Source organism: Vanellus vanellus (genome assembly GCF_965231255.1).
Source record: "Vanellus vanellus genome assembly, chromosome: 2".
In the NCBI taxonomy this organism is placed as follows: Eukaryota; Metazoa; Chordata; class Aves; order Charadriiformes; family Charadriidae; genus Vanellus; species Vanellus vanellus.
In genome coordinates, this window is record NC_138906.1 from 126,835,621 (window position 1) to 126,907,709 (window position 72,089).

General features: G+C 40.3%; 2 protein-coding genes across 5 annotated transcripts in view; one reads left to right on the forward strand and one right to left on the reverse strand.

Moving 5' to 3' along the window:
• Positions 1–1,866: 1,866 nt before the first annotated feature.
• Positions 1,867–41,040, forward strand: RGS20 (regulator of G protein signaling 20; the record flags this gene model as incomplete). 2 transcript variants are annotated; one of them, XM_082499680.1, is made up of 5 exons in its annotated part: positions 1,867–1,989; positions 34,241–34,389; positions 38,495–38,581; positions 39,438–39,672; positions 40,852–41,040. In XM_082499680.1, the coding sequence occupies 5 exons, from the start codon at positions 1,867–1,869 to the stop codon at positions 41,038–41,040; spliced, it is 783 nt and encodes a 260-aa protein (XP_082355806.1). The 2 variants fall into 2 exon arrangements, with proteins under 2 accessions (XP_082355806.1, XP_082355807.1); XM_082499681.1 differs by lacking the exon at positions 1,867–1,989 and adding an exon at positions 20,916–21,014.
• A 6,733-nt stretch (positions 41,041–47,773) lies between these two features.
• The window catches only part of LOC309686440 (transcription elongation factor A protein 1), a 50,870-nt gene continuing 26,554 nt past the window's right edge, over positions 47,774–72,089 (reverse strand). For 2 of the 3 annotated variants that reach the window (XM_082499136.1, XM_082499132.1), the window contains 9 exons: positions 69,695–69,757; positions 64,705–64,810; positions 56,158–56,245; positions 54,982–55,130; positions 53,107–53,163; positions 51,835–51,989; positions 49,980–50,126; positions 48,935–49,006; positions 47,774–47,887 (listed from right to left, as the gene is read on the reverse strand). In XM_082499136.1, coding sequence (XP_082355262.1) covers positions 47,879–47,887; positions 48,935–49,006; positions 49,980–50,126; positions 51,835–51,989; positions 53,107–53,163; positions 54,982–55,130; positions 56,158–56,245; positions 64,705–64,810; positions 69,695–69,757 — 846 coding nt within the window. In that variant the 3' untranslated portion in view covers positions 47,774–47,878. The remainder of the gene's footprint in view (positions 47,888–48,934; positions 49,007–49,979; positions 50,127–51,834; positions 51,990–53,106; positions 53,164–54,981; positions 55,131–56,157; positions 56,246–64,704; positions 64,811–69,694; positions 69,758–72,089) is intronic. The other variant, XM_082499133.1, reaches the window with a different exon arrangement.

The window sequence follows — 72,089 nt, forward strand, 5'->3', positions numbered from 1 at the left end:
GCATCTCTCCTACTCTCACTGTCAATCTGTGCTGCTTTGTGCTCTTTTCTAGATAAGGCATTCAGCACCTGAATGTGTAGGAGGAGCACCCTTCCATGGAAAATTGCTGCAGTACCAGGTGAAATAAAGCCCACCTCTGGGTTAAAATAAAAAATAAAATTAAATTAAATTAAATTAAAATAAAATAAAAACAAACCCAAAAGATCCTCTGACTTCATCCTCTTTCACATAAAAAAAGAGTAGGTCAGGCCAGTAGCTTCTTGGAAGAAAAAGGAAATGCTGAGCTACCCAGTGCTGCTGCGGACAGTCAGCCTGGGTAGAAGACAGAAAAGAAGGTGGTTACCTAAACCTCAGCAGTGACTCTGCCAAATTCAGACTTACTACCAGAGCTTATGCAGCAGCTTTCTTACCATACGATGGCGTCTAGTGCAATTCAGCTCACCAAGCCAAATGCTGGGGGGGGGGAGGGAGGCGGGGGGAAGTGTTCTCTCATTGTTCTTTGTTTTTCTCCTCAGCACTTACTGGATTTCTCTGAAAAAAGACAGAGATGTAACCAAGGCATTTCTACTCGCAAGAGGTGATATGGGGACAGATGTTGTTATCCCTACCTTATATCTACAATGCTGAATTGTCAAAACTTTTGACTCTTGGCAGAAAAAAAAACGTTGGTTTAGACATATTGTTCAACTGAGACAAAAACGATGTAAACTTTCAAAATAGATAGAATATCCCGTCAGACACTTTCAAAATGGAAACTCTCTTGGCTCCCCATTTATAGTAACTTTTCATTTGAAAGTTTCAGCTAATTCTAATAAAAATACTAATATAAAATATAAAATCATTAAAGCTGAAAGTATTTTGAAATTATTAAAAAATTAAATGATTTATTCTTTTCAGCAAACACTAACATATGTATGAGCTTAAGTTTCTGTTGTCTCCTGGGTAAGATTTTTTAAAAGGATCCTGAATGCTTTCCCACATGAGGAACACAGCTGTTTGCTTAGCTCTTGTTACAACAACATTACTAAAGTCCAGAACTATAAACAATGTTTAAATAATTACTTGAGTGAAAAGTTCACAATAATTTAATATTCCTCCTATTTTTTCTGTGTTTCTCCTATCTGTGTTTTGAAAAGCACAAAAAAAAAAAAAATAGCGAGCAAATGTTGACAAACAGAAGGCAAAACCCTGGCAGCCCTCTATAAAGCTAAGAGAAATAATCTATTAATAATCTACCTGGAGTCTTAGACTTTATATTTAGCTTGTCTCTATCCATAGACATGGCTGTTGCTCCAGTGGTGTTTTCGTTGGGGCTGGAAGGATTACCAGTAGACCATCTGTTCAGTCGGTAAGAAAAAAACGTGATTGACAGGTGCCACTGACCTAAGACAGACATCTCCATTTGGTGCTGCCTGCGGAGTATAACTACGTGCTGAGTTGCTTCTTCCTTCAAGATGTAAGTGAAATACATTCACTCTGAGGTGATAAAATGTGTTCCACGATTGTTGCAGCCTGTTTCTCTGACATGTATTATACCACTTCTTCCTCCTTCTCAATTTACTAAAACCTATGAAGTCATAAATCTAATCTCTAAGCTGGCACGGTGCTGAGGGGATGAGGCACCGCAGATATCTGAGGGCAGATAATCCTGTTTGTCTCCAGAACTGTGGAGGCTGCAGGGAGAACTGGCAAGCTGCAAGAGGCCCTGACATTTGCCCATCCGTGTAAGGACGAGCCATCTCTATGTTGTTGTCATTCAGCCCAATGTCTGGGATCTGGTTTTGTTTCATCGTTAAATAAAAGTGGTGCTTTTACCAAAAAAGGTCGTTGTAAAATTGGATTCAGGAACAGCCTTTTCATTTCTCGATGTGGAGGCAAGTTTTGCTCTACTTCAGGACTCACAGCTACCATGCAGACAACTGTCAAGCAAAGGAGACCCTCCAAAATGAAGATGAAGAGGATATTAAAGCAGCGCAGTGGATTTTCAAGGTAAGACAAAATCCAGGGTTATCCAAATGTCCTGAAGGAGGGGGGAAATGGTATATCTGGAAAGAAGCAAAAAGAAAGTGTTAAAGTCATGTATAACAACCATGGGCTATTTGTCACCAAGACATCCATATTCATGTAGTTTTCCTTTATTCCTGAGCATCATCCTTTTCCCTCCATTCCTTGGTGTGTTCCAACCACAGTGACAAAGGAGGTGGTGGTGTGCCTTCCTGTTAAGTGCCTGCCTTCAAACAACAGATTAAACACATCCATCTAACCCGTAAAAATGATTCATACTTTGTGGAGCTAATCCATGGATAAAAGGCTGAGGGAAAACCTGTTGCTTCACGGTGTTTAGACACTGAAGAGGTCTGCATTTTTTACTGATGCTACCTCAGATGATTTTTATTGGTAGTTAGCAAAAGAAGATATCCCAAAGAAATGAAACACGGCATAATACTAAAATCTATTAGGGTGTTAGAGTAAATCCCCTCTAGTGAACCTATAGAGCTGAACTGTTTTCCTTAATGGGAAACAATAGTCATCTGTCCTCTAGATTTTGTCAAAAGCCTGAATGCTGCCTGAGGGGTGAACCAACATTATTTACGGTGAGCAGCACACTCCTGTGAAGCTCAACAGAGCAAGAGAGACAGGTGCAAGAAACTATATCTTATTAAAACTTCGGTGCAGAAGCAGTGTGCCCTGGTGCTTGGTACAGAAGAGAATGTGACAGTAAGGTCACACACTCTTGGAATCACAAAATTTGGGGTTTTTTTCAGACTAACTTAGCAGCAGTCTGGAGAGGGACTAAGGCAGACAGTCAAGGTTGTTAGCAGGGTTGGTGAAAGGCAAGATGGGGAAAGAAGCCATTCCCCATTCCACATCTGCCCTACAGACATTCAAGTTAAAGCAAGAATTGAATTCTCCATCCCATCTCCTTAGCCAATGCATGTCCGTTTCAAGGAGAGCGTTTCATTTGAATTACAGGAATATACTCATCAGAAATCCTAAATTATTTTTGCTGAGAGGAAGTACTCAGCCTGCTTTGCCACTCTCCAGAGACTGTTTCTGATAATAAACCAAGTACACTCCTTTCAGAATTTCATGTCATTCTGTCTCATTATCTGTCCATTTAGCACACCAGCCTGGGGACTTCTTGGCCCTCTTGAAGGCAGAGGAGGTTTTGTCACAGGCACAATGGCGCCTGAATTTAACTCTTGATAGTCATACCTTCTGACAGCCATATACTGAGTTCTTCATAAATCATGTCCCCAGTCATTTCTCATTTAGCCATCCTATAATTCATCTCGGGTAAATTGTTCCTTTCAGCTTGGCAATCGCTTTTACAGCTTTCACCTAAAATCATAGTTTGTTGATGATTCTCTGAGAACATGGTGCACAGGACTGAGTCAGGGACCTCACAGAGGACAACATATTATTTCTCTGCTCTGTGAAAGGATTCATCTGCAGAGGGACCTAAATGACACTGCAAGGTTCAGGGCCACTTATTGTCCATAGTTCCTTAATCACCAGTGCTGCCAGCTTCCCTTCTGCTGCCTATCTGTCCCATTTACCTTGTTCTTCACTTATGTTTCTAAATGCTGCAGCTCTGCTGATGTGACGCTCATCTTTGGTAGCAGGGACAGCCTGCAGGGACAGCCCAAGAGATGCTCTGTAACCACTTCATGAGCTCAGCTGAAGTGAAATTGCTGACATGTGGAAGCTCTTGTATGAGGCCATATGCTCTGGGGGAACATGTCTCCAGAACTTCATAACCTGTATCAGCAAAAGATCCTTTCACACGCACAACGTAAGCAATGTTACTTAGTAGTTAATGAGTCTACAAGGACTGTGTTAGTGATAGGAAGTTAGAAAACTTACCCGTCTAGAAAGGTGTAGAGCCCTAAGGCTGGGGAACTAAAATAAATTGCAAGCTTTACTTCTCATGGGAAAGACATACCTTTCTTTTTTACTGGTAGGGAACCAAAGGACAGAGAGTTTACATGATTTCTTAGGTATTAGGAAATAAACTTGAAGTTTGTAAGGTTCAAGACCAGCTTGTCACTTACACTCCCAGAATAGACAAGATCACATTAAAACTTTTTTTTTTTTTTTTTTTTTTTCTGGCAACATTGAAGCCTTCAGAAAGGTCAGATTCTTTCTGGTACAATTTTTCTATATGTGACACTGATCACTGTAGACAAACTGTATCCTTAGACTGATAAATTTGCTTGACTGACAGGGACTTTGATCAGCTCTCATTAATTCCCATGTTCCCTTCCACTTTAGGTGAGGTGTTGAATTTGGTGTTTCTGAATGTGAGTGGTGGCTGCTTCTGAGAGCAAGTTGCCATCTAATTCAACATGCCAAAGTTGAAATATTAAATAAAATGGGATTAAAAAACTCTCAAACCAAATCTTTTAACAGAACATTTGAATTAGGTTTGTTTATTCTTGAACGTGCTTTCAAAGAGAAACTGAATTACAAGAGAAATGTTTCTGAAAAGTGGTAGGCAGAATTTAAAGGCCTTTTAAATTCTCTTCATGACGTTTAAATTAACTCAGTGAGTTGTTTATTTCTAATCTCCATTTGCATTGCTTAAAAAGCCTTTCCCTCTGACATGTTTGCACCTTGATTTATAAATGTGTTAAAAAGCAAAAGTGAATAAAATTTTTACAAGTCTCAACACAAAGATGCAAGGACTTACTTAACCCAGAGCTAACACAGACCCACTCTCACGTGCTCCCAATGTATTTTTTGCCAGTTAATAAAATAAACACCCCAGAAACTTTACACTGCACAGGGATATCGTGCTAGGTTGCAAATAGATCACAATATTTTCCTAATGACAAAATTTGGCTAAAGTCCTGTTACATAGAGCTCATTGCTATCATTTCCTCAGAAGAGGATGAGAATGTTCTCCACAAAGATGCCACACTTCAGTTCATGCCTAGGTTACATCTGGATAGGACCCATTGCACTGCTATAATATAATTATGGTTTCTAAGCATACAGGCTCCAGATTTGATTAGTTTTCCATGAATAATACACCTACAGACAATAGGTCACTGGGCAAACACAGATAGGACAGCAATGTCAGGGCTCTGAGAGCACTAGTAAGCATTAATGGCCCTGACCAGCCTCACCTAGGGCCTCCACCCTCACCCATGGACTCAGCAGCTCTATTTAAGCTCAGCTGTGGCAACCTGCTCCCTCCCTGCCTGAGCTGTGCTGAAGGAGTGCTGGTCTCCAGCTGAGGGACAGCCATGCCCGATTTGGTGATGGAGCTACCTGGTTGAGACCTTATACCCCACCCTGAGCTGACTTCTTGGCTTGGTCTTGGCTGTCCCTTGTCAATGTGAGGTTGCCTGGGGATTGTGGGACCTGATCTGGGAGGGCGTCTTCCACCTTGCTGTGATACTGCCTTATGATCTAGATCTTGCTTGGGTCTTCTCTGTGTCTGTCCCGTGTGCCTTGCTGAAGGGATGGGCTGTGGGATCCTCTTGGCTTCTAGCTCACGTTGCCTGAGGGATCAGCCCTGTTTTTGTTGCTCCCTGGCAAGCAGAATCCTTTCCAGCTCCTGTTGCTTTGCCTGTAAGTGCTTTCTGTCCTCTGTTCCCCAAGGCATGGAGCAGAGAGGTGAAGAAAAGCATAGTGTGCAGTGAGAAGGTGTGTCCAAGGAAAGGCAGAGAGTAGTTCTTAACCTTCCTTTAATGTCAGCCTGTAGGCTGAGGCCTAATGAGACCCTGGTTATACCAGCATTGCCTTTCTGCTTGCCAAGTCCTATGCTTTTGGGTTCTGTGGAAGGGACCAGTCAGAAACTGAAATGGCCACAAGCATGGTGTCTGGAGGAGCCGCTCAGGGGAAGTATGGTGTCCTTTTTCCTTCAGCTAGTTAATCTCAGCTCTGCAGAAATCCTTTGGGTTTGGAGATGTCAAACATTATTCCATGAACTGCATGTAATGTGAAAGTCGCTTGTGACCATGCATAGCTCATCTAAATTATTTGGCAACTGCTATGAATCATGAGTTGCTTGATAAAATAAGGATCCATTCACAAACAACTCGAGAAAGGTCAAAAATCATAAAAGATGTTATTTGCGAAGGACAGCCTGCCAGTGGAGTGATTGCGCTGCTTTGCCTGGTACTCTAGTGTCTTCAGGTGATGAGTGCTGTCAGTCATTAATTACTATTACTGTTAACAGTCCCTCTGAAGTCAGATATTTTCTTTATCTTTTGTAAGAGTAGGGAAAGTACTGATATTAGTAAATATACTCATGCTCTTAAGTTAATATAAATGTCTCCCAAGGACATTTTCATGTCAGAAGTGTTTATTTGGTGAAGCCTGTTTTCATATTTAGCCATGGTAGCATTTGTGTGTCTCAAAGCTTGTGATGGTGTCATAGGGTGTTAGGAACAAACCGAGCAGTAACTTATACCAGGAACACATTCTTTCTGTTCTTTTGAACAGGTGTCATGCTTATTTAATAGACTGAAACATAGTTTAATAGTCACCCTTTATCTAATTCTTATGTTTGAGATGGGCAGGGGATACAAACTGTATGGCTGTGGATTGAATCACTTGGCAGCTAACATTCTTTGTCTTTGCCAAGATAGTTATTCTTACACAGCAGATGAGACATGTTTGATGCTCTGTTTTATTCAGGAGCAACGTTTCAAAGGGAGACAGAATTCTGGGAGAGAAATAGGAGTATTACAGGGTATTCAGGACCACCAAGCATCTAGTCTTATTGACAACTTTTTTGATAATACAGTATACTTTCAGGTAGGAAAAAGAGTGGGTATTTTGCTGAATAGTTACAGATTAAGATAATGAGGTAAAATCATATGCAGTTGGTTTTAAAGGTAAGCAAAATTATTTCTAGGACAAACTGGAGAACACTATCTCTCTGTGGTCTTCTGTGCTTGTTAATTTTGTTTTCTTGACATGTATCCTTTATAACGAGGGTTTATCTTGTCCCTGAAGTGGTTTCACTAGTTAAGAAAGGGCTATTCCTACATATTTTTCCAGATTGTATCAATTCTAAAGTATCAATCCTTTTGAGACGTGCAGTGTCCGGCAAAATATTGGTGCGCATCTTGTCAGCAGACCTATTAGGAGGATTAAGGCCTGTCAGCTCCCAGCCCTGCAAGAGAGGGGTCAGGTAGAAACTGGAAGTGGCTTCTCTTGTTTGCTAGAGAATTCCTCCAAGGAAAAATTTGTTTCATGAATTGCTGCTTTCAGAGGTCATAAAGCTCTCCTGGGGCACAGGAGGCAGTATTTCAGGGTTACTCCATACCCAGGCCTATCACACTTATTAGGATCAGGTCATCCATGCTGTGAAAAAGACTGTACCAGTCATTTGGGGGGTTAAAGTCCTCCCTTTCTTCTGGTCATCTGAAGTAGGAGATCTGTTAGCTTAATTATAGTACTTGTAACTGTGGTAAAGACCTTTCGTATTTGAAGGATTTACATTCATCAGCGTATGAATCTGCTGGTCGGGTGAAGCTCCTACAGTTTTCTGTATTGGGTGACGGAAGTAAAACAAACCAGTAAGTGGAAAGTAAAAAGTACAGGACTGGAATCCAAAAATAAACATTAATAACTATTTAATAATTATTCTCATAGCTAAAAAAAAAGCATGATCTCCAGCAGGCTGTGGTCAGCTCAGTGATCAGCATTGCTGTGTGCCGCATTTAGGTGCGCTGGTGTCCCTTAGAGCCAACGTGTCTGAGCTGGAGACTAGGTGTCTGCGTATGTATGAGCAGAAGCGAGTACATATGGATAGGATTCACAAAGCCACAATTCTGGAGAGGAGGCCATCAGCAGAAACACCAAATGACATTAGAGATAGATCTCTCCTTACATTTATGAATCACAGACCCGGACACCTCCCTGTCCTGACATGGGACAGAAGAGTGCTTTCTCATTTGACAGCCCAGCACTTACTGCCGTTGCCCAAATTATGGGAAGTCCAGGTTCGAAATCTTCCCCTGAGGTGACTTGAAACCACACGCTCCAGACCAATAACATAACTACTTACTGCAATGTGCCTGTGACAAGGACAGCAGGTGTCCCTTCCTTCCCTTGTGTTGAAAGCGTTCTTTGTCATATAATAATTTAATATTCCTTGTATAGAAAGGTTGGTGATGCTTTACTGTGTTTAAGGCACTTATCACAGAAGGGTCTGAGATTCAATGAGAAATACTGCCATTTTCCTTTTTAGCAGGTATTCAGTGAGGCCCACATGAAAATCCACAGGGAGGTCCCTTGCAGTTAGATTGGAATGTCATCCTCCTTCCCGTCTGTCTGGTTAGTTGGCTCTGAGCCAGGGAAGGCACTTCTGAAAGCTGAGACTGGCAGACCACCTCGAGGGGCTAGGCCACCAGCCTGGGAGATCAACCCATGCAAATTCAGAGTGGAAGAATCCTGTATCTCCAACAAATGTGCTAACAGCAGCATTCAGATGTGTAGGTCTGGGGGAGGGGGGAGCTGGGTGGTATCTGGGGCTGTGGTTCCCAAATGAAGGGTGATGCACATACAGTGCCAAATCAGGCCCATAACTTCCTTGGAAAGATGCAGCATAAATGCTGTTTTCTGCGATCGAGAGTTTCCTCTGCCCCTGTGAGACAGCTGCCCATGCAGTGTGTTGGTGTTTGTTGGATGGCGTGTTTAGATACCGGCTCTGTCCACACAGGATGAGGGAGCAGGAGCAGGAGCAGGTCCTGTGCCTAATTCAGCTCTGTGGGTCCTGCTGAGAGCCACGGAGGAGCACAATGTGCTGTGAATGGGGCACTTTTTGGCAGACCTGGCCCTGAAAGACATGCAACCAGCCACTGGCTTAGCTAATATCGGTGGACAGGACTCATTTTCACCACTTGCTTGCTACCCCTGGGCAGCCTTGCAGAGACCTTTCATGTTTGGTTTGGGGTTTTCTCCCCATGTCTCTGAGTGTCCTTAGTATACTAGTCTGTTCCAGGCAGCTCACACCATTAAATACAACTCTTTTAAAAACTAATGTGCTTTAATCTTTAGCATAATACATGAATGTAAGAAGAGATTAATGTGGCTTATGCAGGAATTATTCTATCAGACAGAAAAAGTTGCTTGTCTTTTTTTTTTTTCTTTTTTTTTTTTAGCTGTGGGGGTGGTTGAAGAGTGGGACATGTTGCCCAGAGAGGCTGTGAAGTCTCCATCCCTGGAGGTATTCAAACCCTGCTTGGCATGGTCCTAGGAAGCCTGAGAGCAGGAGGTTGGACTAGATAATCTGCAGAGGCCCCTTCCAACCTCAACTATTCTGTGAAACAAAGAGCTCTTCACAGTGTCTTTGTTTTTAAACTGTTCTGTAATTACATGGCATAATAATATTTTTTTTAATTCATAAAAGATTTTTCTTTTGCATCCAGAAACACCGTTCTGAGAATTGCTAGCTGTGTTGCTCAGCATTGTCTATGAGCCAATAATAGCTGCGCAGACAGCAATCAGAGGGCATTCTTTTGTAAAAGTTGTCAAAATAATAATGTAGTACACATTAATGGGTGGATTACTTGCATATTAATGGTGTGCAAATTTTCTAGTCCTCAGAGATAATTTGTACTGGTTTGCAATCATGTGTTTTTCCAATTTAGTGATTTACATATTTTACCTTCGGAGTAGCCCTAAAACTTTCTCTTTAGCTGTGCACCTTTGAAATGGAAAAATGCAGAATCCTGGGCTGATTAGGACATTACTGTCAGAAAGAATTTCATGAATACAAAAACGAGAGGATAAACTGTTTTTACACTCGTTCTGGAAATTTTTCAGCAAAACAATCCTAGACTGGCCTGAATTACAGAGGCTGTTTTCATTAACATAAGATGATCTTCTTTAAGTGGAACAAAATGTCATGTTGGTTAATAAATAACACAGCCTAAATCTAAATCAACTAATTTGACATATGGGTAACTTGAGATTTACAAATATAGTAATTTAAAATATCCTTCCACCAGCAAGAATCAACAGTTTAGATAAAGGATACCGGGAAAAAGCAACATTTCTCTGAAAGACCGTGGAGGCCTTCTTAAAAAGGCAGCTAGTTGGGGTGTCTGTGAGTCAGGAGGATTTGACCTTCAGTCCATGATATGTGTCTCACCCCCAGACTGATGAAAGTAAATTATTTCCAGTAAAATACAAAACTAAAATGAAGTACCTTTCTGCATCATCACCCCAGAGTGATAAGACATAATATAGTTGATGTTGCTCTGACTTACGGCTTCTGCTAGAGGCCATCATGTGGTAGAGACCACCTAAGCACAGTGTTGCCATCACACCCTGCTTTATTTCCAATATACCTCATCTCCAATTGAAAGAGGAATTATGGTGTGGTTTTTTCAGCTCGGATTTCTCAGGGATATCTGAATGCCAGAAGAATCCTTAAGTGCCAGAATAAGTCGTGCCCGCATTGCGGGTATCAGCCAGTCCACTCTAATTAGCAAATCCTTCCAGTGACCAGGAGAATGACGTGAGATACAGTATCATCAAAGGTGGTTCTGGGTGGGGGCTTGAAAGCGTTATCTGACCTTTGCTGCTCGGATCAACCATCCTCAAGCCCTTCCTGGCATGGGTTTACCTCCCCTGCTCTTTAAAACCTTACTAATGCAGACTCCACAGTCTAGGCAGCCTGCTCAAGTGCTTTACTATCCTACCGTTAAAAAAACGTATTTAACCTAAATATCCATGCCTCCTGTTTAGATCCATTGCTTCTTGCTGTAGATGTAATGAGCATGAAGAGTAATTTACTCCTTCCCCTTGCCTGTTTATACACAACGCATGCTACCTGATGTGCATTTCCCATGAGTGGTACAAAAGACACAACAGTTATGAATCACGTATATGCTTTTTCACAGCAATTTCTTTCCACCAAAAAATCAGACTCTAAAGGAAAATAAATGTTTCTTTCAAGCCATTTAGAGCTTACTCAGTCCTACATTTTGCTGGCCCCTTCTGTGCAATAACAGGACAAATTTTTTACCCCCATTTATTTGCATCTCTTTATAAATCAGCTTCATCCAGTCAAAAGAAAGATCCAAAAAGAGATCAGAATATCCTACCACAAAGCCCCGCTCCGGGTTGCTAGGTGACAGCTAGATGCATCCTCCTGAGAGCAGGTCAAAGCCAAAGCCCCACCAAGCCAGCAAATGCAAGGGAGAAACCATCACTCTTCTCCCAGAGGCCACACAGGGGATGAAAGCACCTTGTTTATGTACAATATAAGTAACTGTATGTTTCGTCACAAGCATTAAAACTTAACACTGAAGCAGGCAGAATGTTATTTTTTTCCATCAGCCACAGCCAAAAGAAGTGCTGAACGGTAATGCTTGGGAAATGGCAAGGATCTGTGAGCAGGTGAACTGGTGAAGCCCGGCTCGCAGTGGGTCTGTGCCAGCTTACTGACTGGTTGTGGTGTCTCAGAAGGGTTGGCCTTTCCCACAGCCCATGCCTACAACAGGCACTGATTGCAATGAAACTTTCAGGAACTTAGATGTTGAGATCTTTAACTTAACAGATCTTTGGTCTACCACCAGATGTGGTTGGAAACAGCTCAGAAGGCTAATTGTCCTCAATATTATACTTTTAGTGTTATTCTCAAAATAAAGCTAATCTAAAATACTGCATCGACTGTTAAAGGTAAGAACAGACTGCAACAAACCAGGAGCTGCCCAATGACGCCATCCAAGCAGCAGCTGATGATCTTACAAAATGTCACATCAGTTTTCCTGGTTCACTGTTACAAGCACTTAATTACACTCACAAGAAGGATGAAATTATTCTCAGGAGTCAGGTGTAGGCTGAGGAACTCATACAGAAAAAGGGGGAGATCTCAACTTTGTTTCATTATTCATTTGGTTCCATTTGTGAACACAGCCTAATTTCAGGAAGTAGCTGTGATTTTTCCTGTGACATCTTGTGTGATTTACTTTAGGACTCAATAAAAAAGAAACACAGTTCTTACTGTTCTGTCAACTTCACTATTTCCTTTGAGTGTAACCAAGTTAAGAGCATGAACAGTGGATCAGACTTAGACCAAGATAGGATAAAGTATTTGTTCTTGGACTGCATAATGATTGGCATTAATTATGAGAGGTAGGAGGATTATAATATTTTCAAGTATTAATTTTCTTGCATTGCAGTGCTTGATTTTGTAAAATCCATGGTCTTCTATTTTTATTACCAAACTGATCTGTTTAAACACAAGCATTCTTCTGGGAGGGATGTTTTTGGGGAAAAGGATCTCCTTTTAGGGATTCTTTGCCAATCCTGGAGGTTAGTATCCCAAATAAGGTTTGGCACTCGCACCCTTTGTGCCTTCTGATGCTTGGAACTTGTACTCAGTTTTGCACGGATGCTCAGACTGCACCAGGAAAGTGGCTGAGTTGCTCCTCTCTATCCCTTTATCCTGTCTTTTCATTTGCAAATTCTTGCTCCATTTACTGATCCCCATTTCCCAGAATTCTGCATGTCAATAAATGGGACACCTCTTACATCTGTATTTAATATGGGCTCTAAATAAGAGGGTTAAAGGGTGTTTCTCAGTTTATATCCAGATCTTCTGGATGGTTTGTCATGGAACAGTCAGATAGTTCTCCAGTCAGAAGACTGATAAAGTGAGTCACAGCCTTAAATGCCAGGGACATTTCTTCAAACTAGCATTTATATGTTCCCTGAAATCTTTGAGTCTGAAAGATGGTTGCTATTTTTATGACAGACTAGCTTTCCTCACTGCACTGTTTATTCTGTTCATACAGACCCGGTGCGGATAAATGCATGCGCTTCATTTAAGTACAAGAATAGCATCTGCTTGAATTATTTACCTGATCAACAGTGGCGTACTCAGACTATAAAAGTGTTTCAGATTCATAAAAAAAGCTGTGCTCTCTCAAGTATCATACTGGGTTGTAAGCAGACACATTTTTAATGGAAAGAAAAGCCAAAATCTACTGGTTTCTTACCAGCCTTTCCAAATCATCAGGAGAAATAAGTCAAAGGTGTTACAGATCAGAGAAGAAAGTACAGGCTGTTGCAGGCAAGACAATTTCAGTCCTACGTTGTCTTTTCTGTGTTTGATCAAGAGGAAGGTTTGAAATGGAGTGCAGAAAGGAGATTGGGAGGAATGTTTCATCCGCCCAGGAGGAGGACATGGTCTTTCAAAACAGTAGTGTAATGGAAGGAAACTGCCACAAGTGTGGTCTTTTAATGAGTTGTTTTGAACAACGATCCATAAAGATGGGATATAAAAATAGGTTTGTCCAAACTTCTGCGCATCTGGACTGCTGTTCTCCCTCTCTTGGGACACTTCTAGAATCTGCAGCGAAGTGTAGTGTATTTCCAATTGCAGAGAAACATAACAGAGAACCCCAGAGTGGGCAGAGGAAAAGGTCCAGCCTGCAGAAAGGGTGTCACTTTCTCTGAGCATCAAGAGGAGAAATGTGGTTTCACAGGAACACATCAAGTGTCTTCCCCAAAAGCTCAGTATCAGTAGCTCTGAGCTTTTTTTTTTTCCTTCCTTTTTTCTTGAGGTCCTCTGTATCTATAACCTGTAACTCCACATTTGTGGTGTCACAGGAGACCTAGGAGCTGATACCATTTGTAAGTCTGCTCCTAAGCCTAAAGCAAGCATGACATTTAGCCAGTCATTTGTGCTGTCTGCAATCTCAGTCTCTAATCCAGGCATGCGCTCCTATATGGGTAAGATCACATAAGTTGTCTCTGAAAGGAAGATGAGTAAAAGATTCTGCATGGAAGCCCCAGACCTTTCTGCTCACTTCCACAGGGTATTTACATGGCAGGAATAACCTGACCTCTATAAATCAGTATTTGTTCAGTTCTATTGATAACTTAGTAGAGTGGGATAGATATCACCTGAATTTTTCCCATTTCCCAAATATGTTCACAACTTGTCCTCACCATCATTCTTATCGGATCAGCTGCGCTTCCTCCCATCGTCATTCAAAGGTCTTTTTAAGATGCTGGAGAAATATTTCCGGTCACCACGTCAAACCAGTCTGCAATGAGACCAATACAAAGTTTGATCTTCAAGCCAGCATCTATCAGCATGGAGCATTCTAATTTCTGATATTGTTCTTTTTAACCTCATACTCTGTAGCAGTCTCTCATTGCCTGCTCTTTATTCTTTTGTTTTTATTTTTCAAAGAAATTATAGTGCATTTTAGCTCTGCTGTCTTTTTGTGTTTTCCGCCACATCCTGTGAGTTATATTTTCTCCCATCAGCCTCGTAACATGGCTGCATAATTTCCCCGATGCTTCCAAATTTTCTAAGGTCCAAAAATGTGATCAAAAGTCAATGGCAGGAGTCTCAGTGGCTTCCTGGAGAATCTCTTCCAGCTGAATATTACTGTGCAGCCACATTGTGCAACCAGGTTTTCAGATACACTTTGAACTACTTTGAAAGCTCGAGCTGTTCAGGAACATTAGTTCCAAATTGTCCCATTAATCTTCCTTTCTGAATCAGCTCTGGAAAATAACTACAAATTACTTTCTATACCTAAAAATTGCAGTTTTTTCAGTTTCGGATTCTTCTTTAATTTAACTGTATTTATTACTTACCAGTCACCTGTGTGCTAAGGATCCTGTGGAATAATTACGTTATGTGTGACCCAGAATATCAGGAATGTTCCTCCAGGTCATGGTTGAATGGGTACCACTTGAGTGAGATTGATACTATGAAGATATTTTTCCTTTGCTAATCATGAAAAGAGGAAAATATTTGTGTCTCCAGTTTTAGTTCATTTAATTTCCATTATGGACATAGAAAAGGACTCCTGACAGCACAAGGAGGAATAGTTCTTTAGCACTCATCAACTGTTGAGGTTCGCTATTCCAATTGTAGGTGCACAGTGACACCTTCTGGAAGTTTGAAATGAGAGTTACTGAGCAGCTTCCTTCCGTCATCTGGAAACACAATTTTTACATGTAGAATCTAATCTTTTTTCTGATCAACATTTTCCCCAGACCTTTAGTACAAGTTCTCTGGTGTCGTCGGAAATATGCTAACAGAATGTTGTCGTCATGGGAGATTTTTTTTTTTTTAAATCAACCCAAACCTGTAGATTTTTTTTAATTATTCCAAATAATTCAAAGGTTTATGTAAAAAAAAAATTAAGTTAGAGATGGATGTTAATCTCATGATTTTTGAAAAAATGTAGCTGTCATTACATTTTTAACTATATATTGACATACATAGGGTGAGAGAGTCAGACAGAGTATAGTGAGGCTTCAATTTGCCAAACGTGGCAAATGAAATGAATGAGATTCAGTTTCTTAATGCAGTCATATTTCAGCAAAGACTTCCTTTTTCGTATGTGTCATATTGCAATTTCTAATTAGACCTTCTTTGCCCAAGCTGCCGGCTTCCTGGGTAGTCTGTCAATCTGCCAGAAACTCTGAGTCACCAAGGGCTTAAAGCACATGAGTTGTGCCACAGAACGCCGTCCGAGGGCTCACAAACCCCGCGATGCCTGCATACATCAGCTGGGCTGGGGCCAGAATGGGGAGCAGAATCGTCACTGAGCTGACTCTGATGCTCTAAAACTCAGCATTCAGCCCTATTAGTGGAAAATATCTCCTCATTTCTAATATTTAATTCCATCTCAAAGATTAGTTCTCTTTAAGCTTCCTCTTCCTTAGAAATAGCAGAGATGTGATATGTAGGAGTGGAAAAGAAACAGGGTTGTGAGTGGTGGCAGCAGAGGCTAAGTTCCAGACTTCCTGAGACTTTGGGAATAGATCCATTAAGAAAAGTTTTTTACGCCTGTACCTAACAAATGTTGAAAGAATACAAATATTTTAAAGTTCAGGAAAGCTGTTTCCCATAATATCACCAGCATTATGTTCACTTCAAAATGTGCTTACTTAAAATGCATCTTTTAAATATATATATATTTTTTTTTAAGTTTTTATTAAGGAGTAAGATAAAGCAAATACTGGAATACTGCTGATATATGTATATATATAAAACAAACAAACAAACAAACAAACAAACAAACAAACAACAAAAAAAACTAAGTTCAACTAAAGTCCCTGGAAACTCATTTTACTTCTGAAAATACCTTCTTGCCCAGAAAAGCCTACCAGTCTTCAAAGTGATTTGTAACCAATGCACTTTCATGTCAATGAAAATAGTAAAAAATAGCTTCTTACTTTCTGTTTGAATTGCTCCCTAATTCACTGTGAATCAGCTCCATTCAATGGTCTAGAAACTCTCTATTTAACTCTCTATTTAACAATTGAAGTGAGCAGAAAACACTAAAATAGACTAGTACCCATAAGCCGCCATACGAACGTGTGTGACCTCTCGTTGGGCAAGGAGCAGAAGTTCAGGTGTGGACCCAGCAATCTGTCCTAATACCTTAAAGCAAAACAGGCCCCGAAAAAGCTAATACGTGCGTTATGTCACCCACTGAAGTGTGATGGCAAGAATGTTGGAATACAGTGTTATTAAAATACAGATACATGTTCTATATGGTATTTCTTACAACCTGTTCTTAGAATCTTCAATGAGAACAAATAAAAAAAAATACCATACAAGTTTGTAATAATAACAACAGCAACAATAACAGGTTCCTTCATTCCCACAAGGACAAAATGAGGAAAATATATTAACTAGACAGATCTGCAGAAAGAGAGAGGCTGGAGTCTAAGAATATACAAAGGGACAATATTAAATAGCAAGGGCACCCTCAGATAAAGTAACTTCTTTCTGATGTAGAATAAAAGAAAACTACTTAGCTTATGTAGACTTAATGCAAAACGTTCAGGAAAGTCTAGTAAAGAGATTTTTTTTTCTAATGCCTTATATAGTAGTAGCTAATATCAATATTGAAATTGAGTTCTGGTTTAGTATTTACTTTGTATGTTACAAACAAAGGTGCCACTATATGGGATAATTTTATTAAATAAACAGTTCACATGTAAACTCTCCACTTTCCATAACATGTTTTTTGGAACAGAACCAAGACCCAGGCCCAATACTCCCATGCCTAACTAGATTGTCAAGATGTACACATTTTGCTTTCTCTCTGTCGTAGTGAAGTTGAATTAACCAGTGCAAAGTGGGGGAGCAGCAGGGACTAAGAGTACAGTCACAGACATGCATGTGCTGGGCAAGCTGCTCTGATGACTGAGGGCATCTTCCTTCACGCATGAGAAATTCCTTTTAGGCAGAGAAAGGGGTTCAATCTGTGTCTCTCAGCTCTTAACATCCCTCAACTTTAAACTCCATTTCAGTGAAGTCCAAGCACTTGTTTATGCAGTTCTGTGTTATGCAGCTGGACATCAGCCTGCATCCATTCGTCAGGGAGAAAGCAGAAGGAGGTGCCTTTTTTACCAATTCTGAGAGGAATTTAGGCCTCCAAGCCACTTGGCAGTTTCCAGATTTAGGTGGTTGTGTACACATGCAATGATGCAGATGTACTTGCCTACAGAGGTAGGTAGAGTTTGTCTGCAAACACAAAGCATTGGAAGATGCTCAGCTTAGGTGGCTTTGTTTATCTAACACCATTCATGCTAGGGAGCATGAGTGCCATCTTTTTATACAATATTATGCACTGTCACTATGCATTATTAATGTTGAAAAAATAAGTCATCTTTAATGAGGTGTTATTTGATTATGACCCTCCTGAGAGAAATGCAAAGGATGGAGCAAGACCATACCTTCCAAATCGGCTACACTGTGTCAGCATTTTAGACCTGCACTTGTTCAAGCATTCCTGCTAAGATTCAGAAAGCCACCTGGGACTATAGTCTAGAAAGGACTTAAGGGAGTCACATCCACTCACTGGTCTGAGAAATGGCTGCCCTTCCCAGCAGTGTGACTGGAGGAGCTGGATTCAAAGACCAGTGGTGTTAACAGGTGTTTTGATCTTGATCTCAGGATATGAGAAGAACCACCTTGGTACACTTATGTTCCTTTTCTCTGTGAAGGAGTGAGGCAGTATCATATGATCATAATCGTGAAGCCTGTAATACCTCTATAGGTCCTGTCTGGGCCTTGACAATTGTAATCCAGCACAGCAGTGTATTTAACATCCCAGTCGTGTGCTTTTTGCCACAACCAAAAGGGCAGAGATTTGCAGAAGAGCTCCTTGCCACCCAGGCAGGAGAAATACTAAGGGGGGGGGGGGGGAGGAATCAACCTTTCTGTTTTTTCTGCTCTCCTGGGAACATTGTCCAGCTTCCACCCTAGTTCAACTCTCCACACAGACCTAGGGGAATTCTGCTGCTAAGCAACAGCAAGCTGTCCTTATGTGCAGGAATGGCAGCTTTCCCTGCAGCTCTCATCTCTAACAAGCACCTTCCCTCGGCACCACTGGCACCACAGCCGTGTTCTCCCCTTGCTGTGGCTTTGGCCTTCAAGGGTGGCACCATCACGGTGGGAAGGGCTTTCTTCACACTGTGCAGACTTCCATTCCTCTCTGTCTCTTTGATGTCAAGAGATTGGTTGTAGGCCAGAAATGGGGAAGATGTTTTGGGAAGGGCTGGGCCCTGGTGAAAAAGCGGAGCCCTCCACAGGAACAGGCAGAAATCACTGCTAGAGAAATGGCAGGCAGAGCCCGGACGGCAGTGATTTCTGCCTATTCCCATTCCGGGCTCATACTCCAGTAGGGTGTCTTCCTCTTTCCAGTACCATGACACTCAGCAAGGAAGGGGGAAGATCATGCTGCCCTGCCGCTCGCAGGCCGGAGCGGGCGCGCCAGCCCCGAGCCGCCGGAGGGGCGAGAGGCGGCGGGGCGGTTTCAGGACCCTGGACAGGGCCGGGCGGCGGCGGCCCGAAGCCGGGGGGGGCTCCGCTCTGCTCCTCTCCGCGGGGTCCGCCCGCCGCCGCAGCTCCTCCCGCCGCCTTTTTGGGTGGGGTTTCTCGGGTGGGGTGGAGGGATGTGTGTGCTCTTTGCGCGTAGATTGTAAGTGGTCAACCTCGTCCCCGTGCTCCTCTGGCACTATGGCTACCCCTGGACCCCCAGGGGCGCTGGCTCGGTACGAGAAGTCTCCTCCACTCCGCACCTAAAGGGGCGGCTTAGAAAAGTTAAAAACACAGAGCGCGCCTGCGGGGGGTGGGGTGCGGGGGTGAGGGTGAGGGGACAGCCCCGAGCACCCAGGGACACAGCGGTGGGGGTTCAAGGCCGCCCACCCTCCGGATTAGCACCGGGGTGGCGGGGCTCCGCTCGGGGCTGGGCTGGGCTGCGCAGCGCGCCCGCCTGCCCCCCCGGTAATGCTTATTTTGTGTTTTTCTCTTTCTCTCTCTCTCCCCGCCCCGCTCCCACACCTCCCCCGCACGCCGCAGCCTCCGAGGCCTGCTGGGCCCCTCGCCCCGCTGTCAGCTCTGCTCTCCAGCCCCTTCCTGCGGCCGCAGCTCCCCTCCCGGCGGCCCTGCCCGCGCTTCGTCTCGGCGCCCCGTCGAGACGCCCTGGGGCCCCGCTTCGGCCCCTCGGGCTTGGCGGCGCTGCTGGCCGGGAGCGGGCCGACCGCCCGCTGCCCGCTCGCCGCCCTGCTGCGGGGCCGCTGGGCTGAACCGCCGCCGTCGCCGGTCCCCGCCCCGGCCCCGGCGTCGCCGCCACCCAGCCGCCTCCCCCCGGAGCGCCGGAGATGCCCGGCGTGCCACGGAGCCGAGTCGCCCGGCGCTGTGAGTACCGCTCGTTGTGGCCGCATCCGCCCCTTCCTCCTCCTCCTCCTCCCCGCACCGGGGAAGCCGCTGCCCGCCCACGTAACCCCCGAGCCGGCACGGGCGTGGGAGGCTCGGGGGCGCTGAGTGAGCCTTCCCACGCTGAGAGCCACGGGCAAAGCCCGCCGCTCCCCACCGGCCATCCCCGTCGCCCCCCGGGTCCGCTGGCTCCGGCAAGGCGGCTCCTGCGGCCGCCGTGCTCCGCTCCCCGGTGCGCAGGCGGGAAGGGAGCAGCCCCGACGGCAGGGCTGCCCGCCAGGTCTCCCGGTAACCGGGAGCCCAGCCCCGGGAACTGGGAAGGCGCAGGGCGTTCATGCAGCGGATCAGTCTCGGTTTCACGGGAAGACGGTGTCGCTCTGCCCGGGGACGGCGGTGACACAAGCCAATCGCAGCCGTCCCGTTAACGGGCGCGGCGCTCGCCGGCAGACGGCGTTTGGGACTGCCCGGGGAGCCGCGAGTGGCGGGACGTTATCGGTGAGACGGTCCCCAAAACGTGGCGGTGTTGGTAAGGGCGGTGCTGAGAGGTCCGCCCCGGAGGAGCGGGATGATCGCCGAGCCCGGGCGGCCGTCCCCCGCCCGCCGCAGCCGGGTAACATCGTGCCCCGCCGAAACGGGAGAACTAGAGCGAGAGAGACCCGGCGGCGGTGAGCTGTGCGGCTCCGGAGGACGGGAGGCGGCTGTGGGGGGGCAGGGAGGGAAGATGCATCCCTGCAGTTACTTAAAATGCAGGCGTGCTCCAATCCCGGGTTTATAAGCGCGGCTCATTTAAGGCATCTATGAACATTAAAGCACCAGTGCCGAGCCCCGCGGCGGCATCGCCGCCTCTTCAAGCCCTTCCCACCCCCTCCCCCGAGCGCGCACACACACACACACACACACACACACACACACACACACGCCCTCACGCCGGTTTCTCCGGCATTTCTCCCCCCACCGGCGCCGGCCCCATGGCTCCCCCCGCGCCCTCCCCACCCCGCCGCCCCGCTGCGGGCGCTGCGGCGGCTGCTCCCCTTGAAAACCGCCCCTGAGCCGCAGCGGCCCCCAGGGATCGCCTGCCCGGGGGTGCGGCCCCGGCGCCAGCCCGCCCCGTCGTGCCGGGGCCGAGGCGGGGAGCGCGGGCTGCCGGCCTCGCTCCCCCCCGGCTCCGGCCACGGCGAGCGAAACCCACCCGCGTCCGCGGCCGGTACCGTGAGACGAGCCCGCGGGGGCCGGGCGCATGCGCGGGGCTGGCGAGCCGCCGTCCCCGGGCGCCCAACCCGCCGCTACCGGAGGGGAAGCGGGCGAGGACTCCCGGCGGGGCTCCGCCGCCGACACCGTAAGTACCGCTCGGTCCCGCCCGGCGACCGCCGGGCACCGCGGCCCCACGCCCCGGGCAGCCGCCACCCCCGCGGCTGCCCCAGGTGCAGCGGAACGGGACGGGACGGGACGGGCGGCGTTGCCGGTGTTGGCCCTCGCGGTCGGGGCGGGCGAGGACCCGCGTCCGCCTCTCCCCGGGAGGAACCGGAGGGACCCGGTGCAAAAGGCGCTTCCCCCTCCCGCCCCATCCCCCGGAGTGTCGGGAGGCGCCGGCCGGGAGCGCCCCGCTCCGGGGCTCGCACCGCCCCATCCCTCCCCACGGGCTGCTGGCCTCGGTCCCCGCGGCTCCGCGTAGCACCGGGATGCCCCCGGGCCCGGGAGCGAGGGCACGACCCTTCCCCGCAGGCTCGGCCCCGCCGCCGCCGCTCCCCGGGGCGGGATCGCGACCCGCTCCGCGCCGCCTCCCTCGCCCCAGCGCGGGTGACACCTCGGCTCTGCCCCCGCCGCGCTCCCGGGGCCCTTCCACCTCTTTTTACGAGTGGGGATGAAGATAAAGTAGCATCCATCACCCCCGCCCCTTCGTGAATGGAGTCCCGCGGCGTGTCCGTTCTCGGGGTCCCCGGTTCCCCCCACAAAGTTAGAGAGAGGGGCAGGAACAAGGGAGTGTTTCCATGTAGACTCTTCCAGTATCAGCCTGCCATATCATGTGTCCTCGGGTGGGAGAAAGAGCTCTTCCTCAGCTCTGTCATTAGTTAACGTCAGTAGGTAAGAAAAAGCAGGTAATGAAAATTAGACACAACTGCAGAAAGTGAAATAAGATTATCCTTGTACATGCCAGTAGGAATTACAGTAATTTAATACCGATGTAATGTACTTGATGCAACCATTCCATTATTTCATTTTTGCTGTTGAAAAATGTGAGATCAAAACTTTTCATACAGTGCCATCAGTGTGATATAAGGGTGAGGAGCCTCCTTGTACCGCCGTGCCCATTGCACAAACAGAATATCAGCACCAGCTCCAGCGCTCCGCGGGGCTAGGTACCACGCTGCCAGTTACGCTATTGCTGTACTACAGGACCAAAAACCGGTAACCACTAGCTCAGCTAAACGAAGCACCAAAATGACTATCAGCTAGGAGAATCCTAGTTGTGGTCGGGTTAAAATTAGGAGCATTGCATTAAAATTAGGAACGTCTTTCTAAACTAAGTGTGTGTTCAAGCCAACTGAATGTAAAGCTAGGACTATCTTTTATAAAACGCTCTAAGATGAGAGAACAGTTGCTTTATTTCCCCTTTAATTTCTTATCTACCCCCCCCCCCCCCCCCAATACTTATTTTGATATCTTTACTCTGGGTCCCAACTAATCCCGAGAGCGTCACCTCAGCTGTTACACACCTCTTTATCCCTTGGAAAAAACAGTGTGCATTTTTCACAGTGAGTGGCGATTTTTGAGGGCTCAGCTTAAAGTACCAGAAAGGAGTTGTCAGAGTAGAAGGTTTGTGTGTCTCTTGGAGCCCAGGTGACAAGTTGATGAACCTGAAGCACAGGCAACTACCAGTACTCAGTCGCTTATAAAAATTCATCCCTTCTTTTCATCATTAAAAGTTATCCCAAGGAGGCAGCAGGTCTTGGAAATACTGCGGAGACCTCTTGGCATTCAGAAGCAACAGAGTATTCTTAGCGAGAGGCTCACGACTCTTAACTTTTCTGTTTATTGGCATGTTTCAAAATTTGTCATAGCTGGGTGAAGCAAAGAAGTCCATAGAGTGTCATGACCGAAAAGACTGTGCGCTAAGTCAAATTCTGACCTAACTTCAGCTTTAAATTGACTTTGGTGATACTCCTCCCGGCTGCCAGGGCTCCGTTTGGCACTACAGCCGAGCTGGCACGGCAGAGGGCAGCTGCCTCGGTGCTGCCCTGCCAGAGCAGCCAGATGCCAGCGTAGTACAACCCGAAGTGAATCGCGACAATCGGAATCAATAGGAAACGGTACGTGAATCACTATTTAATGCACTCCGGGGGTGAGTCATCCTGATTCAAACCAGCTTTCGGACCAGTACAATGTCAGTCAGCTCCTTGCACAGTTTGATATGAGTCAGATCTCAGCACCGAGTACAATATGAAATGAGTCACCGACTAATACAGCGCCATGTGACTCCGATACCCAGTGCGAGTTGTCAGAGCTTCTGTGTGATATGAGTCACTTCATAGTACAGTAAAATGGGCTTTTTGGAGACCATTCATAATTAAGCACGATGCAACCAAGCGCTCAGTAGGAGATGATGGGAGTGAGCAGAGCAATCTGCTACGTGTACTGGTTTCACTGTTTGCATAGTAAAGAGGTGTGTAAAATATTAGGCTGAATTAATCTTTTTTTTTATTTTTTTTTTAAAGCGAGCTGCATAAAAATAACTAGAAGCAAATACTTCCTCTGACAATAAAGCCAGCCAAAGCTGGGCTGAAGCAGTGGTAGAACTCCCAACATTGGGGTTTATTTTGTTAGGTTTTGCTTCTGAGACAGCCGATCAGCCTGTGTGAACTGCCACAGATGCGCTGAGGCTGACTCCAGCTGCCACAGAAGACAAGGCAAGGGATGCCGACAGTCTGCTGTGCAGAGGAGAAGGACTTGACGCTGATTTCACTTAATTGCAGTTTGCAGTGACCTGGTTTGTGAAGGGACTCAGCATGAGATGGAAGTTACATCCATACTCGCATTCCTCCTGCTCCAATGGCGTAGCACCCACATAAATGGCTGGACCAGAGCGACAGGCTGCATTTGTTGCTTTTTATGTGCAACTGGTAAAAAAGTTCTCCCATATCCTTCCCATATCACAGGAGAAATAATGACAGAGGTTGACCCTGCTAATCGCATGTCACAGTAACATTTTCAGTGAAGTCTCTTGTGATAAAATCCAAAGTAAAGAAATACTTTACAATACTACCAGAGGACATATATGGCATCTCTCTAAACAAAAAATACACAAAAATCCCACTGAAACCCCAAGTAACTACGTTTCCTAACAAGAAAGTCAGATTTTACTCAGAAAAATACTTCAGTGCAGGAAGTCTTTTGCAGACAGTGGGCTGGTCTGGCGGCCAAATGCGCAGCACTGAATAGCAAAGAAAAAGGAGCAGAAGACATCTAAGCCCTTGGTAGAAAAAGACCTCAGTTACAGGTGATATGATCAAGACCTCATTACCTGTTACTATGTGAGCGTGACACATTTTTAGCCATTCCTTTTGAAGTGTAAAGCAATGCTTTAATGTGAATAGATGAACCCAGCTCCTCTGAGCTGCTGCTCCTCTGGAAAAAGATATTAAGTAAACCAGGTAAAGGCACTCAATTTCTGGCGGTTTTACATAAAGGCACCCCAGAAATGTTATTCAAACTCGTAGAAGGGTACTACTTTCTTTTGCAATTTTATCCACTTCAGCTTTTGACGGACTCGGGCGCAGCGGTGACATAAGAAGCTGCTTTATTCTGTGTGGCTGCCAGTCTCCTTGCTGCTAACCTCTCTCTCACACTCTTAAATCTTCAACCACTTCAGTCACCCGCAACAAGATGCCAAATCTCCAATAAAAGAAAAACTCCGGAGAGTTCTTGCTCTTCACTCACTAAGCGGGCAATCCGATAACGCTGCCTAAAGCATGTGCATATGTGTGGGTGAGTTCATTAACATATATTAATTCTTCTCTGTCTAAAATAGTACACTGCTTGATGCAGAAAGCCTGCGTGTCAAATTTGTCAATGAAGAGGAAGAAGCACGAGCATCAAGCTTCCCGTTCATATTTCAGCTGATGAAAAACTGCCACAGGCTTCAGTGGCAGCACGTTGCAGCCCCAAACATTTCTAAATTCATAAAATACAGATCCAGAGATTTACTTGGAGCTTGACCCCAGTTGCAAGCCTCTTAGGACATTAGCAGGCGAGGACAGAATCTCTTTCTTCCAGCTCACTGGTGATCATCGGGGGGGGGGATCCAAAGGGAGAGCAGCAACTGCGACAAGAGTTACGTAACCCCACCTAAAGCTCGCTGAAACCAAGGGGTGGTTTTTCATTGTTTTAATGGAGTTTGGATCAGGCCCAAAGCACTTACTGCAAAATAAGTGGACTGGGATGATCCACGTCTGTGCGCTCACTCCAGCTGGCTGTCAGCCGGAGTTACAGCGCAGAGCTTCCCGGGCTGGCGGGCTACTGCGCAAGCTTCATGCTGCGGCCACGCGAATCGGACCCGAGCACGCGTTAAGGCTTGCACACCTGCCAAATTGTAACCTGTACAAGGAGTACACGTCGTGTTTAAGTAATTATGTTTAAGCAATAGGATCTTTGCACTTGGAGCTGAGAAAACGCCATTGCGCTTTAGCATAAAATGAGGATGAAAATATAAAAGCTTTGTCTACGATCTTCTTTTCTATGTATCCTTGTGTCAGATGGCTTTTTTTTTTTTGTGGTGGGGGGGTTGTTTTGGTTTTATCTTTGACATTTGTGGCTCAGGTTTTAAATATTCCTCCTTTGGGAAGGCTATTTTCTTGGTAGCCCACCTTTCTACTGAGAGATTAGCAAATACTATAAATGTTACAACTAAGCCAAATATCATCCGACGTGCTTTTAACCAGGGAAATAATTTTCATTCCTGACCTTCACGCTCCTTTGCGTTCATAAGGTTACATACAGAAATGCCTCATGACCTGAATGTCAGATAGGCATGCCTTGGAGTGGAAAAGGTATGACAGGTACTTATTCCAGTAATTCAACATTACTCTTAAAGCATACAGTAGTTTTTCCACTCTTGTCAAAATTAGCTTTTCAGATGCTTGCTTAAAGCCCTGGACTTCCTTTTTAAAAAAAAAAATATATACTTATTAGCATTCAGTAATATGAGCATGTACTTTTTATATGAATCATAGATGCTATCTAGCTGGATAAGCAGCAAGAACACGTGCCATTATTTTTCTTCTCTTTTTCATTCATTGCTTTTTAGGGACATTTTTATAATGGACTAAATTTGGTGTTATCATTATATGGAGCAGGACCTCTCTCCCCCTGGAAGATCCAGAAACTCCGCGCCCAGGCATCTGCATAGATGCTACATTAGATTGACTTGAAACACTGAACCAACCAGAGACAAGCTGATCAACTCCTACTCTCCTTTCTCAATTAAGTATTTAACTAATTGGTGCTCTCCATGCTGGATTTGGATAGTTCTGTGGATTCCTCGAGGCAGGACGCACTGTGCCTAGACAAGTTGCTTTGTTTCAATGTGATGATTGACATCCAGAGTGGAGAATATGGCTCTTCCAGGGACTCCAAATCTTCAAAGTTGATCCAGCTCTACATAGATTGCCGGTAGTCAGAGGAGACTTGTAAGTAGCCGGTCTCTTGTAAGTAGTCAGAAGAAACTTCCTGCAGATGCAGAAATGATCGTGTAGGACAGTCTTTTGTACACAATTTAGGTAGTTCGGAGATGTTTTGAATGTAGCTCAAGGTAATCACTAGGGATGGATCATGTGTGTGCTGGAGTAGTCCCAACGAGATGAGCCAGATGGATGTAAGAACTGTGCAGTAAAGCACGATTCAGAGTGTCGTCTGGACCAGTCAACACCACCACTACAAGGACTTCTGCAACATAAACTCCTGTTGCCACTTGGACACTGACTGACTGTCCTGTTCAAGGATTTGATTCCCCACAGTCACTTGATATTAGCAGAATCAGATCCAGTGGACTACCCATGAACCAGCAGCACCTTTCGGTCCTTCCCTATCTGTATGAACCAGAAAGTCATATTTGTTCTATTCAAGTATGGCTACCCAAGCCCTCACCAAGCAGACGTAGGCACCTTTGATAGTGCTGTCATCACTTTGGGCAAACCAATATAATTAGACATAGAGATACATTTCATGTTATATCCAGCAATGTCTAAAACTGTACCCAGGCTGGGCTTAAACAGTGCTGGAGATGGTAGAGGTTTAAGTCCTTTGGTTAAAGGTATCTCACCTCATTCCATCACTCATCTAAAAGCACTTTTGGATTCCTTAGAAAACACATACAAGATAGCAGTCCATTTCCAGTTTTTAAATCCTCTGTATTTTCGTCTCAAACCCGTTTTCAACCAAGGCACATATCTGCTCCAGATGGTGGAGACAGAGAAGGCAGACCCCAATTCTCAAAGTGCAGAGAGCATCCAGCACAGAGGGTTCTCACACAATTTGTTCGTTCTCATAGCACCTTCTGAGAGGTTTGGAAATCTGAGAAGATAAACAAGGCACAGAGAGTTTAGAGCAGTGAAATTTCCATTTTGGTGTGAGGGAGATAACCTAGAGAAAGAAAAGCAATATTTGATTGGCTTACTCTTCCTCAGACAGGCAAATTTTAGGTATGGCTCTCTCTTGTAGTACAACAACCTAGTAAGGGAGTTTAAGGTAATAGGGAATTAAACAAGAACAAGATACCAGGGAGCATCCAAGGTTTTTGAAATCCGGGTGTATTAGTGGATAAACATGTCAAAAAACAGGTTGATGAATCCCTCCATTTGGGCCCAGAGGTAAATTCTCTTCCTGGACCTTCCTCTCTTACCTTGAAGAAGCAATATAACCTTGCCTGAATCTTAACCAGGGAAAGCGCTAGAGCTCAGTACGACTACCCAAGTGACTTAAAAATAAAAAAAACCAACCAAACAAAAAAAAAAAAAACAGAGCAGTAATTTGAGCTTGAATCTGTGAGGTATTGGTCTTCCTGAACTTGCAAGGACCTCAAGGAGAATAGGAGAACAGCATCTCATAGGTCTGAATCTTTAAAGAAAGATATAGATCTATCTAAAGAAATATATCTAAAAATCTAAACATACTTAAACTACCTTGGAAAAAATAAAAACATCCCTCTTTAAATTTACATTATAGTCAAAACAGTAAGAGTTCTCTCAAAGACTAAATACAAAACTATTCAATCAGAGCGGAAATATAGAACAATAGTTAATGTGCAGAGATACAGTCACCCTCTGCATTCTCTTAGCAAGATGGAAAAAGTCACTTTCAGTGATAAGATAAAACTCTCACTGTCTGTAACCATCTGTGTAAATGCATTCAGGAAGCAGAAGGAGGATTTTTAAACAACACATTTATACAAATTTTGAAGAAAGGCATTTCAGACAATTCATAACACCTCTCCTTAGCACCACCTGGTATTAAGTCCAACCCAAGATATTAAGTCACTTTTCTCTGCAGCATAAATACAAGAACCAGATCAGATCCTCAGCTGGTATAAATCCCCTTGTCTTCACTGGCCATAGCTAAGTAATGTAGTTTTTCAGCAGTAGAAAATTTGACACACACTACATGTAATCTGCATTAATACTTCAAAATTGAATGTATAAAAACTGGGATGGAATTTTATCTCATCACAATGAGATGTTGACGTTCCACAGAAAACATCCTCTTTGTTGATGGACATAGTTATATTTGATTGTTCAGGGAAATCAACCAGAAAATACTCGACACTGGCCAGTAAAAAATTAATTTAAAACCACATACTAATTGCATGCCATGCAAACTGAAAACTGTAGAAAGAACACCTCCATCTTGTTTTCATTTCAGAGCGTCAGCTGACCAAATCAACGCTTGTCCTGGGAGGCTGGTGTGACAATAAGCTGTATTTACCAATTGCCATTTTCAAAGTGCACACCTAGTAATAAGGAACAGAATATTTTGGCTGATGAAAGAACATTTGCATTGATGTTTATAGAAAAGGCACCTAGTTTATTAATTTTTTTTCTAACAGCATTGTAAAATTTCTTTACGAGGCGAAATCTGTCCACTTCAATTGCAGGTTCTTTCCCACTTCAATACCACATCAACTAAAAAACAGTCTCCTGTCAGATTTGAGTGGTCCACCTGACAGCACCAGGGGCAGGAGGATGGATACACCTTGTTTTCCTCAGGAAGGCACCTTTTTGTTCAACAGCCAAATAATAGCTCTGAACTATCCCTCCACCTTTGAATACACTTACTTTTATACACACTTCAGCTCGCAGGATTCCTCGAGCTCCAAAGTCTTCCAACTGACTGCTACAACAAATGGTTTCCCTGCCCAGCTCTGTACCTGCATTTCTCTGCAGCATCATACGACTGGTTTAAGAAAACAGAGATCATTATTCAAGCATCACAGTCAGGTTGTGGGGACAAGTTTAGGCCACCTCTTATGCTGCTTACGAAATGCAGCAGCTGGCAGGGCAGCAATACCCATGTGCTTCTAATCCTACTTCCCCTCTCCACCACCTGTGGGTCTGCCAAATGTATTCTCAACTAGGGTAGGGAAAGAAAAATACTTAGCTAAATGTTAAGTATCACTGTGTATCATATTCCCTTTAACAACTTCAAGCTAAGCTATTAGCTCAAAATGCTGTTGCTGATTCAGATTTTTCATTCTTAAAACAAAATGATCACCCACAGTATCAGTCTAGAAAAAAAAAGTAAAGCCCTCTTGCAAAATTAGCCGTCAACACATGCACTGGTTTTGATTACAATTGGTTGAGGCTCTTTGACCTAATACTGTGGGATAATAAACTTGAAGAGGTCATCAATCACAGGTACCGTGTACTGTAGCAGTAGGATCCACAGGTGAATAATTCTTCAACTAATATATACTGTTAGTCACACCACTGATGCAAAAAACACAGGTACTCGATTTTCAAATTGGTTTTACATCTACTGCATGACCCAGTCTGACCATCTGATGTCCCAAATTAAGAACTATAACATCATATGAACAGAAGACCTTTTTTATTGGGATGTCTAAAAAAAACCCTCTCCTTTTTGCCCTGAGCATCTAAAGTCTACTGAAGGCAAAAAAATAGCCGCCTCCCTACCCACAGATCCGCAAGGCAGTCAAGCAGTCGTTTAAATTGTTGCTAATGTGGGTTATACTGTAAAGAAGCGAGGGATTTTATAAACTCCTACAAATAATATTCACTGGAGTTGCTGATAAATCTGCTGTCCGTTCCCGCACACAGCACAACTCTAACAGCAATTCACGCAGTTGTCTGGAAAGGCTCATTGCACAGCTATGGTGGCTGCAGCAAGAAGCAGCAAAGGGTGATGGAGAACTTCAACGACCCATAGTGAAATTCTGGACATACTAGAGGTAGCACAAAAACGACTAAGGACATAAAATAAGGCTTTTCTGTTTGCGTCCCGTTAGTGGCTCTGTCATTATTGGCTCACTGCATGATCTCAGACAACTTGCTTCATCTCTATGATATTTTTTTTTCCCCATACACCTTCCAAGATCGTTATACTTCCCTGTGTACAGTCATACTTGGGTAGTCTCAATGCTTTTCAAGGTACTTTTCTTTGAAAATGAACCCTTAGATGACTTGCACAAGCTCGGTGCCTGTGCCTTTGCCGCCGTTCCAGCCAAGGAGCAGTTTATGCGAGAGCAAAAGCAGCAGATAGGGAGCTCGTGGTAAACTTCTATCACCATGCACGGCAGAAAAATTGCAGGGTTTGTGTTTCCCTGGTTTACTTTTTTTTTTTTCTTTAAATTACATCTTTTTTTAATAAAGCAAAGAAAACTAGAAAGCCAGTGTATATCTGTGAATACACATATAAAATTATGACACATCCTTTACGTAGATTCTATATGTCTTACTTTGTGTTCAGGCCTCATGTCTGACATTACACAGTCTCAGTACAATCATGATTGGGATATACATTTGCAACAAGTTGCTCTGCAAACATGAACATTTTAACTTTATTTTGCAATTCTGGTTAGAGGATGAACCACAAAAACCTAGACTTTTAACGTAAGACATCAACTTTTCCTGCAGATTAATCGTTCTTATGTGGCCAAAGTGAGTTGGTCCAGGTTGAAAGGTATATAGAACAATGTGCTTGGCAACAGTTTGGTTTAAAGCCAGAGCTGTATTAAAAAAAAAAAAAAAAAAAAAAAGGCAGGGAAGAATGATGTTAGAAAAATAAGTCCGGGATGGATCACTTACTCATTGCTTGTTCTCTGAACCCGGACCAGCCTGATGTGTTTGTGTCTTATGGGTCTTAATAATATCTGTGCCAAAGGAGTTTCTACAACTTTGTAATAACCTGCACCACTGCTCAGCTCTCTACCTTGCTATCCTATAAAATTGAGCCCAAGCTAAGTCATTATTTATCTCTGAAATAGAGAACAATAGAACATCATAAACTTTTACTGACCAACATGCTTCTCCGTTCCCCTTTCTAGATTAACAATCCAAACTCCTACATATTTTTTTTGTGTAAACATCTCGTTAGATGTTTACATAGATGTTCTATCTTTCTTGGAACGTGATACCCATAGTACTTGCACAGAGAAGTACGTTCTTTCCTGTATCTTACCACAGTGTTGCTGCTAATACACTGCTGAAAGTCACATCCTAATTAGTTTGCGATCCACTCCAAACCTATATTTGAATGTACAACGTGACTGTCAATTGCCACAGGAAATACATGCATGATAATGGCAGGGGGGTTGAAACTCGATGATCTTCAAGGTCCTTTCCAACCTAAACCATTCTGTGATTCTATGATAATCACTAAACAGCTCTGTAATTCAAAAGCTTGGGCTGTCTTTCAGCCAACAGATATATTCCAGTCCTCTTTCTCTTATTTCCCATTACTCTAATAATCTATCATGAAAGCATGCTTTATCTGCTAAAAAATATCTTTCAAAACAAATCTTCATCACATAAATGACCAAAACCTACTTGCTTATTCAATGAGAAAGGTTGTGTACCTCTGCCAAACAAAAATGAACACACATCATTTAGTCTGAAAAAAGGTGTCTAATTTTTGTGTTGCTCATTTTCCATAAACTGTGTGAAAAATCATGCAATGATGAATATTCGTAAAAACCTATAGCACCAGAAAACTTCTAAGGTGTATGATTCACAAGTGAAATAAAGTACATAATGCTGCTGGGCGGGTTTTTTGCAATACAGCTACTTACATGCATACTCCTCCCGTGCATTAAAGATGTCAAAGAACAATTCTGAAGAAGAACCTGAAATGGTAATGATGGATCTGAAAGATTTTTTCAATGAGGCTACAGCAGGATGAGATGGGGAGGAAGCATGTATTCTTCCTGTTTCCACCATCCACTTCTTGGAAAAAAACAAATAGGAACCAGCTTTTCCACTCAGACCACCGTCAGTTCAATTGTAATATGGATTAGAGGTACGAATGCGTGAACTAGCCACATAAAACATCTCAAAAACAAGACTGGATGGATTAGCCTATGTAAAGAGCACATATGTGAATCCAAGTTACGCTTTTCTGATCAATAATAATTGCTTACTGTCCAAAGAAGCCTGAAATATTGTTAGATATATTATCATTCCAATAATGCTTTACCACTTTTTTTTTTTTATCACTTTCTAATCAACATACAAAGATGCTTTATTTCAAGAAGTATAGATATCTGGAAGGAAATTAATACTGAGGGATTGGTTCTATTCCTATGAATTTGAAACTCCAAAGGAAAGAAACCCGAATCTGCAAATGTGTTCTACCTTTCACATTTATTCTTCCACATTTTGAAACAAGAAAGGTTGTGGGATTTTGGAAGCTGTGTTCTTTTTCTGATTTTCTATTTCTGGGCATTTAGGTATTGCTTGTCAGATTAGGTCTACCGAGTTACAAAATGGGTTCTCATTTCTATCTGTCCTGTTGTTATATTTTATTCTTTCTGCAAAACAGGAGCATCTTGTGTTCAGCATGTTGTGCATTTTTCTCTTGGGAGAGTGGGTGGTTCTCACAAAAAACAAAAACTATTAAGCTCTGTAAGAGAGAAACAAATTCAGCAGGAAAAAAAAAAAATCTACCACAATTTAATGCTGCACTCTGCTAAAATAATCTCCTTTCTTCTCCTGATGCTTCTGTCAAGTCCGTGACAATGTCTGTGCATTCTCCCCCAAGTTACAACAATAATATTTCCTAAACCTGGCTAAGCATTTTAGAAAGGAAGGCAACTTTTAACCCTCCAGTATTCAGCTCATCAGATTTTTTTTATTGATAATTTAATATCAGACTTGAAAACAAAGAACTCAAAATCTGTGGCAGCTAATTTTGGTTCCCCTACAATTGTCACGGCCTCAAAAGACGGTTTAGCAACCTGAAAGAACCTACACACAAAGGGATCTCATGACACAGGAGGATGACTAGTTATGTATCCAAAAATCAAATACAATCAAAAGGAAGAAAGACATACTCATCTTTGTACAAGCTGCCATTTCATCTATAAAAGACATCTGTCGCTTAGGTATGGCATAACCCTCAGCGTAATAGGGAGCGCATTATTAAGTGATGTAGAGCAAGTTTGAAGATCACAGAAAGACAGGTCAGAAAGGGACAGGGACTTCAAGGGGACTTGTCATTTCATTAACACCACTTCTCTGCACGATCTGCAGAATCTGGGCTCCCAGAAGGTTTCCTAGATCAGTGCAAAACCCACAACCAGTGCTTCCACCAAAAATTGTTTCGTGCTGGCTTCAGTTGGGGAAAGCAACCAAAAACCTGCATGTTGAATCTTAATGCTGTACAGTCATGTGCTTTCTCCATAAGTAGTTCTTCATCTACAAAGCAGAACCTGATTTCTTCTTGAGAGAAAAAACATTTTTAAAAACTTTGGCAGTCAGACTGTAATGGAGAGATAAGCATTGGCCCTTCCCCTTTGCTAAAGGGCAACCAGCAGGTTGGAGCCATCCTCAATAGTTGCCAAAGGCCAGATTTTCAAGAGAGCTGAGGTGTCTCACTCAAGCATCACTAGCCTGTCCATTGGCTAATCAAGAGAAGGGGAAGGGGCTCCAACTACCTCAATTCTGTAACCTTTTCTTTAGGACTGACTTTGGAGTCAAAACCTCAGGAATCCCTTTTCAACTCATAGGCTTATATACCACTATCCTAAGAGCTGCAGCTCTCTGAGACCTCTCACTTCCACCTTTTGCTCTCTCCATCACCGCTCTCTTTGTATTCCCACCCATGTGCAGAATTTGTTAGCCACTTGCCTTCCACCACAGCATTTAAATAAAATGAGTGCATTTTCCAAAGAATTCAACATGTAAGAGCTTTTGTGGGGAAAAAACAAGCAGTTATCTTTTCAGTTCCTTGGACCTGTGGCCTTCAGCAGTTTTGGTATGACTTTTAAAGCAATTGAAAGGAAAAAAAAAAAGTAAGAAGAGAAGTTTCTTACTTCCCATTTCTCTTGCTGTTTTGCAGCCCATGGGATCAGAGCGGATGGAGATGCGCAAACGGCAGATGTCTACGACCCAGGAGACCCCAGGCGCTGCACAGGCTCAGCACAGCGCAGGAAATCGAGGGTCCAATGCCTGCTGCTTCTGTTGGTGCTGTTGCTGCAGCTGCTCATGGTAACCCCGCTCCGTCAAGCCTCTGGGGAACAGAATAGCAGGGGAGGGAGGTCATAGCCGGTGCATAGGACAACATAAGCCAAACAAACCACCTGGGCAATTCTGCAAGTCTGGGACTAAGAGATGACTGTGCTCTAGTACTAAACGCAGCCTACTACTACAGTTTACTCTTTTTTTTTTTTTTTCTCCTGTCATTGAAGTAACAGATTTTAAAAAAATCTCTGTACAGTATCTCTGTTGTACTTTTGTTGTCAATACCGCGTAATGGAAAGTCTGTTTCGTGCAGAACTGGTTCTCCTCAGCCTTGAGCTTCACCAGGGCTTCCACTAAAAACTGAAAGCAACACCAGAATATATAACAGCTTTAGATTTAGTACTGGGACTTAAAAAGCAGCACAGACTATGTTAAATGGAGTTCAGAGAAGGTGGAAGAAATTGTAGCTCAGAAAACAAATAACCAGGTGCCCAGCGCTGTTCTTTTGTTTCGAAGGCAACTGGATCTGTTGTCATTAATTAGTGTTGCCAACTCCTGGCATCTGCAATTAATATGAAGTTAATCCTTGGGATCAGAGACTTTAAACATTGTGGGTATTTGCTGAAGATGAGGGGTTAAGCAGAACATAATTCAGAAAAACTCCCATTACAAGGTGTTGAGGAGGAAAATTTATCAGGGAAGCAAAGCAAAAGAGGAAAAGGATTCACTCAATTCCTTAAATTAATGTGTTCACCTTCTCTCTCTTACCAGTTCCTTCAGGTCCAAGTGATTTCATTCAAAAGTGAAGTAAAGTTTCCCATACTCAAAAGTTCTGTATCTATTTGGGGCCAAGTGTTAATTAACGGGCAAGGCCAGAACTTGCATTGAAATAAAAAGGCTTAAACAGCCATAGGAGTTCAACCAAAACACTGACAGAACATTGAGTGCTTCTTATAAACGCACTATCCACCACATAAAACACTTCAGAGCAAGCAAACCTGGCGCTGAGGTGAAGGGATGAAGTCATAAATGACCTTACAGTCCAGGCTAGGAATCTATTCCACCGCTATTTCTTTCCAACAGCAGCTAGCAGCAAAGCCTTTGGAGAACAACATTAGAAGGCAAGGGGAGAGCAGGCTGATCATTCCTTTGCTATTGGTACTCAGCTCCTCAGAAGCCAAGATACCCAATTCTGCCATCTCTAATGCAAATAGTGAGTATTTTGCAAGGACAAAAGGCTGCTTGGATTTTTTTTTTTATTTTTTTTTGCAAGATGCCAGGTACTCTGGCTCTGATCCTACCAAGCTTTTCAGCAGGTCCTTAGAGGTAAGCTAAGGTAGAGTTTAAAGAGACAGTAAGTACTGTGCCTGTACAGGACTGGGGTTTGCGACCTTGCAGAATGGCGACTATGTTAAAGCATCCCATACAAATTCCAGGGTCATCTGAACAGTTGTCCGGTGCAGTCGCAAATGGCTCAGTCTAGAGCTGCATTACACAAACAGACATGTCTTTCCATAAAAGGAAAAAATAAGGCACATTTATCTACTAAGTCAGGGTACATAAAATTTGCATGTTGTCTTTTAAATTGTTGGTAAAGTGCTTTTTTGCCATTTCACCTGATATTTTCCAGGATGCTCGTTTTCTGTGCACCTCACTATTCAAACAATTCAAAGAAAGCAATTTACTCAATAAGGTGTGTGAAAGTACCCAAATTTCATGATGCTTAGAATTCCTATTTGCATTTCAGAATAATTTGGGAAACCAGTACAGGCTCCAAACCAGAGCAGCTTGTTTTAGCTTTAAAATAATTCCCGATTTTTTTGAGAACAATTGTTTTCTAGTAGCAAGAAATGCAAAACAAACCATAATTAAGCTATTTATATTCCCTATTCATAGAGCCTTTCCTCAAAATAGCTCAAGTACTTTGAACAGAAAAATTATGAATAGGAATAAAAATAACAGTCTACATGAGTCATGCAGCTGAGCTGCTGAACATCCAATATTCAGCATACTCTTAATAGTAGATTCAGAATGAAGAAATAGTGAAATGAGTCTCTCAGCTGGATGCTCAGAGCCTGTGTTCATTCCTACAGTCAGAACTCAGTCCTCCAGCCTGTTATCTTCCAGATCCTGAGAAGATGCAATGTTGCACTGGTCTCTTTTTTTATTAGCTACACATTCCTAGGGAAAGAGCCTGTCTGCAAGTCATTTCCTGAGGCATGCCGTCTTCTCTTAAGGAAGCTTTTACTTATTTTGTCTTTTTCCCCTTTTGTGCATCATCCGATGAAGACTAATCCTTTCTGTTGGATCTGTTAGTTCCCCTCAATCCAAAAATAACTCTGACAAGCATATCACTTCGAGAGGAGTACCTAATATGTCGCTTTTCGTATTAAAAAAAGGCCAGAATCATTGGTAAAATGGGTAGCGAAGGACTGAGACCTGTACACCCCAAAAGAATAGAGAACTAACATTAACTACTTACTTCTTTGGGTTTTTTTTCCCTGAAAAAGTGAATTGGAATAGTTCATTGGTTCGAATGTATGGTTCAGATGGTGCAGGAAAAAAAAGATGTTTGCAATATCTGCTCTCCATCTTAGCAATAGGAAAGCTCCTCTACCTCTTCAGTGCATGGACTGCCTGGGGAAAGAGAAAAGCAAGTCTCTGCAGATTATGGACTAACACTAGAGAAAGCAAGAGGAGATAACCAGTAAGGCTACAGATAAGACAAAGCCACCAGTTTAGAAGGCACAAAGGACAGAAAAATCAACCGGTTTAACAAAAAGCCTTACTAGAGATAAGTGAGATTCTTAAGGATTAAGGCAACAAAACTGTTACAACATCGGCCTTGCAGAACGGTAAGATACAAATGAAGAAATTAAGTTTGATATTTTCCTAGAAGTTATAACAACTGTATTGCTTTATTCCAGCTAGAGGACCCATTTCATATAAATTAGAGGTTATAATTCACTGGGACCTTTTCTTCTTGACAAATTTTAAACAGCTTTACAGATTATATGAATGTATGTGTGCACGTGAACATGCGTTTCTCACTAAACTATGATAGCCTATGAACTGGAACATAGTCCCCATTCCCTAAAAAGAAATCCTAAAAAGAAATATGTGTATTCTCAAATCCAGTCTAAAATGAAATAGAATCATCTGCAACTACAAAAGGAATTTTTGAAAAATAGAGTTATTGAAACTAACGTTTGATGAAAGCAGCAGGAGTTCACAGCTACCCTTCCACAGGACATGAAAAAATCTCTCAGTGATCACCAGTGATTGCAGCAAACTTTTTTTATTATTTTTTTAATGCTACAAACAAGCTAATACTCGTTTCCAGTCAGACATACTCAGAACGGTATTCAGCAATGATGTATCTGCTCTTTGTGCTCCAGGCCTCACATTTTGAAGCACATACTAGCACTTTTCCTAAAGTTGCAATCAATTACCCCACAATCTGGCTATATCTACATCTGAACTCTGAAAGATGCTTACACTTCCAACATCACCCAGAGAAATGTCTAGCTTGAGTAAAACTTGTGCTCCAGCTTCTGAGCTCTGGCTTTCTTGTAACACGGTATCACCATTCTAAACCAGAGTCTTGGCCCTCATGGTGCTCTATGGATATAAAAAATAGCCAAGGAGAGAAAAAGAAAAAGCCAAAACCAAAACCCAAAGCAACCAAGCCTTGAAAACTAACTCACATAAAACCAGTGCATCAAGTCTAACTTAAGTAAAAACATTGCATTGAGCATACACAGTGTAATAAGCGTCAATGGAGAACAGATCTGGTATGTGATTAAGGGTACTCACGTATACGTATATATCCCATATATACAGGGAATTGGACTTGATGATCCTTATGGGTCTCTTCCAACTCGAGATATTCTGTGAATCTGATCCCTGTACAGAAAGTCTATGTGATACAGTACTGAACACCATTCAGCTACATTAAAGTTTTCCAGGTTTATACAACTATAAAATTCATGTCAGAGTATCACTATGGGTAATGTGGCTACTGTCTGATCTTTTAGCTGATCTTTTTTTAAATATCGGAGGAAAAGCATCTGGTGTACATTCAGCCTTTTCCTTTATAAAGTTGACTAAAATTTTGTTTGCTACCTTGCAGTCTTACTGTTAGAAATCAAGAGGAAGAGAGAGCACGGAGAACATCTCATGAACTCCAAGCAGAGGGTATTCCAAACTGTGAGGAAAGGTATGGTCTTTACTAAGTGTTCTGTCAAACTAAAATGAAACAAGCCCAACAAACCATACTAAATAATTTAAGTGAATTACCTGAATGAAATATGCAAATAACTATTATTATCTCTTTGTCATTTATGCTGAATTTGCAGTCACCCGTCTCTTACCTGTTAAGGAACCAAAGGTCTGATCTATAATCTTTTACCTTATTTATATGCACCGTGTAACCACATCCCCACGTTCATAACATGGCAGATCAAAACCACCATTGTAAACACAGTATCCCTTTTTTTCTGAAATAATTTTTAAATACATCCTGTTCCCACCCAGCAGCTACGTGATGAAGCTGACTGGCAGTGCTCAGCCTTACAAAAATAATAAATATAAAGGGGAGCTCAGATGCTCCCCAAGAGTCAGGCGTCTCTTCAGAATTACTCAAACAGGTAGCAGCACTGTAAAACTGTAATACACGGGAGGGTAGCTTTTATGGGGTTTGAATCGTTGCTTCTTTCTACATGTTTTCATTCAGTTTTTAACAATGATTCAACAAGGACTATTTGGTATAGAAAAAAAACGCTTAGCTGTTGCAGAGGGACTTTGTTGCAATTACTCTGAGCAGTAAACTGCGATTTCTGCATCAAAGTGCAGCCAATCATCTGCACTTGAGCTTATGAAAAGTACACATTCAAAAAGCATCTTATAAATATGTTTACTAGAGTTTGCACTTGGGTAGTTCTGATGAAGAATTAACAGCCCTATGAGCCTTGTGATTTCGTTCCGTGGTGATGCCAGATGCCTCCGTCCAGCTGTAAACAACTTGAGTAACAATCACTCATTGCTCTCTTCTTGTCCTTTCCTTCCTCCTCAAGCCCTGCTCCTACTCTTGAAGAAGTAAATGCCTGGGCTCAATCATTTGACAAGTTGATGCTTACTCCAGCTGGCAGAAACGCTTTCCGTGAATTTCTACGAACAGAATTCAGCGAGGAAAACATGCTTTTCTGGATGGCCTGTGAGGAACTAAAACAAGAATCCAACAAAAGTGTCATTGAAGAAAAAGCAAGACTAATTTATGAAGATTATATTTCTATCCTTTCTCCAAAAGAGGTATATTACTTTCTCCAATACACTCTTTGATACTGCTTTGCACAGTTAGTTCTAACGTGTTTAAAGCTACAAAAATACTCAGGGAGAACTTTTTTCCCCCCACATTCCACTGCCATCAAGTAGAGATTTAGGGGAAAAAGGCAAACCCATCGTTGAGGTGACACGGTAAAACCACTGGCTGTTAAGAAAGCTCTTCTATGCTACCCTGGCATGCTGATGTGAAGTCTTTAGTTCGAGGCACAAATATAGAGATGATGACTTCATCCTTGCTCAACTTAAATTTTATTTGTTGGACAAATCAGTTTCTTTTTTCTTTGCACTAGGAAGGGGTGTGCGCGTCTCTTCAAAAGCACAGTAACCACAAATAAGGTGTTATTTGCAAAGCACAAATTGCTCAAAGAGCAGCTGACAAAACATGGCATAGAACAAACACACGTTAGCAAATATGTCAAGTTTTGAAGACACCTCAGTTCAGTTGGAATATAATCCCACCAAGTAGGCTGGAATTTTAAACCTTACAATATCCTTGCAAAACTAATACTTAATTGTTTGCGGTGTAAGCTGCACCTAAGTACTTATAAAAATGCTGTTTACATCTAGTCAGTGTATTCCAGTAATACTAACAGCGTTCTGCAGACACTACAGCCTTGCAGAAAACAATGAAAACGTATGGAATCATTATATATCCGTACCTGTGGTTCGCATCAATTCACCCTGCTTTTTAACAGGAATTTGATTAAGCAAGAGCTTCCTGGGTTACAGTTTCCGTCTGCGTCATACTGCTTACATCAAATTCAGTCTCTTTACAACAGCACTAACTCCCAAGGAAATAAACCGTCACAAAAAATTACAAATCCTCTCTACTACACAGCAGGAAGTTGGTCTGAAAATAATCTGCCAGTCTCTCAGGGTTCAGTAAGACCGGGATTGCATGCAGCCTTGTTTACAGTAAGGTCGTCTCCGTGAGAAAACTCCTCTATCCATACTCAAGAGATTACTACTTCCAAATTTCAAGGCAGTCATTTTTTGCCTACATGTATTTAGCAGTTTTTACACTCTTGAAGGACACCAGCTAAAATGGTTTAAAAAGACTGCTTTTTCAACCAATAAAACAAACCTAAACCCCCAGACATACTATTCACCACTATTATTTACATTACTTTCTATTTTAATATGCAGGTCAGCCTGGACTCCAGAGTAAGAGAAGTTATTAACCGAAATATGCTGGAACCCTCACAACACACCTTCGATGATGCACAGCTTCAAATTTATACCTTAATGCACAGAGACTCCTACCCACGGTTTATGAACTCTGCTATTTATAAGGACTTGCTTCGGTCCTTATCTGAAAAATCCATTGAAGCATAAAATTTTTTCTTAAATGTATTTATTTTGAAGCAAACGGAACTCTGGGCTACACCAACCCACAGGGAACTTAGAATTAATCAGATATTTACCTGAAAATAACTCAGGCAAGTTTTACTACGGACTGAATGATTTAAACCCGCGCAAGGCTCTGACACAATCGGCTAACTACAGTTCCTGATCAAATTCAGTGTTACTTTGCAAAAGAGAATGAAGCGAATGAAAATGTTGTTGTTCAGAAAATGCAGTATTTTTTCAAACGCGGCAGGCAACTCAGATGCAAATCTGTTACAACATATGTCTGAGGTACAAATGCCAACTGAGCACGAAAACTAAATTTTATTTTTAAGTGGAGGGTTCGAATTTTCTTGAAAACCAAACCAGTTGTCCCATCCACACTGTGACCAAAGCAAAAACAGTACTGTCAATATCTGAGTTACACTAGACAAAGTTTCACATATTGTACGAATCGTACCTGGCACGGGTATACCACTTGTCTTGGTATATTTAATGCATATACGGTACGCTAATGGAAGTCAGTATGGCAATCTCAAGTTTCTGAAAGCTAATGGTTGAAATAATGCTGCCTATAAAAATCTTTTGCTGAAGAATTGTTATTTTACTACTAGAGTCTGCTGAAAGCATTTTTAAGTTCATATTGTTGATGTTTATAAAGTTAAATTATTTCCTTAAGAGGAAGAACAGTCTGGGCATTTAAATTCTGAAATAAAGCACAAAAATTCTCACACATACTTCTCTTCCCTCAGTAGGTAGATGTAAAAAACATTTCAGTATTTGCACCTGAGAGGATGGCAGTTTCACCCATCTTGGGTTCGTACATATTGAATTCTCCTGTTACCTGACAGATCTTGTAAGGTTTCTATTACAGATACTCATACATTTAAGTGACAAAAGGAGGAAGCTGGAACTATTCTGTTCTGATATAGCACTATTTCAGACTGTCCAAAAGAAAAGCAACAGCTCTATCTGCTAATAAGGCACATGCATTTACAGTATCCCCAAAACATTACACTTGATTTCTGATCCTATCTCAAAATCACTAAGCACAGGAAGTACTAGGAAGAAAGTAAACTGCATCCACAAAAACCTATTTCTAGATCTGTTATTCTAATAACTTCTTTGTTTTAATTACAAGATTTACTCCAATTCCACTATATTAAGCTTCAGGGTTTATAACGGACTTCCATTAAATTCTATTTTTTCCTGCACGTTTATTTAAATGAACCAAATGACACATACAGGTAGGAAAATGACAATACGAGGAACAGAAAGAAAAAAACCCACACGTAGGAGGGAAGAACCAGATGGGCATAGTTCAGTGACATTTACTGTAGCCTTTCTAAAACCCACTCTTTGCCTAATTCCAGCACTATGAAAAGCACAAAATGAGGACTTTGTTTGAAAAAAGGAAATGGGAATAACAAAGCAAAATTTAGGAGATCAATTTAATCGTTTCCTCAATGCGCTCAGCAAGAGACATGTACTCCCCTTACTGCATTCGCATTATTAAACAAAAAAATTATGAGATTTCTCATTACACAGCACCACAGGAGAAGACCCAATACACAGTGAGTTAACAATACCTATGGACCAGTTTCCATCATCTCCTTCCAAAAACAAAACGCTATTCAACATGTCAGCACAAAAAAGTAAATCGAAAAAACTTAAAATTTGAGACAGCAAATCAAAGTGCTTTTGCCTTGTGTAGCACAACACTGGATGACTAAGTTCAGAGGAAGCCCTGCTATATACTACTACTTAACACATGGTCCAGTTAGCGGTAGCCACTGCTTAATGTATCAACGCTGGTCATCTCAGCTGAATTTCTAGTAAACACACACAAAGCAATATCAAGACAAGTTCAGTTTACATAAAGTATTACATGATCCATAGTAACTTAACAAAACAAACTAGATATATTGGTAAGGCAGCATTCATGGGGAGCTTGCACTCAGACTGACGATGCTGTACTTGTTTTAATCGGGGTGGGCAAAAGTGCTTTAAAACCCAAAGTTGACAAAGTTTAACTAGGTCAGATGCAGCTTGCTGGGAAGATCAGACACACACATCAAAAAAAGTTCAAAGTGTGTTATTTCATGAAACAGAGGATTTAATTTCTTTTAAATTATCTCTCTTCCCTGCAAAGTCACCTGATTAAGAGTTGGAAGACAGACCAAACACTCATGGTTTATATCAAGCAATATATTGCTTGAAATAGAAAGAAAAGGGAAAGGAAAAAGGGAAAGGAAAAAGGGAAAGGAAAAAGGGAAAGGAAAAAGGGAAAGGAAAAAGGGAAAGGAAAAAGGGAAAGGAAAAAGGGAAAGGAAAAAGGGAAAGGAAAAAGGGAAAGGAAAAAGGGAAAGGAAAAAGGGAAAGGAAAAAGGGAAAGGAAAAAGGGAAAGGAAAAAGGGAAAGGAAAAAGGGAAAGGAAAAAGGGAAAGGAAAAAGGGAAAGGAAAAAGGGAAAGGAAAAAGGGAAAGGAAAAAGGGAAAGGAAAAGGGGAAAGGAAAAGGGGAAAGGAAAAGGGGAAAGGAAAAAAAGGAAAGGAAAAGAGAAAAGAAAAGAGCAAAAGAAAAGAAAAGATGCAATGAAATTGGAGGGGAGAAAAACCTATATTGGTTGGGGCAGTTTTATAGTTAACATCAGATTATTAAATGAAGAAAATAATTTCTAAGCTTATTTTCCATGTGCCACAACTTCTAAAGAATTAAAATTCTCTAGGCAATTTTCATTTTACTTCTGCATTACAGTAAGCTGACATTTGCAATGTGCATCTTTCCTGAAAATTTTTAACAAATTTTAATGCTGTGTTTTAGGTTTAAACTTTCATCCAACACCAATGGCACAATGGTGGTCCCTACATACCCTGAGAGTATCTCTTAAAAAATCCAACCAACCAACCCACTCCCCTAAATATCTTGTTATTTTGAGGCTGTTTAATGCCAGATTTAATTGAAGGAAGGGGAAGGGGAAAAAAAAAGTAAAAAAAAAAGAAAATAAAAGAACGAGGAAAACAAAAACCCACCCATACAGAAAACAGGTTTTTAACTATATTTCATTACTATATCCTAGCTCATTACGCACAAACTTTTCTCAGGGCAAAAGTGAGTTGCACTGAAAAGTTACTGTACACAAGCTGTTACATGAATACCAGGAGAAAATAATCATATTGACACAAGATACTATTTATAGTTCATCAAGTAAGAAATTATCACAAAATCAATTTATCCTAGCTTGAAAGTAAGCATGGATGGTTTGTCTTGGCATTTATCTAACTGCAGGATATCATTAAGCTCTAACAACTTTCCAGTCCGCTGGTATTCTTTCTTCAGTCTCTGCATTTCGCAAACCAGTAACTCCCACAGAACATGCGTACTGTTAAAGACTGTTCTTTTCACCAGCCTGCTAAGCAGTATTAAAATTGCATGGGCTCCTGCAGCCAACATACTGTGCTTTACACTGACCTTTAAATTCCAAAGTCATTAGCACAATACAAACGGAGGAAAAAAAAATTTATATGTATATATATCCTGAAGGGCTCTACTATATAAAGATAGATTAAAATTTATCACACAAACATCACATACTCATGCACTTTCTGATTACAAAGGATATCTGAAAAAGATACAGTGATGAGAAAGACTATCACAACGTGAAGTAATTTTTCAGTAAGTTTGCTCTAAATCATACTTAAGAACACGTCTTCTGCCATGAAAGGTATCAGTATTTCAATGACATTAATGAAATCTATCCTAATGTTGCAACTAAATTAATCCCAAACCTTTTAAAATGGTAAACCAATCCAAGATTAGTGATGATCTAGTGAAACTATATATATATATATGCTAATATACACACCTGTATGAAATTGTACTTAAGAGGCAAAACTCATACGACTGACTACTAACAGTCTATTTCAAAAGGCATATGTTTGAAAGGTAATACAACCACTTTTTGCAGAATGAAGACTTCATGTGATGAATTTAAGTTCTACCTAAGCTGGTATGGGTTGCAAGTTTCAATTTAAAATTCATGTGTGTGATCACAAGTGGAATCCTGAACTCTGGATAAAAACCAGGCGTTTCCTTTGCAATGCTTGGAAAGCACAATAGGGCTTCAAAGTGGGATTCACAAATGCCAAGATCATTGAACAGTTATTTACCTTCTGCTTAGTGCTTGTCAAAACAAATCATTCAGTACAAGGTAATTTAAAACCCACACTTTCTCCTGAGCAAGTTAACGTATGAGAAAATGCCTTCCAACTAAGGATCTGGAAGCTGCGTTTTCTGAGCAGCAGAAACCTCTGGCCTTCCTTAGAGAAGGAAAGATGGCATCCTTACAGATCTACACACACCCGCACTTCAAAAAGAACACGGCCCCCTCTTTTTCTCTACTATATTAGTGTAAAAACTAGCTTAAGTTGTAGGGCAACCATGTTCCAGTCTCGCTTGTCTGAGAGGATTCAAATGTCCATAAAGGTAATGAACAAACCTGATGTTCTTGCGTGGGAGAGAATCATCCCCAGTTCTGCCAGTATGTTTCACTGTGTAAAAGATCCGAATGTACTGGGTCAGTTGCAGCTGAGTAGATAAGCCAGCCAGCTGAGGAAATGACACACACTCCCAGCCCCATCTCTGCATCCTTTTCCTATACATCCTTCAGACTTTGCATCCTCTCTGATAGAGGAGAGCGATTTCAGACAACCGGGAAGACTGAAGCACCTGTTAACCAGAGGTGTGTCCAAAGCTCACAGCTCGGCAGTTCTATTTTTGGATCTGGGTAACCAAAATGAAACATAGAATTCAGGCACCTAAGATTTTTGTTTGGATCTAGTTCTTGGACTTCATCTTTCACTGTGAGAAAGACAACGTTCTTTTTACCTCAGGGACAGAAGAGAGAAAGGGTGAAGGCTGTTGCCACAGCTATAAGGTAACATGAGATGAAACGTTCTATTTGAACTCCTACTTGGATACACCTACCTCACACAATATTGCAGTTCTGTGTCTTTTAATGAAGTCCAGATATAATTTGGTAAGTACAGAAAGACAATTACTACATTTTCTCAAAAGGTTATTTTCCTAAGTGCCACAGTCAGGCATAAAGATTAAATGACACGTAGCGTGAGGAAGGTTATGCAAACAAACCCCTGCCTGCCCTGTTTATATGCTGTGAACAGCAGGGGAAATTTGCAATCATTTTTAACATAGTTTTTTGGACTTCTTCCTTTGCAAAGGCCTCCAAACAAAGCACTGCAATTGCTATTAAATGTCTGTCATTAGTTGTTTTTGTCTTAAACAACTTGGAAAAAAAAAATCAATTATGCATCTTTAAGTAACTCTTAAGAAGCAATCCTGCCAAAGGACTGACATACAGGCTAAAAATAAACCCATTCTGTTAGTAGAAAAAAAGAATGTTTTCTGAAAACATTCAGGCATTAATATCGATCAAATTGAGTTTAAAAAGTTTTTATATAAAGTTATGCAAGACAGAAAATCTTGGTTTACCTTTACAGTCAAGGAATTTATTCTCAACGAACCACACACACTTTTCTCATCCCCCCATGAATCCTTTACGCATTGCCAGGATAGACCTCCTCAGTCCCAGACTTCAATAAATTAGATAATATAAACTTAGGTATAATGAAAGAATTTAATCTCTTCTAAAGATGTTGACAAGTTTTTCCTTGAAAGCACATTTGAAAATACTTCTAAACATGTGCACTGTTAAAAAGCAGCCTCTAACAAAGCAGTATTTATATCATTCCACATATGGAAAAGACCGTAAATTTAATAAATTATTCTCACCTGCAGGTTTATGATTGACATCGGATACTCTACATCTCAAAATTCAGTTCATGAACAAATTAATGTCATTTATATGACGTGAATTTAATATTACCTTCCCAGCCAGTTCATACTGTGATGAATTGGTTAGCTGGTGTTACTAGGACAGCCTACAACACAATGCCTTTGCTTATTTACTAAGTCTAAACCAAACTTGGTTGTCAAGCACGTTAAGCAAAACTGAACACTCAAATCAGATTTAACCAACTATTTTAAGACATTCCTAGACATAATACCTATTGATAGAATGTAAAATACATGCTTTGGGCAATAAAATGTATTGCATTGATCAAAGCTGGTTACATAAACAAGCTTAACCAACCACTGCAACAGAGGTCATCATATCCACTAATAAATTGCCAAATCCCATGACCACAACTTGAGTCCTAATTCAGAAACACTACGTACAAACTAGAGAGTTAACTAAATTGTGATTTAGTTAACAACCAAGTTTAACGTAATTAGATGAAGTTGGACACATTTTCTCTTTGCAAAACTAGTGAACACAGCAGCAAGGAACAAATTCCATTCTTACAACTGAACAAATATGGAGAGGTAAAATACATACGGGAGGAGCGTGTATGTTTCAGACCACAAAAAATACAGTACATTCTTCACAAAGTTAGAAAAAAACAAGTCAATTACCAAAATGTTTAATTGGTAAAAGTTTAATGTCAACTTACTTATAAAAATGAAAAAATATTTTAACATTCACCATACAATTGAGCAACCTGGCCCTACTGACTATCAGCTATAAGGAAGGCATTTAAGGAAATGATGGTTGTGTCAAAACAAAGGCTAACTTCAGGCATGTATGCTGCTTAAAAACCAAAACAAAACAAAAAAACCAAACACCCCCCCTGCACCCCCCCCCCAAAAGCTCGCATTTGCAGGAAGCTAGATGCTTAGCCTAGTTTTTAAAGCTAATTACAAAATCCTCTTTCATACTGGTCCAGATGTCTTGACAATTTCTTCTTCTAACAGAACTGTCAAAAGAAAAGAATTTTTATGAGATCTTCATACAGCTTATTTCTAAATCTTTGCAAGAAGAAACAGAAATATGACACCACGCTTAGGATATGGAAATTACTAGTTAAAGCATTTGCTTATATCATAACCATTCCTTCACTCAAGAATCTTTATACGGACACTTTTGTAAACACCACCTTACAGAAGGTTTTAAGGACAAATGAATTTTTCCAGGTATTGCATCAAACAAAATATTTTTTTTTAGATATACCAGAGTACAGATTTGAACAATATTCAGTATTAAGGTATGTAAAACAAGATACATAACAGATTTTTTTTTATGGAGTAATCAACATATGCTGTACAACATGGTTCTGCAGAGTTGCAGCATTCTTAACACAGAAAAACAATGGAATCAGGGTATGATGCTTCATATTGCATGCTATCATATCTTAAGGTGTAAATTTTACAGGCCTTCATTTCAGTGTCTCTCCACTTTATTGGACTACCAGTGTTCCTCAGAAGCTTTTATAATTCCCATCTCCTGAACTTAAAAAAAAATTTAGTTATCACTGCCCTACGCTTATTCTGACATAGGAATATGGCAGCAATCATCTCTTTTTTATCCCACCTTCTTTTTGGAGTAGCAAAAAAAAAAAAAAAACCACAGGAAAAAAAACAACAAAAGGGCTAAAAAGGCCTATTCCTCTCATCTAAGCAGAAACTAAAAATAGTTAGAATATCTTTGGGTGAAGAAAGAGAAAACACAGTGACTAACTTGCCACTACTTCATATGGCCAAGCAGTATTGTAACTAAATGTCACAAGGACTAAGTCAATGTCCTGACTTCTCTTCCCCTTTGCCACTGCCCTACATGTGTGATCTCACACCTTCAGTCAAAAATACTTTTCTAATCTAAAGCTACTTTGCAGTATCAACACGTAATATCATTAATGGGCTAAGAAATAACCAAAACTCAACAGAAACTCACTTGTAATTTACTGTAAACTAAAATTAAGCACAGAGCCTGGCTCTCTGCTATCAGACATGTAGAGCAGTCTTACCTTCCATCTGTTTCCACATTCATTACAGACAACAAACGTTGTCATGGGTTCATCAGCACTGCGGGTTTGAACCTTCGGCAAAGGCAAGAGCCAGAGCAGAAAAGGAAAATTAGTATCTTCAGCTTTTTTTAGTATGTGTTCAATGTAAAGGTTTAAAAATCAAAGGTTAACATTAAGGAAACATATTTGCATAAAAATACAAGCTAACTTTCTGTATCAATTGAAACCGTTTTTTTGTCTAGACTATAAAGCGATCAGAAACTTATGTTTTGACAGATTTAGTAGCACTAAAATATCCATTTTGACACAGAAACTGTGCACATACTTCTATGAAAAGATTCTGCAATAAAACTACATGTTCATTACAGCTTTACATATATTTACTGATGCAAAGGCTTAAAAGTCTCATGATTCAAAACCAGCTTTCTACTTAAAGCATCTGATATACAATATTAAATTAAACGCAGCTGATCCTATGATCAAAATTATATGCCCTGAAGCACTGCTAAACAAACTAAAGCCCTCCTTCTTGCACGTATTTCCTGATTAAAATAGAAAAGAGTTGTAGCAACATTTGTAAACCAGGGTCCAGTGTTAGTCAAATGGTAGATTATATATATATAAAAATATATATGTATATATACTTTATAATATGTATCATTATTTTCTGCTATTTATTCCTTCTGTAAAGAAAAGTTTACACACACTAAAAACAGTAAATTAGCTCTCCTCCACATAAAACCATATTAATAAGATGTAATAAGAAGAATTAGCAAAAACTCAGCATTGAAAAGAAACTATTGTTTCAGGCTGTATAGACACTCAGCTTGGATTTACAGAAAATCTTTGCTGAATTGCTAAATGAATACATCAAACATTATTTCTGTAAGTACACCTAAACAGATCCAATTATCTTCAAATATTTTGTAATTTGTTAGCATTTTGTTAGAAGTTCATTTTGTAATTAAAACTTTTTTCTCTGACAATCTTTACATAGGACTTAAGCTTTGAAAAAGGAAAACAAAGAGCCTGAATAACCATGTACCTGGGTGTATGTACAGTTCTTCTTTTTGCACTTGCCACATGTAAACAGATCAGTTTGGGTACCTCCTGTTTTAGCCATCTGGTGCTCTCTGATAGCTTCTTTGGTCAGATTTTTGCGCATTTCTTTCAGCTCGTCACTTGCCATTTCCTGTTATGGACAAGGAGAAGATAGTTTACTATACAGTTTTAGCTTTAAATAAGTCGTTACCACTGTGCGAGCCCATTTTTTATTTAGAATCCATGAACAACAACTCTAATGAAGGACAAAGTAACTCCACACATTTTTAATTTTATGAGACCTAAGTTGGGGTATTTCACAGCACAGAAGCTACAAAAAGTTAAAAAAGGGGGGGGGGGGGTGATTTTTGTTGGTTGGTTGGTTTTGTTGTTTGTTTCTTTTTTTCACACAGCTGGGAAAAAAAACTGTAAAAGCTACAGTATTAAACACCTAGAAACATTTCTATGCAAATGCATTTCTGAAGTTCAGAAATGTAATGCAGAGACAAGGCAGAGGAGGACTTAAATGTTCTCCAGAGAGGAGGAAAAAGCTCCTCTTCCTAGTTTGGATCCTTGCATAATTATCTCACTGACGTATGGAAGATTATTATAGGAAAAATTTACGCTACTCTGACTACTTCCATATTTGTACTGAGAAATACAGTACAGTTATAATTTACCATATGTTACCAGAAGTCATATACATTTAGTTTCAGAACATTAACCGAAGAGCTGAGATTCACCAATTTTCTTTTTTCTTCAAAACAGTTCTACTGTACAAGGTGCCCACAACATATAGTAATCAGGTGTGATCGGCAAAAACAAGTTGTGACATTTTTCTTCAATAAAGTTTTACTCCACATCCCATGTAGATGTGGAATGCAAATCTTGTATCAATGCTGTTTCACTGCAGAAGTAATCTTAACACTAAGGTGTTTTTTAGGCATTATAATTTTAATCCAAGACATTAATTAAAACAAAGACTGGGCATGGGACAACACAAAATGTTTGTGCGTATGTACATACACACACATAGAACAAAAAAACTCTAAATACACGCTGAAGATCCAATCTACTTTTCTTTACACATTCCTTTATCAGCCTCTGTTTGCCCTAACCTGTACCTAAAGCTATAGAACAAAAAAAAAAAAAACAAACAACAAAAAACAGAACACACCAAACACACCAAAACTTTCCTTTAGAATAAAGCTAAACATGATTTTCATTACTTGATCATAAATATAATTTCTTTGTCTCCAAGATATTCTTTTATACCCGATGGGGGGGGGTGGGTGTGATAAGTTTCCTTCAAAATAATTTAAAGTATTCCGTCAAATTTGTGATAAGCTTTAAATGAACACTGAAAATGCCACCAGGAGAGGGACTGATCTTTAAAACCACAGTGTTATACCTTGCATAGGAATATAACAGCCGAGGTTAGCCTTTGAAAAACAAATGGCAAGACAGGCTAACGCTTACATATCCAGAAAGGTGTATGGGCAAGCAGCTTGGAGTCGCCAGCCAGATATATTTACATCTTCCTGAACTTAAAAAGCTATCACCGATAAATCATGTGGCTTTTCAAAAATGGCACGACGTATCATACTTCAGGAAATTTGCACGCAACAGCTTACCTGCCTTCCGACTTAGAGGCAAAATCAGATATTTAGGAACCATTAATGAAAACCACTTTCATTCCCTCTGCCCTAACACAGTCCTGTCTAATTCAGACTGTGCAAGCCACAAACAAACCGTAGTCTTTCAGACGTGCAGGCAGCTTACATAAATTATTGTTATCGCTAATACAGGCCAGGATGTAAGTCCAACTGGGAAAAAGTTCAAGCCTATGCTTTGCTTACCTCTGCTGTCATTTTGGCAAACTTGTCAGGAGGAATGTTCCCACATAACACATTTTTCCTTAGGTTAGGATTCTTTGCATCCTTGAGATTTGCTATCCTACTTCGTACCCTGTTTTTGTATTTCATATCAGTGTTTTTTAATTCTTGAAAAATAGGTGCTTTGGATTTAAGGAACAAAACATTAACAAGTAAAACAGAGCACTATAAAGGATTCATTTTGGGGGGTAACTTTTCTAAAGCAATGTACTTCACTGTTGACCGAGTCCTTCCCCCCACCCCAACACCAACCAAGTTACTTTTCTGTTCAACACAGCAGACTTCATGTCCGTCTGAAGCCTAATCATAGTTTAGCACATGGTCAGTGAAACATGAATTTTTGGGTAGTAGGATCTCAACTGAAATTGTGAAAAGTCACCCATAAATTTACGTCCAGTTCTTTGACCTCATTCTGAGAATTAACTGATTTCTAAACCAAATATTGAAACACTGAAGCTCACTGACAGAATTTTAAAACAGGTTTGCAACAGAAACAGGAAATTCCTTAATAGAAATGGTGGCTGACTGTAATTACCAAAGGACATTAGCAAGTTAGAATCGTGAAGCTCAGACTATTTCTATGCTTAAGAATACCCCCACAAGAAAACAAACAAACAAAATAAAAAGAATCCTAGACATCTGCTATGGAACTGTTCAAACATTGCCCCCAGAACAACCCTTTTGAAAATTCCAAATTAATTTAGAAATAACCTTGTGGAAAAATGTTAAAACTGTTAACACAAAAAGGTTTTAAAAAAACATAGAATCATAGGGTTGGAAGGGACCTCTGGAGATGATCTAGTCCAACCCCCCTGCCAGAGCAGGGCCACCTTAGAGCAGGTTGCACAGGAACGCGTCCAGGCGGGTTTTGAATGTCTCCAGAGATGGAGACTCCACCACCTCCCTGGGCAGCCTGTTCCAGTGCTGGAAGAGCCCAGCATTTTATGTCAGAATGCTTCAGTAAGATATAATATTGCTGCTGCAAGGAAAACATACTGAACTGGAAAAAACCCACACACACTAACCTACACACATTCCTACATGTTTTAAGGCAAATGATTTAGGTTGTGCTGGCTTTTTAAACACTAAATTTCTGCACCGATGTGTTGAACACAGTTTGCTACTTTTGTTTTAAATGAATTTAAAAAAATATATAAAGATCAAGTTAATTACTTTTAATATTATCAATGTTTTTAAAAAAGTCTTGTTCTAAAGCACATAGACAACAAAGGATATCTTCTTCAATCTGAGAACCCAGCTCTTCCTCATCAGCACCAATAGCAATGTAATCATCTGAGGAAAGCAAATATTAAAATATTAGCAACCTGACAATCTCATCAGTGTTCTATATCCTTGACAGCCCATTCAAAACTCTGAAACTCAGCAAATTACAAAACAACTGCAATGAATTTTTCTTTTGTATAGAAAGTTTCATGTACTGTATACTTATCCTTTCAAGACTTTGTTAACATTACTTGGGAGAACAAAAATAAGTGAAATGAAGAGCAACAGAAGTTTAAAAAAGTAGAACAACCGTAAATCTTTCACAGAACCAAAAAATCTGGCATCTAGTTGCAAACACAAGTAGTAACAAGACACTTTGATATACAGAAAAAATTTAAATATTCTAATAGGCTTGGCAAATACCCATCTCCACATGTCTGTGCAAAGAGCAGACTATTATAAAAAGAAAACATTTTGTAGTGTTTCATCAATTCTTTCAGCACACACAATACAAGCATAAGCAATTAACGCTTTGTGACCATGCAAGAGAAAGATCTCATTAGAAACACAGTAATTAAAGAACAGAAACAATGTTATTAGATATTTTTTAAAAATGCAAAGCAGAGGTGTGTCATAAAACATGTAAATTAGAAGAAATTAACCATAGCAACCTTGAAGACAATACAACACTTATCCTAAGCTACCTTGGAAAGTCTTTATGAGTAAGGGTTTTGGTCAGAAACAGTAAACAATTATCTTGAGACACTTCAGGTCAAATTAGACACATTAGGTGTTTTCCTCCTTCTCATTTTAACATTGGTATACTTCAATAAGTAATCCAAACAACATTTCTCCTTCAATCTCATGCACAAGGCCTTAAAACCAGAAAATAACTTTTTTTTGAGATTGGCATTCAACCCACGGATGATCAGTTTATATGTGCTGTAGAGAGTAACATAGCAAAAAGAGTTGTTGGAAAACTAGCCAAAATTAAGACTACATAGAATCATGAATACTAAGACACTATATGCAACTTTCAGGTCACAAATTATTTTAGAAGTCTATGAACTACGTATCCAAAGGACCACAAATTCATGGCCTTTAGTCAGCTTTGCTTACTGTCTGTATCTGAATTTATGTGAATTAGAAGAAAGAATAAGAGTAAAGAGGGTAAAAATGGGTGATTCAGAAGCCTGCTTACACTGGGTCAGGTTACACAAAGCTAAGAACAGGATCTGGGTTGTAAATTCTGGCAGAAGAGAAGGACCCACAAGAAAAAATTCAAGTCATTCTGAGGAGTCCAACTTTTAGTTTGCTCCTGATCTAACATATTGTTCAATCTGTCAGTTTAAAGACACCCAAGTGCATATGAGGGGGAAAAAGAAAAAACAACAAAAAAAACCCCAAACAGTCAAGGAATTTACAGATTCCTTCCAAGATTAAATCAAAACAGAAAGGCAGGCTTCAAAATCCATAATCTGAAGGCCCACAGGAACTCTGGTATAAGAAAGGCAGGCATGTATATAGTGGCACTTTCAGTCAGAGATAAGACAAAAAAATAGCAGCTTCCACAAAAAGATTTAAATGAGGCACCAAGGAGGCAATAACCTTCCTGAAAACAAGTTCCACTGTAGGCAAGATATCAGATGAACAGAAGACACAAAACGTCCGATATCATCATCAAGAAAAATGTATTTCAATACATTCCCATGCTGTCAAGGTTACTCGTTACTGGCAACTGGGGTGAACTGGCCTGTGGGTATATACACATAAATGGACATAAACAGGGCTTATTCTACCCTACAGGGCAGGAAAAATACAGATTGGGAAGGACTGAAATAGAAAAGAAGGAAATATAATCTTTAAAATATAGTCTACAAAGCTCACCTCCTGTTCTGAGAGCAGCAGAGAGCATTTCTCTACATTTCACTCGTACAGAATCCGAAGTGCTTGGAGCCCGGGGAAAAGAAGGGATGAAAGAATTTGAGGGAGCACTACCCTCCTCCTTCCTGCTGCTGGAATTGCTACTTGAACTGCTAAAAAAAGGCAAAAAGAAAACTAATATTAATGTTTTTCACCGCTCTTCATGTAACTTTGTTCCAGGGCAAAACACATGTTTTCTCCTACATTCATTTGATGTTATTCCAAAAACAAGAACACAAGCCAACTTTTTAAAGCTACTTATAGCTCTAGAGTCAATACAATTTTAGAACTGTCTTTAGACTATTCATCAAGGTATTTCACACAGTAGAGACACAGCAGGTATTTCATTCCATTATGTAGCATATGAGTTTTAATTCTTGGTTCTCTACATTAACATGAAATCTTTTCTTCCTCCGCATGGAACTTTACTATAAAAAATAGTGAAGATATGTCACACTAACATTCAGTCTGCTTACTGTACTGAAGTGGTACCATGGTCACAAGCAAGCAATTAGTGTAGCTTTGCAAACTGTAAACAAAAAAAGTTTTCAGCTGGCATCAGGACAAATGGTTAGAGGTTAAATTACAATTTGAAAATGGCTGCTGGGAACAGATTCACTAAAACCAGAAATGTACAAAAGAGACGGATTTGCAGATACTATTTTGCAAATGTTTTTCAGCTGCTATGGCATCATTAACATGGGCTCATTTTTCTGATAACATGTATTTTGTGTTTACCAAAAAGAGTGCAGAATGAGATTGTTTATTAAACGTAAAAGCTAACAGACAGAAGTAGTATTCTAAACCTCTAACATGCAATTACCACAAAGCTGTGACTGAAAGTTGTTTTACAGTTCTCAAAGCTCAGTGCTAGTATTGAGAGAGGAAGGAGCATTTGACAGATGACACAGATGGAATAAACGATAATTAATCTGGCCATACCTTGACCTGCTGCTTTCATCTTTTTTTAATGGCAGCAGCAGGATTTACTTCCCTAAAAACTCACCATTTCTTGTACAACTCTATGTATTTCAGAAAAGAACGTGGATGCTGTCTCTAATATCTCAAAATTGGACCAAATAGTTTAATGTTAATTTGTACTGAATGAGGTTATTTGTATAGACATAAAGAATTAAGCACCTTTCTTCTCTTGCTTCAGGGCTGTTTTGTGATGAAGATGCAGGCTCCTTTTTCTTTTCTTCAGAATCTTTATCAGTTGAAGGTCCATCTGGAAATACAAAACATAAGAAGCTTTCTTTTACCCAGAAATAGTAATCAATTTAAACCAGGAGTAAAATATCTTTGATGATTTCTCCTGCAGCAGTTGGAAACGCTAGCAGCTCCCACTCTCTGCTTTGACCTTCTCTTGCAGTACAGTCTTCCACTCCCCAACACCCTCCCCAACCCAGCAACTGGAAAATATGACAACACTTCAGATCCTTCAAGTCAAGTCCAGCATCTGCTTAAACTGACAGTGAAGACAGAATGAAATTGTAGACTTTTGTGATTTATTTTTGCCAGCTCTGCTGCATGAGGTAGATGATAACTTCTTAAACTACTGCATCGTCTCTGGAGTTTGTCTTCCATGTTTTAAATATAAGCTCCTACTAAATACATGTTATTCTTTTTAATTATATTGACAGGATTTCTACCAAAGGACTGAACCAAACAAACTGTTGTGTGAAAGCTACCATGGTTGCCAAAAAATATACAGATCATTTTCATAGGCTTTTGAAGGAGTTTTCCAGACACAAACACAGTATTTTCTGCTATAGCTCTCAAATTACTTGCCTTAGCGTTTATAAATACTTGAATTTGCCTTTCCCATTCAGGCCATGTTTAATGATGATTTTATAAAGACGAATGCCTTTATTGAAAAGGGCAATCACAACTTTAGCCTAGCGAGAACACATACGCCCTTCTATTGTAAAGAGGAATTCAGAGTGGCTAAATTGAGCTTGTGCCTTGATCTGCTCTCTAGAAAGGCTGACTCTTCACTGCCTACAAAGAAAGCCTAGCGAGATTGGCTTCAATCACTGACAGCTATATTTTGTGAATTCTTCCCTCTAAGCCCACACGAAGCTGCTATTACACTTCAAAATCCATAGACATATATTGCAAACTTTAAAAAGAACTACAAAGAGATCAAGAATAGGAGGGAAATCTTGTAAGGCTCAGTCTTTCCCACAGAGATGTCCTGAACTAGGTACCTAAATCCTTGTTTAAGCATCTAAAAGTATCCTCATTTCCAAAAGAGCCCAATCCCCACATTTCTCAGGGGAACTTGGTGGTATGGAACACATATTAACATACACATTCACATGACTACTCTCTATGACAACAAATGCTTACATGACATGTAATTCTAGAAATATTCTAAATATGCATGTAATCTCACTTACCCTAATCATTTTTTAAGTACATGATCGGTTTTGTCAGAGGCTTTAAGACAAACTGATAGATCAAACAGGTATCTTGAGGTATAGATCAGGTGCTACAAAGCAGCATAGCTGCCTCAGAGCTTAGCTCTGCTTCAGCCCATTTACCTCCATATTTTTTTCTGGCACATAAGCTGTTAAATTCAGAGCTGACATAGGTATCTCCTGCTTATTTTGCATCAAATACACCGCTATGGTATAGCTGGCACCTAGTTTTAGTTTATCAAACACTTCCAGTTAGCCCATCACGATTTCCAAGCACAAATACAGGCTGAGTGGAGAACGGATTAAAAGCAGCCCTGAGGAGAAGGACGTGGGGCTGTTGGGTGACGAGAAACTCAACAGGAGACGGCAATGTACGCTCACAGCCCAGAAGGCAAACTGTATCCTGGGCTGCATCAAAAGAAGCGTGGCCAGCAGGGTGAGGGAGGGGATTCTGCCCCTCTACTCTGCTCTGGCGAGACTCCACCTGGAGTATTGCATCCAGCTCTGGAGCCCCCAACATAAGAAAGACGTGGACCTGTTGGACTGCACCCAGAGGAGGGCCACAAAGATGATGATGAGGACTGGAGCACCTCTCCTATAAAGACAGGCTGAGAGAGTTGGGGTTGTTCAGCCTGGAGAAGAGAAGGCTCCGGGGAGACGTTATAGCAGCCTTCCAGTACCTAAAGGGGGCCTACAGGAAAGGTGGAGGAGGGAGTCAGGGAGTGTAGTGATAGGATGAGGCGTAACAGTTTTAAACTGAAAGAGGGTAGCTTTAGATTAGATATTAGGAAGAAATTCTTTACTGTGAGGGTGGCGAGACACTGGCACATGTTCCCCAGAGAAGTTGTGTCTGCCCCATCCCTGGAAGTGTTCAAGGCCAGGCTGGATGGGGCTTTGAGCAACCTGGTCTAGTGGGAGGTGTCCCTGCCCATGGCAGGGGGGTTGGAACTAGATGATCTTTAAGGTCCCTTCCAATCCAAGCCATTCTATGATTCATCAGTGAGGGCAGGCACCTGAAAACATCTGCCAATACCCCACTTGCTTCTTCCACTTATGGAGGGCAAGGTATACGTGAGGCATGGGGATAACACAAGAGGTAAAAGCACAGCTCTTCATACACCTGCAGACCAGTCTATGCAAGCCTGTCTCAAACCAAGGTCAAACTTCAGCAGCTGAGACAACTGGACCATCTTCAAGCAAAAATGTCTTCAAAACTAAGATTTCTTTAATCACTTAGATTAGAATTTATAGACACTTTTGTTTAATCCAATTTCAGAAATCTGAAAATAAATTTAATAATATTCTCTGTTTGCTTGAAATATTCTCCTAAGTGTTTAAGCCATTCACTCTTACGGATCATAAATTGGAAAACACTGAGGAGAGATCCAGTATGAAGCAGTCCGTATTCTTAAACTCACACATTAATAAGGATTTCTTATTTTATTAAAATACGGCATTGACAAAACAACAGAATGCAATTAACAGCCTGCTGGACAGCATTTCAAATATCCTCTGGGGAAAGTAAAAAAAAAATATACTTGAGAAACTAAAAGTCCCTACTAATTAACTTATTTTACATTCAACAGCCAGACTCTTAACGCAAAGGAAAAATGACATCTAATGGGAACTACAAACAACCACAGCAATTCTAACAAAGACAGATGGAAAAAAGGGCCCTTCAATGAAAGATATTTAAAAATTCCAATGAGCAAGTGATTCACATCAGGAAGTGTATAGAACATCATAAATATTTATATTACATAAATTGCAAGTTGCTTTAAAGAGGCACAATTACTTTTTCAACTTTGTACAGCTATTAAAACTTGCCAAAATTTTTTTTCAGAAACAAACTGAAAACATCATCAATTTGAGGACTGAAAACTGTAACTTCACAGTTTTAGCTATTGCAGCTTCAGAAGGCCATAAAAAAAAAACCTTTAAGCTTTTTTTTTTTTAAATAAGATAAGCTAATTTATATTAAAGCTTCTTTAAAATACAAAGACCAAGCTAGTAACATGAACTGACTATTAGCTTTTGGAATAAGACTATCAAATTCTGACTACTGAGTTGTAGTTTCTATCTGGAACTTGAAATGAATTTGGAAGATACTTCTACCTTTCCCAGTGAAATAATCTCTCCTGGGTAAAACATGACACGACAATGTTCTCTGTTACCAGAACAAAATTTTTAATCTAATATATGGTCAGAGATAACATAATTAATCTGAATGTTAGAAGCCATTAACAGCTTCCTCATAGATTCTTCTAATTATATTTCACATGAACTCAAGACATTTTCTAGTAACCCAAAAAAGAACCCAGAAATTAAAAAGATGTAATGTTATTAATTTATAAATTTAACTTTAAATTACAATTTTTTTAAAACTAAGAATTTCTCAGAAATGTTAACGGAAGGTGGCTAGTTATTCCCTGGAAGCATATGAGAATTTAATTTAGTGGGTTATTTACATTACTGATTCAGATTTCACCATCAAAACTTGGAAAGTTTTCTGAGTATTCGGTTTAAATAAGTTAAAGGAAAGAGATATGAGAACAGGTAACAGATGGCATAGTCATTAATTTAACAATGACCCTCATGTTCAGTAATCCTTTAGGCCCCATTTTCCAGACCCTGATAAAAATAATCTTGGGATGCACAAGCAGCTACACTCGTCAGCAATTCCTCTGCAAGATGTAGTAAGACATGAAGGGTAAGATCAGAGTAGCTTCTTCCTAGTAGTAGCATAGGGAGGAATATTATCTAAAATCTATAATGAAACAAAAGTATGAACTGTTTGCCATTTTAAAAGATTTTTTTTTATCCTAAGTGACAAAAGAGCGTGACACTAACTACTTTGCTATACATGTTTTTTCTCCTATACAGTATGATGTCATTTGCATCATGTGTTATTATCTCTCCATTGATACTCCTCACAAATTATAGACCTACTAACTATACATGGAACAGTTCCAAATATACATTTGACAGAAGGTAATTTCCGCAGCTCATACTTGATGTGGAAATGAAACTACTGAAATTAATTTTGCACTTGATTCTACTCAATATCTTATAAAGACATGTACTCTTCTTATTAATAGTAAACAATACTCTTAAACACTATTAAACTGAAATTTAGGAATTTGCTTTGTCAATTGCAATTTTTTTTTAGCAAAGCCAGTAGGTTAGTAGATATTCTTGAACAACTTTACCTCATGATAGCATTAACATACCTGTAAGAGAGTCCTAGACTGTACCAGCTTGCTCCAGTGGAATCGAACTCGGGTTCGAAATAATAAAGGATTGCATGAACAAAGTGATCTGAGTAAAACACTCCTGTGAAGTCTGGCTGATGTTATCTTCTCTTGACAACATTAAGCACTTAAACATTCTTTTAAAATAAAATTACTCAGGCATGCACCTTTTTTTGAAACAGGCATTTCAAAATGCTCACGGTCCCATTTTCAGTTTTTATTACTGGCAATAGATGATCACACTTGCAGTTAACGTCAAGATTATTGTCCAATCATTCTGCATTTCCAGTTCAGTACACGAACGTACTGGAGTTAAGCTTACTTAGTTAGAGGTCTGGACATTGTTCTTACTGTATACTCTTACTAGAGTTCAGTAAGTAATTATTTGCGATGGGGCATGTTATATTCCTTAAAGATTTTTTTTGTTGTTTTTTAACATAAATGAACACTCCTCCTAACCTAAATGGATATGCACAGATTCATTATCTGCATACTGTGCTCTATATACTCAGCTACTTGGCAAAAAAATCATTATTTGCAAATCTCGTGTTATAACTGAACAGTATTTTATTCTGAGAGCAGAATTTGCTTCCTTATGTAAATTGTGACCAACTCAGCTGTGTGGTTTAGCGTTCTTACAGCAACATCTAAGAGCAATCTTCCACTGTAGTTCACTCAGCGAGTCACTTCAGACAAGGCTTGCAAGCCCTCTGCTGGGCAGCTTCAACCCTCCCCCCCCCCCCCCGCCCCCCAAAAAACATTGGTAACCTGGCATGGCTCTGGTAAAGCCACAAACATCTGGTGATTCACAACCTTACTTTGTTTTCTTCTCATGTTTCCCACGCATTCTTAAAACTTAAGTTCTGATAGCATTGAACTTAAACAGTACATGCAGCCTGAACAGTCAAAAATTCTTGCCTAAATTCAAAATGTCATTTATAAAAATAACTCACAAAGACTTCAGATCTCTGAGTACAATGCTTGGTACGATTAACAGCTGTCCGCTTCTGTTGCCATCTTTGATCCATACCATTTTACATGCACTATAAACAGCATAATCGAAACTGATTTCTCAAGCAGCTCAACATACGGTATTTCGTATTCTTCCGAGAAAGTCAAAACTAATGACAAAACAGAATAAGAGCACTTTGTAAGATTCCCACCCATACTTCACGCAGCCCAGATACCCTATCTTCCACCCTTATGAGATTTTAAGTTCTAATGAATTACTGAGCAGTGAAACAAGAGGTGAAATATTTGCCCTACTATGCTTTACTATAAGGTCCATGTTACAATGGAGAATTTAACTACAGAAGTTTTCAGGAATAATTTGATTTTAGATGCACAACCACAACTATACTTGACCTGTCACAATAATGGACAAGCAAAAATTAGAACATAAACAAAGGTCATATACTCATTGCCTCAAGAAGAAAGTATTCAGTTCTGATTAATGTCAAATATTTACTATTTACTTTCCAGTTCCTTACATTTTTTACTTCACCTGATGCAAGCAGCCTTAGGTAGAGCCTCCCAACTGTCTTAAAACAATCTGAATGTAGCAAGCCATCAAAAGGGGGAAGGTCCGCCTCACCCCAGCTGTATGTTACTGCTGCAATCCCTGTGCACGAAACAGCAACTGCAAACAGGCTGAACCAAAAAGATCTGATACAATTGAATCTTAAGCCAGAAAAAAGGAACGGAACAATTAGTTTCCAACTGGTCAGTTCCCATCTGTGGTCTCCTGGATAGCCACTGGAGCACTAGTTGTAGCACAGGAGGAAGCAAGGAGGCATTTGTGCAGAAGGGAAGCCAGGACCACCCTTTTCAGCAGCAGCCTACACTCAGATTGACCTGCCATGACCATCAGGTACCACCTACAGCATGAACGCCTTCCGGTACAAACAATACTCCCTGTGTTTCGCAATGTTTGAACACTTACAGATCAGTCAGCTATAAGTAATAATATATTAAGACAAGTCTGACTGACTTAAGATATTGTATTAAAAAAAATGAGACAGAAGACTATTTTTACAGTCTCGACAAATAAAAAGCAATTTGTTTGCTCAAAGGACAGCAATAAGCAGGTTAGCTCCCCCTGCAAAAAAAGCAGTCTCAGAGGGCACTCCCAAAAGTTGAGAATTCTGCAGGAAAAAAGAGTATTTCCTCTACTTTGTTACCTAAACTAAGTATCAAAAACGTGAACTTTAGAGAAAAAAAAACAAAACACCAAAACCAAAACTTTGATAGGGCCTTTTTTTTTTTTAAACTTAGATTAATACATTGAGAGCTAAGTCACTCACTCCAGCTGTTGCTTTTAGAAGTCTTTATAGTAACTCAAGTTAATACACAAGCCCATTTCTTCATTTATGTATCTTACCAGTTTTATGCACCTGATAGAATACAGTTGGACTTCAAATTCTAAGTGGAAATTTAAACATAAGAAGTACATAATTTTCACTATTTACCAGTAAACTCTGATCAGATCCTTTATAAAGTATGCATTTAATTTATAATAAAAGCCATTATCATGATTTAAGAAGTATTTGTTGGCATATCTAGTATCATCTAAATTTCATTACTAAAACTAACCTGATTAGTATTACCTAACTTTTTAAAGGTAAGTTAAAAAAATATGTCTGCTGTAGAGGTTGTTGCTTCTTACTAGAATACAGAAGTTGAAAGTTGTAACAAATTATCCATTTCTACATACATATACTGTCAGACAGACACAAAGTCATTTCTACAAGACAGTAATAAACTATCTGATAAAATACTTCATAAGGATGTTGTAGAGAGGTGGGGGCTGACCTGTTCTCCCTGGTGACAAGTGATAGGATGAGAGGAAAAGGGTTCAAGTTATGTCAGGGGAGGTTTAGACTGGATATTAGGGAACACTTTTTCACTGAAAGGGTTATTAAACATTGGAATAGGCTGCCCAGGGAGGTGGTGGATTCACCATCCCTGGAGGTGTTTAAAAAAAGGGTAGATGTGGTACTTAGGGACATGGTTTAGAAGTGTTTTTTGTCAGGGTAGGTTAATGGTTGGACTTGATGATCTTAAAGGTCCCTTCCAACCTCAGCAATTCTATGATTCTACGATAAAAATTAGGCTGACTTCAAATGGCAGGGGACTCTAACACCTTCCTAGTATTTAGCACATTTTTCTAGACAGAATGTCAAATATTTAAATAGTAGAAAATAACGTAAACCATTTTCTATTTCAAAATTTTAAGCTTCCTAAATTGTAGTTTACCTAAAATTAGATACAAAGAAACAAAATAGAGTACAGCATACCCTATGAACAAAAATACCTGAATGGTTTGAGATTTTAGTGTTTTCAAATGCATTAAAATTAAGTACTACAAAATACCCTTCAATAAAATCCTGCTAACAGAAAGGTTTCATTCACTGCATTCATTGCTTTAAGGGAAATTAAACAGAAAGTATTAACTCACTAATTAATAAGTTGTTTAAAACTATGAAGGTTTTAGAAAGTGCAGATCTATTTCTCACTACCTGTAAGTTCTAACAGATTTTCAACGTAAATTTTTTTTACTGTTTCTTTTTCTCTTCATGGATCACTTTATAACAAAACTTCAAAGCCTCCACACTCTCATATGATATTCTGCACAAGTTCTTCAGAGTACCTCTTATATTTGACAAAGGAAATAGCCAAGAACAGGTTCGTTAGTGCTTAGTACTGCAGAACTGTCACTCTAGCTCAACAGCAGGCAACAAGACTTCAGAAATGAGTCATGTCACAGAAGCTGGCTTCCTACTGCTCGTCAGCCCCAATAAAAATACATTAACTTTTTCTCTGAATACACTTTCACAGTAATGCACTGGTGATAGTCAAAAGAGTAAAAACCAACCACATCAGTGCAGAAAGTTTCAATACTTACACAGGAGCTCAAATACATCTAAAGCAAGGCAGTCTCAAGGACTTGCATCAAGACTGCAGACAGTTAAAACATGCAAGAGTGTGTGGGGGGGAATTTTCTGTCGCCATACCTAACAGTTTCTTCCAAGACTTAATAAGAGATTTTGCTAAAGATGTAACTTCTTCATCTGTGCTTTGCTTGCGTATCGCATTCACTGACATTCCAATTCTGGTAGACTGCAAAAGAAATAAAAATATACATGATAAAAGGCAACATGTAGACAATTTAACAAGTAAACATATATAAAGTTGTACTTTGACATAATTTTTTTTAAAGTATTTTTCCCTTGTTTTTGTGGGCTTCTTTCTTTTTAAGACTATCAGGATTAAATGCTGCAAGCCTTTACAAAACTTACTTTAACAACATAGACATTTTAAAAAGAAATACAACAGTATACATCTGTCTCCATCGCAGAAGTTTCGGGGGGAGGGTGGAACGATGGACAGGAGGGTTAAGGGGAGTCAATCAGAAGATTTTTGCTCCCAAACCTTTTCAAAAAGCTTTGCAGAACTACTTACATAAAGTAAGTACAACATCCAAAACATCTAACATGAAAATCTTATATACATATTAATGTTACATAAAATTTTTAGCAACAGTTCTAGCCTCAAAACCTTATTTTTCTGTGAAGCAATGACTGTATGTTTTGGCATGATCAGAAGCTTGCCAACTGCTTCAATAACTTCATACTCTTAGAATTCCCATTTAGTGGCTGTAGAAGAAGCTGCAATATCAGTTGGGAGAGACCACGTTTTAGGTTCTTAATAATTTTGACAACACTGAGATTCTTTAAAATCTTAAGCACAAGAGGGTTCTGCTCTTACACAGAAACAGTAAGACTAGTCTACCCCTCTCAAAGGCCAAGATAGTGACAAGCTTTAAACCTTTGGCACTACTGCCACCTATCGAATGAAGAAGAGATTAATTTACAATCCACTCGTGGAAGACGACAGAAATCTAGCTCAACAGCAACAAAAGTTTCATTTTAGAAGACTACCGTGTTAATCTAACAAGTACAACATTTCCACACTTTTAGGTTTACAAGAGGAGATAAGCATTTAAAAATACAAGTAAGTATTTTATTATCATTTCATACTTTGATTGATGACTAAATTTTTTAAATTGTTTTCAAGAGGCTCGGTTTTGTTGCATTTACTATTTACAGGACTCAGTAAATACAATTCATTCTACTTACTTTTGCAGTACGTCATCATAAATTTCCTTCTCCTTTAAAAGAAAATTTAAATCTTTGTGGCTCACTAAAAATGGGAATTATTTGTTCCTGTAAAGTACTCCTTACAACACACACAACGCTTTTTGGGGCACCATGGATGTGCCAAATGACGGAAAATGTACTGAAATATTCCGTAGCTATTTCAGCAAAGGAAACACATCAAATAGCCTCAGGTCTGAGCATCAACTCTAAACATGTATTTTGGATTAAAGAAAACATATGGTTACTCACCTGTAACTAAAGTGTTTCAAGATGGATTCTGCTCACTCAGACTAACAGTCTTGACATGTTAAACACATACTCTGGACATTATGTTCAGACAGTAAAGAATAACTAGTGCTTGGAAAACCATAAAATACTCATCATAACTGAATGAGAAAAATGTATCTACAAAAAAAAAATAATCCTCCACTGATAACTGGGTACAACCATGGCCAACTCTCATCAGCAAAAAGGAAAGACACCAACTTACAGGCTTATTTAGGTAAGTGAAACTCAAAAACTCAAGTAAAACTCAAAATTAATTGGATAAATTATTTTCTTTGTCTGATCACACCAAAGAAACAGATTACGGTAACTATCTAAACTGCTGGCTTTCTTGAGGCAGGACATAAACACAGTTTTTGCTTTTAGAGAGCACCTGATCTGGCCTTGCCTCAAGAGAGGGAAAGGAATGATCAACCAATTTATTTGCCCGCAAACTGACAAAGGTAATCACAAGATCAGTGTTATATTCTCAAAATAACTGTGCTTTAATGATGAACCGTCAGCCTTTGAAATTTCCTCAGTCTTCCAGCCTAAGAAGCTGTTCTTGTGAGACCCACTTCAAGTGGAAAACATCGGTATTTTTGCCTAGCCCAGTGTAACCTGTGGAATTGCTGTCTCTCTGTGCTAGTTTGTAAGTGTGGAGGTATATGAAAACCTTCCTCAGCCTGTCCAAAATGCATTCTTAATGGATCATTCTTCCCCACTTCAAATTCTAGAGCCCTTTTCATCTGCCTTCTGAGAGTAAAGAGGCTCAGAGACAGCGCAAGACAGCTGTTTTCACCCCTGAAGCTTTCAAGCTGTAGGCCAAGCAGCCTTCGGTCGGGGTGAGCAACAGCTGGCGTGAGTAACCTATGACTGAGCCCAAAATAAAGCATACGGTGGCAGCTACTCTTCTCTAAGCCAGACAAAATGAGACAATGTAAGGAACAGAGTTGGGGAAGAAAAGCAACCACTGAAGCAAGCAGAGGTGTTAACAACTTTAAATTGTAAGTGAGTATGAGGACAGAGTGCTGGTGAGCACCCAGACAAAAGCAGAGCCAAATTAAGCCCTGAAGAACAACCGCCTCCAGGTTCCCAGGTCTCCCCGGCTCACCAGTGAACTGGCAGGAAGTCATGAACGAGGACTGTCCATCACAGCCTAGTTTTGCATGCATGTGCACAAGTACCAGTAAAACCTGTTTGTTAAAATAAAGACCGTCTGCCTCCCTCACTGCTTAGCTGTGCCCTACCCACAATTAGCACCAGTGACATGATGCCTTTAATACTGTGCGGCTGCTAAACAGATTTGCAATTCTGACCACCGGATCAGTCACGTGTGAGGAAGGCGACTGGCTCCCTGCCTAGCTGAGCAAGGATCAGCTTGCTTACATAAACCTCGTTAGATATGACACAGTCGTATTATTGTCTGTAACTACTTCGGCTTTCCGTGACAAAAACCAGGCGAGAAAGACACGAGACACAAGCACAAGTCCAGACTACTGATGCGTACCTTCCTGTTCCACATACCTGTAAATTGTTCAGAGGACCTCGCCAACTCAGACTGACAGCAACAGTCATGTTACAGGAAAAATCGTCACTTCTCTTACTACACAGGAATAACGAAACTCGGATCAGCTAGCAGTGCTTTTCTCAATGCAGACAGTTTTCAAAACTGCTTAAAAATGGGTGTGGAAGTATGCTTTTCACTTGCGTCCTGCGTTTCGTCTGTTCAAAAACATTCAATAGATATCTCCATCTACACAGAGGAAGTCAGTGCTCCCACTTTCTCATGATCATCACCCTTCTTGACATTAGCACACTAATGAGCCACTACCAGAGCAATGCATATGATCACTTCGCATTTCAACTGTTACTCTGTGTCCTCTGTTCCTTAAGCAAATCTGGGAGACTAACAGAAAATTTACAGCAGACTTTACATATCCATAAAACTCTCAACAGAAATAACGTAAATTTGAGCTTAAACATGTTGCTAAATGAAATCCTACATGGCGGAACTGTTTTGAATACAGCTGTGGGCACTTAAAAAAGATTTCTTAACTAAGCTACAGTCAACCTACTGTGCAAGAGTACGCTAAAATACCTGATCTCTTTAGACCTACTGTAACACAGAGAAATCTTCGTTACAAACTTATATGGTGCCCACCCCAACACAGATTAAAAACAGTCTTTTACTGCAAATATTATTTCACTCTAAAACCAGGTACCTACCATATGGATGGGCATAAGTAAGCCGCTTTCAAGTGGGTTAGAAAACTGTCCAGAATTAATATGCAATCCTATATAAATTAAGTCAGGGTTACACAAGTACCCTAAAAGGCAGACAGTTGAACTTGTTTGTACTTAGCAAGATTAAGAATCCTCCTCTGTTCATAGCAGTTCTAAGGTTTTCATTGCAACTGAAAAAAGAGTATTTTCTACTTGTACATTCTTCAGATCCTCACGGTTCTGCGTAAAGCTTCTCCTTCTAGCCTCATTCTGCACACCAAGCAGAACAGGTTTGCATAGCAGAATTTACAGAATTTCCAGAGCACTTGCAGAGAGATTTTTCATTTCAAAGGCAAAAAAAAAAAACATTATTACACAAATGCTTTGTATTAAGACCTGCACAAAGGAACTGAAAAGAATCACGTTAACAGAGGGTTCTTCTGGGTTTTGTTGTTGTTTTGCGTAGGGCTTAAGGGTTTTGTTTTGTTTTTTTCAGTGGAGTTTTGTGTTTGTTCTTTTTTAAGGAAGGAGGTTGGACATAGGGGAGAAGGTTGCAGCGTCATATCAGCCATGCTCATTCATGCATGAAGATGACACTTCTAAATTCCTACCTTCTGTTACAAATAGTATTAGTAATATGGTACTAAGTACATTCTGTAAATATATAGGATGCATACATTAAGAATGGCATTGCCACTGACACATAAGATTTGAACATTATAGCTAATTCTGTATCTGTGACTATTAATTGTCTCTTAGAAAAAAAGCTACTTTTCAGTCTCTTCCAATTTAAGTAGCTACCACAGCAAATCAGGTCTTACATTTATCTCTGCCATTTGAAAATTTTCACAGAGAGGAAATATCTAGTTACTTTGGAACAGAAGTTGTTCAGTGATGACAAACTCTGAAATTGTCATGCAAATAAAGTTCACTGAGTTACATTGTGAGAGAATATATACATAATATATAAAATACTGTGTTAGAGATATCAGCTGTAATTGGGTGCATTCTCCTTCAGAAGGAAGGAAGCACATCACATCCGTGTTAGTAAGAAGTTAAGATTATATGTAAGGTAAGTTTATAAGCAGCTCTTCCCCTTTGTCCATGACAAAATTCATTATTTTCAAATTAAATAGAAAGATAAGCTTTAAGAGCTCACTACTGGAAGAAAACACTTAAGTGCCCTAAATCAGGGTGAAATAAGACTAGTTACTCTATAACAACATTGATTCCTCCAAGAAATTTCTACATAGGAATCTACTTTAATAGTGCAACCTTCTTCCAAATTTGCTGGCTTTACATTCACCATTATGGAGTTAATATTTGCAATGTAACAACAATAAGAAAACCATACCTGTAACAACTCAAGGGTCATGGGAATATTCTTAAGCTCCTTCAATAAATCAAGAGCTCCAGCCTGCAAAAAAGAAAGAAAAAAAGAATAGTAGCAATCAGGTACTTTAAATATAATATCAACAATATATTGTTATCTGCCTTCAAGATCAAGACTGGATTCAAGCCATCAGTTCCCAATTTATCCACAGAATAACTCTAAGATAAGGAATGTTCTGCTCCACAAACTCTAAGCATTAACAAGTCTTAACTCAGAAATCAAAGTGTTCACTCAAGGACTACAGAAGTTTTATCCCATATAATTCAAATGCTAGTTAAAGCATTCTGTCAATTACTACTTAACCAACACACATCCTCAAGAAAACAGCCTCAAGGGTACTTCACTTAACAGCATCAGAAACAAGCCAGACAGTCTACAGCAATTTTCAGTTCAGAACAACCTCACCTGTTTTAGCACAAGAACTTGGAGTTGAGAAGCTCTGCACAGCCATCAATAATGTGCATATATATATGCGCACATATAACTATATATATAAAACATATATAACCAACATTCTTAACTGTATTTGTATTTGTCTGGTAAAGCCAGAAAAGTTTACTGGTTTAAAAACTGTGATTAGATTACACTATTTTAGTAGACACAGCTACAGAAAAAGACACAGTTATAGAAAAAGACAACTTTGTGAGTGTGTCCACCAACAGATGCCCAAATAAAAAAAGCTGAGCAAGACTTGCTTTCAAGTCTTATTTTCAACTATTAATTTTAAATAGTAATTCAATGAAATACACAGATTAGGCTGCATAGATTAGTGCAGACAACGCTCTTCAGCCTATACCAGACTTGTCAAGCATCAACATGTTCCAGACCAGAAGCCAGAGCCCATCCTAATGTGCTGTAACATCTGAGCTAATGCAATTGTTTATTATTCAGCTGTTGTGGGTTTTTCTTTTAAGAAAAAAAAAATAATATAATGTGCATGTATATACACGCGTATATAACAATATATATAAAATGTATATAACCAACATTCTTAACTGTATTTGTGGTTGTGTGGTAAAGCCAGAAAAGTTTATTGGTTTAAAAACTGTGATCAGACACCTGATAAGACTCTAAGGAAAGGTTTAAACTAATACTGTGTAGGCAGCAACTTTCTAGATATAGGAGTTAACTTCAGAGATTGTACTGTTCGGCACTAATAAACTCTATACACAGCTACTCTGACTAACAATTCATTCCTTGGCAATGTTGGCTTTACTTTAAAAAAAGTTTTCATAAATGTGAGCTCCATAATTTACTTTAACCTCTACATCTCTGATGATTTACTGCCCCTACTTAAGCAAAGCTCTGCACCATCCACTTCCGACTGTCCACATGAGTTGCCAGACTATAGCAACCTCCTAAAGGTTGAGAGGTTTTGCTATTAATCAAGCGCGTCAAGCGCGTATGGTTCTGAACCTGTAAGCTATAAACAGCAAGAAGGCAACAGCCTTCGCATACAGGAGCTTGCTCTACTCAGGCTAAGCACATTACCTTCCTGCCCTTTTTTTTTTTTTTTTTAACTTCACAAGGTTTGGAAACAAACTCTACAGATTTTCCTATTTGCAGATATTTGGAATTTGATTCCTCTTTCCTTACCTCTCTCTCAGCTCATCATATTTTGTTTACTTCAATATGCATTGTGCTCATCTTTATTTTTAAATTCTCCCTAATCAACTTCTAATAGGACACCTGTTGCAATGAAACTCTTGTCATCTCCTGCTGCATCTGTAGGTCTTACAATTTAACCACTAAAGATAGCACATGAAATAACCAACAGGCTAAGAAAGATGAAAGTGGAACTTGCGTGTCACATCCAAACATGTACAGCTTTGGACGCATTCAAATGTCTGCTGCAACCTCTGTTTTCTAAACGCATCTGACACCAAAGAAGCCTTGCCCCATGATCCCACCTTACACAAACCCAATTCATTTATAAAACAAAAGTTTTACTATTTTGCCATCATAGCAAAAAGTCTTATTCATGATACACAAAACTTCCCCAATTTTAACCATAGAATTTTGGCAGCAATGATGCAAGACTGGGAAATGTCATGCTGTTTTCAGGTACTAAATTGAGTTAGCATACTAAACCATTTCTTTCTCTAAACAGCCATAAGCATGGTTTCTTCTGTGCTAACACAGACCCAAGTAAAGCAAGTCAACTGTCTTCACTACTACAAAGCAAAATCAAATTCAAGAAAATTTTCTTAGGCAAAACAAAATGAATGACAAAAGTCAATGTGCCATTTTCAAAAATACCATCCAATAACACTTACCTCCAAACCAATTATTAGCAAACTGTACATGATATGTGATTTCAAAATAAACACTGGTTATTGTAGTCTGTGATTTTAGC